Source organism: Cervus elaphus, chromosome 19 (genome assembly GCF_910594005.1).
Source record: "Cervus elaphus chromosome 19, mCerEla1.1, whole genome shotgun sequence".
Lineage (NCBI taxonomy): Eukaryota > Metazoa > Chordata > Mammalia > Artiodactyla > Cervidae > Cervus > Cervus elaphus.
This window is the reverse complement of record NC_057833.1, coordinates 82,748,220-82,819,473: the sequence shown is the minus strand read 5'-3', so window position 1 is coordinate 82,819,473 and position 71,254 is coordinate 82,748,220. Positions and strand designations below refer to the sequence as shown.

General features: G+C 51.0%; 1 protein-coding gene across 1 annotated transcript; it reads left to right on the top strand.

Annotated features, from left to right (window-relative positions):
• The first annotated feature begins 19,915 nt into the window (after positions 1-19,915).
• KY (kyphoscoliosis peptidase) lies at positions 19,916-69,970 on the top strand. Its single transcript, XM_043875026.1, has 11 exons — positions 19,916-20,666; positions 23,938-24,000; positions 27,689-27,751; positions 38,931-39,005; positions 40,955-41,017; positions 44,475-44,557; positions 48,022-48,130; positions 50,472-50,589; positions 59,792-59,980; positions 61,519-61,709; positions 65,575-69,970. Exons 1-11 carry the CDS (start codon positions 20,531-20,533, stop codon positions 66,468-66,470), a joined length of 1,986 nt encoding a protein of 661 aa, XP_043730961.1. The 5' UTR covers positions 19,916-20,530; the 3' UTR covers positions 66,471-69,970.
• Positions 69,971-71,254: the final 1,284 nt, after the last annotated feature.

Sequence of the window (71,254 nt, the reverse complement as noted above, 5' to 3'; positions counted from 1 at the left end):
TCCATGGGGTAGCAAAGAGTTGGTAAAGAATCCCCCTGCAGTGCAGGAGAACCAGTTCAATTCCTGGGTCAGGAAGATCCCTTGGAGAAGGGATAGTCTCCCTACTCCAGTATTCTTGGGCTTCCCTTATGGCTCAGCTGGTAAAGAATCCGCCTGCAATGCAGAAGACCTGGGTGTGATCCCTGGGTTAGGAAGACACCCTGGAGAAAGGAAAGGCTACCCATCCAGTATTCTGGCCTGGAGAATTCCATGGACTATACAGTCCGTGGGGTCGCAAAGAGTCAGGCAGGACTGAGCGAGTTTCACTTTCATAATAACTCTGTGTTTAACTTTTTAAGGAACTAATTGCTTTCCAGTTGCACCATTTTAAATTCTACTGGCAACAGTAGAATAACTTCTTCACATACTCACCAATACTTAGTATCTATCTTTGTTAATTGCCAACCCTAACGAGTCATATCTCATTGTAATGTTATTTCCATTTCCCTAATGACAAATAATGCTGAGCATCTTTTCAGATGCTTATGGATCATCATATATCTTTTTTGGAAAAGTGTATATTCAAATTCTTTTCCTATTATTTAATTGGGTTGTCCTTGTTATTACCAGGGTGAGTTATAAGAACTCTTTATATATTCAAGATATAAGTCCTTTATGAGACATACGATTTGAAAATATTTTCTCCTATTTCATGGGTTGTAAAAAGTTGCTTTCTGGATAGTGTCTTTGACAATGCAAGCATTCTTGGTTTTCAGGAAGTCCAATTCATCTCTATTTTTTTCTTCTATTGCTCAGGGTTTTGGTGTCATATCTAAGAAACTAAACCCAAAGTCGTAAAGATATATACCTGTTTTCTTCTAAGAGTTTTGTAGCTTTAGCTCTTACATTTAGATCTATGATACCTCTTAAGGTAACTTTCGTTTATGATGTGAGGCAGGTATCCAACTTCATTCTTTTGCATATAGACATCCACTTGTCCCAGGATGATTTGTTGAATATTATTCTTTCCCCATCAAATTGTCTCAACATCCATGTCAAAAATCAGTTGATTATAGATGTATAGATTTATTTCTGGATTCTTAGTAATGGAGTTTGTGCACCCCTTTTTAACACTGCATGGGTTTTGTGGTTCTTGAAGAGACAGAAACACCGCTTTCAAAATCTGTTTAAAAGTTCCATGCTACACATTGTTTAAGCTGTCACTGAAGGTTCCCAAGGGAGACCTGTGGCCAGCCTAGGTCATAACACTTACTGTGCATGACTCCATGCTCCCCACCTGTATCCACCACAGTCTCCCGCGGCTCACAGCACCCATTTCTTAGATGAAGAAACTGGCTCAGAGAGATGGGTGACCCCAACACCTGTGACATCCCACAAGTCATGTTCAAACCCTTTTCTGATGGTAAAGCATTCCTGCAGCCCCCGACACCCTCACGCAGGAAGCATTTGTTCCTTGCACACAGCAGACACTTGTACAACCTCTGTTTAAATGCTTCCACAAACACTGGACTCCTGGTTTTCCTTTTCGCATCTATTATTTTCATTATAAAGTATTTTGAACACACAGAACAGCACTGTTGATACCCATATCATAACAGTTACCCGTGTGCCCACCACTGGGAGTGAATAAAGGTTAACTTTTTTTTTTATATTTGCTTCAGATCTTTTATTTTAAAGAAAATAAACTATTATAGTAATGATATATATGACATCCTCCCCAATTCTCTCTCTCCACAGAGGAATCATTATTAACAAATAACAACATGTTCTACTCATTTTTTAAACTTTTACCACACAAGTATATATCTGTGGACAATACATATTGATTCGAAAGTTTTAAAACTATATCTAAGCTATATTACACTATAATATTCCAACCTTAGTTCATTCACTCAATTTTGTATTATAGATATCTACACATACAGTTCCATGAAGATCTAATTCATCCATGGTAATTGTCATATAGACTTCCAATGCAGGAGGATATCATGATTGTACAACCATCCTGACCACGGATACTTTCCAGTTTGTAAGTTTTACAAACACTACTAGAATAAACAATTTCCACATGATCTGAGCTGAGTCATGGTGCATATATATTTCAACATTATTAGATATTACCAAATTGCTCTCTAAATGTGTTATAACAGTTTATATTCCCACCAGTCAGCTATGAGCAGTGCATTTACCCAGAACAAACCATGGTGTTGCCGACCACACTGTTCTCTAATGTGAAAGAGGAAATTAACTGCTGTTCTCAACAACACCATCTCTTTTCCATGGATGGAACTATTTTAAGGAACCATTTTACAGTGATGAACCACTGCCTCACTTTTCCTGTTGGTCCTCACTGTTATCTTCAACTCACATTATGGCCATCTAAGATCCTCCAGAGCATTTCCCAAGTGCTCTTATCAAATCAGATATCCCCACATTAGAACTGATTTTTTACCCAAATTTAAATTTTAGATTCAGAGGGGCTGTGTGTGGATTTGGAAGGTGTATGATCACATTGGAGGCAAAACACTTGCATAACTGTTATCTAACATAGCTCAGAGAGCTTCAAAATTCATATTTTAATTGGGTTATCTGATTGGAGACAGTTGAAAACCCTTACTTGTGCTCAGAAGTTATTTGCCAGCCCCACAGATTCCATCTTTTTAACATTTGCTGGCCCTGTTACTAACTAAGATCTTTGATCCAATTAGGCATTTTAGTCCCTCAGAAACTATGGAATAAAGACTGAAGACTTTTATCATGACTGAAATAACCATCAGCCTCATCAATAAGTAACAAGAACTGAGTCACAGTTAGCCTGGGCAGCACTGGTGTCATGCAAAAATACTTAATGATCCATACCACATAGGAGCTGATCCGTCTATCAGATCGGAGCTGTCAACAGCCTGGCACAGCCAGACAGTGAAAACCAGCTAAAGATCAAACACGGCCACAGAGTTCCCGTCATTACGGCACTGCCAGACCCATGCGCTTTGTGAGCCACAAGCATCAGAGCTAGATGAGTGCGTGGAGGGGGAAGCCGGAACATTGCCCCAATGCAATGTCTAACCAGGACCCCAAGGAAAGTTCACAAAGGACTGGTGCTCTGATCCCATGGTGTATCCACCTCTTACGGAAGTCTGCTAACTTAAAAACTGAGGGTCTCTGAGGAGTAGGAAAAACAGCTTTGGTGGTGAAGGTGAGAGGGAAGGCGATGGAGGTGGTGGAGATAGTGGAGGGTGGTATAAATGGAGATGATGATGGAAGTGGAGGTGAAAATGGAGGTGCAGGCAGTGGACTCTTGATAGAAATGTGGCAATAAGTTGTGCCTTATTTAGAAGTAGATGATAAAGAATCTGCCTGCAATGCAGGAGACCCGGGTTCAATCCCTGGGTCGGGAAGATACCCCTGGACAAGTGAATGGCAACCCGCTCCAGTATTTTTTCCTGGAGAATTCCATGGACAGAAGAGCCTGGTAAGCCACAGTCCATGGAGACACAAAGAGTCAGACATGACTGAGCGACTAACATTCCACTTGACTGTTTAGAAGCAACCAGTCCAAGGGAAAAGTGGACAGCACATCCACTTGTGAGGAAATCTACATGATGTAAGTGACCATCTACCTGAAAAACTATTGATTCAAGTTCAGAGAAGAAACAGAAATGATTTTCTCACGAGCATTAACTGATACCACTCAGATCAGACAGCCATTCAGAAGACCTTGAAAGACCATGCTGCTAAAAGTATGGCTTCTTGGCTTGTCTTTGAAGGTCAAGGAAATGGTGAGCTCATAATGCCACCTCTTACTTCTGCTCCCAGCTTTGGGCCAGCCCAGCTTCCGGGGACCAAGTGTTGCCTGACACCTCCCCTCCTGGTTGGCTCGTACCTAGACTGCCTTTCTCAGTCCTCAACTTCCTCCTGACGCTGAGGTGGATTACTGGGCAGACAGGGAGGCCATGGTCATGGACTTCATGGCTTCCTCACTCCCATGACTGGCACATGAGAAGCAACAGGTCAGAGCACCCCAAGGGTTCACAAAGTGCAAACTTGGATGTACATGTTTTAACAAGCACCATTCTCCTCCTTTCAGGGCAGCCTCATGGTGCAGCCCCAGGACCCCTGGAGCTCACTTCCAGTCCCTGGCCCTTCCATCAGGATGGTCAGACAGAGGCCGTGGTCTGGCAGGAGTAGAGGGTGCAGTTGGTGGCTCTCTATAAGCCCCTGCCCAGTGGCTGGAGCATGAAGTTTGCCAACCTCTACATTTGAGCCAGGAAGTCCCTTTCCAGAAAGTGTCACAAGGCAGATGTATCTGTGAAGTAGATGATGGGTGTTCCACTGGGTTTATCATATGGTCAAGTTGGGAAATAATTTATGTATATATTAGTCTCTGCCCCCAGTGCCTGCTAACATTTCATCTCTGAGGCTGGTTTCCAACACAGACTCCTTAAACCCTTGTGACATTCTGGGTGACAGGAGGATAGGGGTGCCAGTGAGGTGGCTCTGGGTGGGCTCCAGGATGGAGGCTGGCCACCAGGAAGACCACGATTAGAAGCTTGGAACGGTCAGGCCCACCTTTCATCCTCCAGAGAGAGAAGGGCTGGGAAATGAGTTAATTATTTATCATGGTTATGTGATGAATCCTCCATAAACATCCCCAAAGCATGGGATTCAGAAAGCCAGGAGGGTGATGCAGACCAGCTCCACGGGGATACAAGCTCCTGTGCTGGGGACACTTCCAGACCTTGTCTTGTGATTCTCTTGATCTGGCTGTTTGTCTGTACATATTATCCTTCGTAATAAATTTGCAGTGGTAAGTAAACTGCTTTCCTGGATTCTGTGAGCCCCTCCAGCAAATTGTTAAACCTGTGGAGGGATCACGGGAACCTCCAAATTGCAGCCAAGTCAGACAGAAGTGTGGATAACCTGGGGACCTGGACTTTTGATTGGTGTCTGGAGTGGGAGGTATTCTTGTGGGAGAGGGGGAAGTTTCGTGGGACTGAGCCCTTAACCCATGTGATCCACGCTAGCTCCAGGCTGTTAGCGTCAGAACTGCTTGGTGTGAAAAAACCCACACATCTGGTGTTGGTTTGAGTGTTGTGAGTGTGGTGTAGTGTGAGAGGAATAAAACACAGTGAGCTGCTTCTAGACACACATCTACCTATTTCTCTTTTTTTTAATTTATTTATTTTAATTGGAGGCTAATTACTTTACAATATTGTAGTGGTTTTTGCCATACATTGACATGAATCAGCCATGGGTGTACATCTGTTCCCCATCCTGAACCCCCCTCCCACCTCCCTCCCCATCATCTACCTATTTCTAAATACAACGTGACCTTAACCATACCAGTGTATGTTTTGTTGTTTAACTTACTCCACAGCTGTTCAGAGGCAAGGCCAGGCCCTGAGGCCTTCATGCCATCTCCTAACACTGGCACCTTCCTGGGGGCAGGGGGCAAGGGGAGGACCGAGCTAGGCACAGTCTGTCACATCTCCATCATGAGGGCTGCAACACCCAGTTCCAAAGCTCAGTCAGGGTATCCCACGTTGCCCAGGAGGAGCCAGGTAACAGCCTGGAAGTTCAGGGAAGTTAATTAGTGCCTTCTGAGGTGAGCTTTCACCAGTGAGGAGTAAAAGGCAAGAAGGAGCAGATAGATGAGTTCTTTGCCCTTTCAACCACACACACACACATACTGTTTGAAGGGAAAATGTTCCATTAATCTTCTCTGGAAAGAACCCCTTTGCCTGAGGAAACACGTTCTCCTTCCTGAGGCTGCGAGCTGCTCGCTAACACGCCCTCCGGATCATCCTCGCGCTGCTCATTGCCTCGAGGCCCTTCCCCCTCACCAGCGCTGCCCGGGATTGCATCCCTTCTCCTCTCAGGAAGCGTCAGCAGCAGAATCTGCCTCCAGCTCTGTTTCCCAGGGTACCTAGAAAGACAGCTGCCTAAATCATCTCCCTCCCTTCCAGGGGTATAGGTAACAAGTTCAGGGGGAAAATTGGGTTGGAAGTTTACTGCCCAGGTAGATATGCAAGAGAAACGAACGCTGAATGTAGACGAGACATTCTAAGGGAAAAAGACAGTGATGATGAGAGGACTATTGTGGGGCTGGCATCAGCAGGCCTTGGACATTGGATGGATGGGAACAAGGTGGAAGGAACCAAGGTAGCTGAGTTTGGGATCTCAGCCTGAGAGGCAATAGAGCCATTAATGGAAACAGGAGAATAGTAGTGAATGAGTATGTGCTTTAGGGTAAGATAGACAAGGGTTCTCGTCCAGCTCTGCTGTTTACTAGCTGTGTGACCTTGGGCATGTTGCTTGTCATCTCTGGGCCTCATTTCTTTACCTCGAAGGTGAAGTCAGTGATGACCCCTACTCTATTTAAGAAGATGAAATAAAATAAGGTTCAGCATACAGCCTGGGCAGGAGCTTGATAAATTTAACAGTCCCTCTTATCTCCATTGCCTTGGCCTAGTCATGAAACTTCCTCAACAGCAGACTGGCCGGGGCTGATTCATGACCTCTAAGGTGCCTCCCAGTCTGTCGTCCAAGACTAGACAGGCTCCCAGCCCTTCCTGGGATCACTGGTTGATGAAACAAAAGATGTAGGAAGCTCCCAGCTCTGAGCAGACAGTTCCCTCAGAGTCCTCCCAGCCCTGGCCCCACCCACCCAGGCCACCCCCTCGGTGTGGGGAGACGAGGGAAGAGGGGAGAGGAAGGAGGAGGAAGAAGAGGAGAGGAGGGAGGAGGGAGGAAGGAGGAGGGGGAGAGGTGCCCACCCCTGGCTTCTCCTGACTGCTTGGTGTGACCCCACAACAGACTCTCCTGGGGAGCCTGCTGCAGAGATAGATTCCAGGTCCCCCATGACCAGTGGATCAGACTGGGGATGGGCCCAGCATCTGAACTTGAATGCACCCCCAGTGATCCTGCTGCCTACTGACATCTGAGAACCACTGTCAGGACCCTGGACCTGGGGAGCCCTGGCCAAGTGTGACTTCTTCTCCCTGAAGGTGCTCCTCCTACCAGAGCCTGACCAGAGGCATCTGTCTGTCCCTCAACTCCAGCCCTGCTGCCCCAGCATGCACCCTCTCCTGATCCGTCTCCAGGCATTTCTCCGGGCATTTCTCTGCCTCTCTCTCTGTCTCTCTTCCTGTCCATCTTCCCTTATCGCTCTGATTCTCTGTGTCTCTCTAGTTCCTCCGTGTCTCTCCCTCCTCTCTCCCTTGATTGCCTTCTTGGCTCCTCTGTTTCCATTGTTCCCTTTCTGTGTCTGTCCATCTCTCTGTCTGTCCTAGTTCTCTCCCCTCATCTCTCTCTCTCTCCTATTTCTCTAACTCTCTGAGTCTCTCTCTCTCTGAACACCTTTCCTCGTAAGTATCTCTCTGTCCTGAGGCTCTTTCTTCCTCTCTCTGTCCCTCCCTGGAGGCCTGCAGGCCGGTGCTGGAGCAGATGGCTGTCAGGCCTTGGCCTGAGGCCCGTGTCATCACGCAGGCTCCTCCCTCCGTGGCGGCTTTTCAGCAACCACCTGGGGAGTGCAAAGTGTCCTGCCACAACCAGGTCGCTGTCACCACTGAGATCCAAGGCCTGGCCCAGCCCAGGCTCAGCCTGCCTTGGTTACCCTGCACGAGGCCAAGTTCCCGCCTCTGCTTGCGCAACAGCCACTCTGGGGCCAGAGGCCCAGCCTCAAGGAGGGGGGCAGGGGCAGGGGCTTGCACCCAGGAGGCTTTTCCCAGCTCTTCCCAGGGGCAGCACGGGGAGATTGGGGTCCTCCATGGATGCCGGCCAGCTGACCTCTCACTGATGGGCATGGTCAAGGCCCCACCCCAGCTCCCCCCTGAGCAGGAGACAAGGAGAAGCCAGCCTGCGTGGGGCACCCTAAAGCCCCCTGCCCCATCTCTCCCAGACCTGCAGGGGGGCCAGAAGCAACCCTATGCTGCTGACCCCAGGGAGCCTCAGAGTCTGGTGAGAAGCCAGGGCTTCTCACACCCCTGTTGCCCATCCAGTGTCTCCTCTCCAGCCCCCTCTTCTTCTCTGGAGCAGACCCCAGGACAACTGAGGAAAACCTGTGCACTGGATGAGGTGGGGGGACGGCGTCATAGCCCCCTCACCCAGTGTGCCATGGTGGCAGGGGAGGTGGGGTACCACCGACTCCTGAACGGTCAGGCAGAAATCCGCACTCTCATGGTCCAGATGAGGAGACTCAGGCCCAGAGAAGGGGCAGGACCCCTCCAAGGTCCCACAGCACCAGCGGGGACCCAAACGGGCCTCGTTACACACGTGCACACACTCAGAACTGCCTAAAAGGGGTCCCTGCTCTCTGCAGGAAGCAGCTGCTCTTGGAAAACACGAACCAAAGGCCCGTCCCCACAGCAGAGCCCTCCACGAATGCAGTGCACCTACCTCCACCCTGCTATCCTGAGGCCCCATAGCGGGTGCCCCCCTGGCCCAGGTACAGAGATGCCCCTGACTATGAGGGAAGTGGTCACGGCCAGGTTCAGGGCCAGGCTGCACGGCTTGTGCACAGACACCCCTCGTGCCAGCATGTGATGGGCCCCAGACAACATCATGTCACCTTGTCTTCTACCTGGGGTGGCAGACATGAGCACTGCCCAATTACAGATGGGGAGACAGAGGCTCCCACTTGCCTGGCCATGCTGGGACTTGAGCTCCCAAGTGGTCTTTTTAGGATGAAAATGAAAGCACCTGGCAGGACCCCCCACCCCAGAGCCAGGGAGGTGAAGGGGAGGCAGGAGAGACTCTTCTGTACTAAAAGGGCCCAGCAGATGTCCAGGAACCAGAGACCAGTGCAGGCCCTGCCGTGGGCAGCTCCAGAGGGAAGCCCTTGGTTCTGTGGTTCCCCTGCATCCAAGTGCCCCCACTGCTGCAGCCCAGAAGCAGCTGAGCCTGCACCCTGCCCTTCCTGCCCCCAGCACCCTTCTTGTCCCTTTTGGCTGGACGTGGGGGGACAGGATGGCAGGATGCAGTAGGAGCAGGCCCGGCTCATGTTTCCCCCTCTTCCTGGCTGGGATTTCGTGGTGAGCAAGGACAGCTGAGCTGGCAGGTGCAGAGGGGAGAGCTAGTGGGGGAAGGGCTCTGAGTAGTCACTCTGCCTACACACGCCCCTTCCCAGCCCTGCGTGCTGGGGCTGAGCCACTGGGCCCGGGACTGATACCCGGGCACTTGCATCCTGCACATAGCCTGCTCTCCAGGGCAAGCAGGTAAAGGCCCAACAAGGAGTTTCTCAACAGACAGACAGACGGACTCCAGGGAGAAGACCTACTGGGTTGAGGAAGCAGCGGGGCTCAGCCGAATGAGACCTCTGTAATTCTAGAAGGTCTAATTAGCACTGCCATCCCCACCCAGCCTCTGCGATGTTCCCTACCCTCCAGCTCTGCAGCTGTTGGAAGGCATCTGCCTGGGAAACCTCAGGGCCCCCTCACCCTGACTTGTCACTAGAGCCCTCAGTTGCTAGGACCACCTACCAAATGAACTATTTGGGAACACTCCAGCCTGGGGACAGAGATTGGCCACCAGTGGTCCTTAGAGATTCATCACAACAGTAAGGAAACTATGGTGACATCAAACAGTGAGGACTGGCTGTGGATCCAGAAAGTGCCAGTAGTGATGCGTCAGCAGAAAACTGCACATTCTGAGTGACAGAGGGGCCTGGGGCTGGAGCTGGCTGAAACCGTGATATGTGGGAAGTAAAGGTGAACTCTCCTCGCTGGGCCTCTACTGGGTCTTCACCCCCAGGAGAAAGTCTTAGACCAGAAAAGTAAAGCAAAGCTGAACACTGAACCAGCTGAGGTGTACAGAGACCTGCAGGTCTGGCCAGAGCCTATATCCTGGCAGAGAGAGTCCAGAGCCAAGAATCTCCCAGGAGGACCCTAAATCTGGTGCAGCCCCCAAGGGAGACTCCAATTCCACGTCAAACAGAGTGGTACCCACTGGAATCAAACTCCAACAGCTGTGCATGCCCCCGTGACCTCCTTCTGAGCATCACAGGAGCCAATTGACTTTGTGGTTCTTGTCCACATGCACAACTTCAGTCAAGACAGTCCCAAAGCGAGTTGTCAAATTGTCCTAGATTGAGCTCTCACTCTCACGCTCTGCGTTAGCAAGCATATTTGAGCCAGTCCTGCTCTTCAGGTTTATTCATGTTGAACAGATGCCCTGTCTGAGTCCCAGTTCTCATCTCCAAAGCACACATAACTACTCCATAGGTTGTTGGGATAATTAAGACTGATGAAACACTTAGCACAGGGTCTCAAATGCAGTGGATGTTCAATACATATTCCCTCCTCTTTCTTTCTTCCTTCCTGTCTTTCTTCCTTCCTTTCTTTTTCTTTCTTTCTTCCCCCTAAAGCAGAATCTAACAACCTTAGTTAATCCTCCTTCAGCCCCTTCTCTTCTCCTTATTCTGCAGCTATATTCTTTTGGTTGCTTTTCTCAGGATCCTCTTAAATTCCACTGTTTCCTTCATAAGTGGTTCTGCACGCTAGGTCGTCGACTATCAGAGAGAGACTCATTCATCTCTGTGACCCCACCACACCAGACTCACGGCCTGGAATACAGTGCCTGGTTCCAGATGGAATGAAGGAATTGGCAATAGGATGGGGATGGAAGCGTAGGTGAATGAGGGGGTGGATGGAACATATTACATAGGATGGATGGAGGGATGGGGTTGGCAGATGGATTGAGAAGTGATGTTCATGTAGAGACAGAAAGATGGGTGAACAAATGGCTAAGTGAGACGGGTGAGCATGCGAGCAGATGGGTGGATAGATGGAGTGATGACTAGATATGAAAGAGTATGTGAAAAGAAAGATTGGTGGATGGGTAAGCAGATGGACAGTGGCATGTGCCACGGTTGCCTTTGAATTGAGGTGTTTGCAAAGCTCTCATCCCAAATCCATGTTTTCACCATCTTCTGCTCTCAAACCATACAGATGTGGGGAATGGGAGGAAGGCAGTGGCTGACAGCAGCAGGAGACAGGTAGGCCTTCATTCCAGTTATGCCATGCCCTCATTTTGTAAATCCTAGACTCCAAGCAACACAAGACCGGAGACACTTGCCTCTCCCTAGCTGTTGTCCCCAGTCTCAGCCTCAGAAGATGCTTTGGAAAAAGGACTGACTGTATCAGCAGAGCTCTGACTGTCCTCGTGCTGGACACCAGAGTCTGGAAACCTGCTGACCTCAATTCCCAGGCTGCCCCTCTCCAGAGCAGGCTTGCATATTGGCTCCCTGAGACCCAGGTGAGAGTCTCCTGGGTTACATTATCCTCACCAAGTCCAGAGTTCTCAAGACCAGGCGCTGTATCCTCCTCACTGTCTCATGCCAACGAGAGAATTTCTGACACAGAGTTGGCATAGAAAAAAAAGGGGGGGGGGCGGCTTGTGGTTAAATCAGATGGATCATGAGTCTTACACATGACTGACTGTCCTTTGGGGAAAAGTGGAATATATCGGAAAATAAACCTTGATCTAGGGCACTGAGTTTGAATCCCAGCTCTGCCACTTCCCAACAGTGTGGCCTTGCCTAAGTGCCTGTACTTCTCTGAACCTCATTTCCAAATCCTGGGAAATCAGGATAATAGTTGATACGATCATACTAGGAATTGGCTTCTAAGCTGGTCCTTTTGAAAACCCCTCACCATGACAGCCTCAACAGCCAAGACCCAAAGTTGAACATTCATCCTGCCTGCTCCCCGGAGGGCAGAGCAGGCCAGTGGGGAAGGGACCAGCAGGCTGCACGAGGTGAGCCTGTCCCACTTTCAGGCCTCTGTAACCAGGGGTGTGCATAATCAACCTGACCTCAATCTTTCTCCATGAATTATGGAAAGCGAGTGCTCTGAAAATGAGGCATGTGCAAAAGTTCCACCAGGCTCCCCGCCCTCCGCTTACTTCATCCTTTCCAACTTAATAAGGACCATGGCTTATTAGCTCTTCTCCTCTAGCTCGCCTTGTCCTGTGCCCACACATGTGAGCCTAAAAATACCCATGGCTCCTATTAGAGGCTCTGCCCCCAGGGACAGGCAAGGCAGGAGTCCACACTGACACTGAAAGCTGGCTCCCTTGTGCCCCCTGGGATCCAGGCCACTGGGCCTGTCCTGCTTGGGGCAAATGGCCAACAGCCTCCTCCAAACAGTCCCGGGGGGTCTCCAGTAGCAATCAAAAGGCTGTTGTGACTTTTCGTGTGGTTTTGTTCGGATACTCCACAGCCCTTTTCTGGGGGCCTCTCTGCCACCCATCAGACAGCCTCCCACCACCAGGTGTGAGTGAGGACTCTTCCCCAGGGGACATGTATCACTGAGAACAGAGTCTGGGCCCCAGTAGTGGTGGGCCCAAGTTCCAACCTGCTCCTGGGAAAGACACCTGTGCCTTTTCTGCTAAAACGCACAGGATGGGAAGTGTGGGAGGCTTGGTGTGAGCACTGGCCTGTCTAGAAGCCAGCAATGGTGCACTGGGGAAATCATACGAATGGATTTCTTTCCCCTCTGTTTCTTTGTCAGTAAAACAGCAAAAAGGAGTCAGCCCAGCCTTGGGTTAGAGCGAGGACGACATGAGTTCATGGAAGTAAAATGCAGAATTCTGCACGGAAGAAGGTGACGCAGGTGGACGAACTTTGAAGCCGGAAGTAGGTATGAGGTCGCCTTGCTTCCATCCGAGAGAGAAGCGGCTCGAGGAACACGCAGGGGGCATTTCAATAGCTCGGCAATAAACACTTGGTGAAGCTGAAGAGGTAATCTCTCCATGGGCTTTCATGTGCCACTGGATACCTCTCTTGGCATGGGCTGAGATATTTTGGAAGTGGTGGTGAGAGACAAATTGATTTTCATGATATCCATCCACGGGAAAAGGCCAAGAACGCCAGCGAGTATAAAGACTACAAAATTTAAACTACCTGGAACTTGGATGTGATTCTTCCCACAGGCGCACATCATTATATGCAAGAAGAGGGGGTTGGAATGAGCCACACACGGAAAAATAGGGACAGGCGATGAGGGTGCCGGACAGAAATACTGACCCAGGGCATGGCTGACAGGCCACTGGGGAGAGACATGCGGGAAGGCTTGAGGATGGAAACTGTGTTGAACAGAAATGTCACAGTTCTGGCTGCGAGTGGGGTGGGGTGGGGGCGGCTGCGTGGGACTGAGCAGAGCTGTGGGAACCAAACTCTCCCCAGATCCCAGCTCCAGATGGTTCGGTCAGCAGTGGGGGAGGGGCCTTTAGTGTCGCTTGTCCTTATTTAACTTCCTCCTCCATCCCCTGAAGGTCTGAGGAAAGCACAGAAGATCAAACTACCATCTCTGGACGGCTGGTACCCTCCAGGCTAAAGGGAGAAGTCTTGCCGGCTGGGAGCACTCATTCTGCCCCATCTGATACAAACATTTATTGAGCACCTTCTGTGTGCAAGACATATAGGAGGCACGGGAGGAGGGACTCAGGAATGAGGAAGATTATGACCCGGCCCTCAAAGGCCATGACTTCACCAGACTTTGCTGTGAAATAGGAAAGGCCTAGGTAGTTTGGAAGAGTATTCTTTTTTTCAAACTAATATTTAAATGTTTGTGCCATTGCAGTAGGAAAAAGGAACTAAGAATACAAACCACATAAAGTTTAATGATTTAACACTCACCCACACACATATATTTACATGAAAATATTGTTCTTTCCCAGTGGTAATTTAAAGATGAAATTTAGTTACCATGCATAGATTATATTTTGCAAAGGTTCACTTAATGACAGCATTCACCTCTTGTGACAGTCTACAGCAAGGTGAACACACACAACCAGTGACATTGTAAACAGGCATGATTGCTCTGGAAAGTGATTGGACAATATATCTATCTCAAGCCTTAAAATAGTCATAACCTTTGACTCAGTAATTCCACTACCTAGAATCTAGTCTAAAGAAATAATCAGAAACGTGGTCAAAGGTATAAGGTATAAGCACAAAGATATTTATCAACATGTTATTTATACAAGTCGAAAATGCAAAACAAACTAGAAGTTCAACAACAAGAAAATAGAAAAGTAGATTATGGCACATAGGTATAGTGGGTAATGAAGCAGCCTTTTAAATTGGATTTTTGAATACTTTTTAGTAAACTATTCATTACATGTGAGTAATATGTATTTTTTGGTATTGAGACCAAAAAAATCACAAGACCAAACTCTATGTGATGGGATCCCAGTTTTATTTTTTAAATAAGTATACACACACATTCTGGAGGAGGGCATGGCAATCCACTCTAACATTCTTGCCTGGAGAATCCCATGAACAGAGGAGCCTGGTGGGCTACAGTCCATGGGGTCACAAAGAGTCGGGCACCACTGAAGCAACTTAGCACACACACATTATACATGTATGTGTGTATATGGGTATACACATACATTTATTATATATGCTATAATAATTATATGTTGTAGTTGAAAGAAATGCTAAATAACAAAATGTTTAAAAGTGATTATCCCTAGATGATAGGATTAGGTGGTTTTATTTTCTTCTTTATATAGTGATGGCATTTCGTAAATTTTTAATAATGAGCAAGAGTTTAGAGAGTCCCTTGGACTGCAAGGAGATCCAACCAACCCATCCTAAAGGAAATAAGTCCTGAATACTCATTGGAAGGACTGATGCTGTAGCTAAAACTCCAACACTTTGGCCACCTGATGCAAAGAACTGATTCATTTGAAAAGACCTTGACGCTGGGAAAGATTGAAGGCAGGAGGAGAAGGGGATGACAGAGGATGAGATGGTTGGATGGCATCACTGACTCAATGGACATGATTTGGGTAAACTCTGGAAGCTGGTGATGGACAGGGAGGCCTGGTGTGCTGCAGTCCATGGGGTCACAAAGAGTCAGACACGACTGAGCGACTGAACTGAACTGAAGAGTTGAGAAGGATGGCTTGTTTCACTGACACCCCCACAGAGCTCTGCAGGGGAGGAGGCCTTGCTCACCTGCAGTAGTCACATGTGTGTGGGGAGTGAGCTGGAGTGGAGGCCCCTCGTGCCTCCACCAGCTTCCAGCCCCTGCTTGCGCTCCCACTCTCAGCCCAGGCCCGCGCCTTACCTGGGCTCTCAGCACCACACTCCCAGATACCGCCTTCCTCCCACAGCCCAAGTGTGGGATTCAGTGATCTTCTCATACTATCGTCCCCTTACCTAGCACCCTCTCGAGACACCCACTACCCATCAGGCCCGCCCCCTTCCTGCTCTCTTGTCCCTGCTGACATTGGTCCTCGTGGCTCAGCTGGGCAGCAGGAGCCTCACCTAGCTCCCTTTCTGATCCCTTCTGCTCTTGGGCTCCCCTCTGACCCCTCCTCCCGGTACCACAGCATCAACCAGACCATCCTGGTTTCACTTCCAGAAAGGTGTCATTTCTTTTACCTCCAGCCCTTCCCTCATCCTCTACCCATTCCCCCCAGGCTGCTTCTCAGCCTGGAAAGTCCTCGCCCTTCTTCTGGGGCTCTGCCTACTCATTCACCCCCAAGAACCTTGTTCTGATGTCAGCTTCACCTCATAGCATTCCTGGACCCTCCTCTCTAGGAGGACTGGTACCGCCTCCCTATATGCTTACTGTTTCACTTAATCATAATGGCCTTTCACATAGCAGGTCTCAAGAACAAGACACTGCCTATGCTGGGCAGCATCCCCATAGCAAACCCAACAGAAATGTAAAGTCTTCTTTACAGTTTAACTATCCTCACCACAGCACACCTCAGTGACTCTGCAAATGGCCTACCTCTGCCTCCCTCTCCACGCTTCACTGCTCCTGGAGGCTGCAGAATGCTCCCGACCACCAACTTCTATCTACTGCCAGTGCCACCAGGTCTCCCCTAAGATGCCACAGAGCCTAAGAAATCTATCCCCAAAGGCCCAACTCGGGGCTTGAGCTCAGAGAATTTTTTCAAGAGCCTCAACAGATGTCTTGGGCCCCTGGCTCAAGGTGTGTTCATCAAGACAGTTGAAAACATCTTCCCTGCAGGCTGATGACCCTGCCCTTCCCCTCACTAGGATGGTAGGCAGTCTTAACTCATAGACATGTGATGGTCACGGGGGTGGGGGTTGTTTCAGCACATGAGCTTTGGAGTCATACAGGATAGGGTGTCAAGGGTCAGGGCATCACTGCTATGTATGAGACATTGCAAGACCCTGTATAGGTCTCCTTTGGTCTCTAAGCCTCAGTTTTCTCATCCATAAAATGGATATGATACAGAGGCGCTTCCCACTGGATTCACACAGTGTTCAGAGTACAGGCTGTGGGAAGGAGGAGAGTCGTGTTGAACCACTCTCTGCTGCATAGATCTGATGTCAGTTCTGCAAAAAATGGGTTCTGTGGCTCACTGAGTTTCTCTGAAATGGCAGAATAACAAGAGAGAACAATGACACAGGAGGGAAGGCAACTTTCTGCTCCACAATAGGGTCAAAGATGCCTCCGGTTTCTTCTGTTCCTCCCCTTCCCAACTCTGGAAACACATCCACGAGACCCTCCTCAGACCAGGAACCAGACTGGCGTCTGAACAGAATACAGGGAGCTACTATAGGTTTAATTAAGCTATTGCTAAGCATTTTATTTCACTTAATCCCAGCAACACCCTCACCCATTTGACAGAGGAGGAAAACTGAAGATCAGAGAGGTTAAGTATGTTGCCCAAGGTCACCTTGCTAGGAGGTAGTATGGAAACATACATTTCCTGACATAACTGCTCCAGTGGGAATTGACAGCTTTTCTAAATTTGATGAGCATGGGACCAGAGCTGGGAAAATCTTCCAAGTTCTGTTAACCACTGGAATGGACACAAAGAGAAGCATCAGAGAGCTGGCATTCTCTAGGAGGTCCAGGAGCCAGGAAGGCTTCATGGTGGAGGTGAGGGCTGGTGTCAGGCCTTGAAGGATGGCGAGGCTGCACTTGCCAGGGAGGTCCAAAGAGGTCTTCCAGGAAGAAGTGAAGGCAAAAACAAACACTTAGAAGTGGAAACGAACCAAGCTAGGCTGGTCAAGGCTCCTGGAGAAGCCCACACCTGCTGTCGAAAGGTTTCTGGGAAAGATGTCTTATCCCCCATGTGATGGTTTGCCCATCTCCAGGAAAGCAAGAGAGTTAAGAGGTGGGGACCTGGTCTGCTGCTCTTCACTGAGTCATCCCACTCCCTGTGTGCCCCTCCCCCACTGAACCAATGGAGAAAAGCATGTTGTGTCTACAGATTGCCTAAGAGCCTTTCAAAGGTTGGCTTGTCTATTGGGTCTCTATGGAAAAGGGGGAAACTTGCCTCTTGGAATACCTAGAGAGATAAGAGTTAGGTGGTCCCTGAGGAACAGCTCTTTCTGAGGAAAAACAATAGTATGAGTTGGAGCACATTCTTTTCTGGCAAGAGCAAGCCTCCTCCCATCCACCATCCCCCACCATCAAGACAGCAAAATCAGCTAAGGGCTCTGAACCATTCAGCTGATGAATTTCCCCTTCAAGAAAGGGGTGAAAGCAGTGTGGGTGACAGCTGGAGGTGTCTGGGTATTAAACATGACAAGGATAAAGGCCACAATACAGTCATTTAACTGCTCTTTGACTTTTGGAATCTTGAAATTTCCAACTCATTGTGATTCAAATAATTAAAGTTCTTCCCTAGAATGGAGATATCCCTTGGCTTGTCAGATCCTAAGACAAGGGTGTAGATTAATTAGTTGGGTCAGAATTCAGAGGTCCTTGAATCCCATGTTGTTCAAGATGGTGGCAGGATGGAGGGGCTAGAATGTGGAGCAAGCCAGGAAGCAGACAAGCCAGATGTGCTTGGGGAGCAGTGGACATGGCCGTGCTGCAGCATATATGGGTTGGCAGGAAAAGAGGAAGGCATGGGTCTGCAGAAGGAGGTTGGACCAGGGTATGAATCACAGGCTGTGTCTGTTCTTTGTTCCTCTGGTTGTGGGAACAGCTGGAGGGGGATTTTGAGAAGAGAGATAGACCCTCTGACTGATAATTCATGGCCTCAGTCTTCACTCCTGCTTTCCCTTCCCCTTTCCAGATACATCCAAATGCCCTCATCCACACCATCTCCCCTGTGATGTCTTCCTCTCGGCCCAAAACTGATGAGGCTCTGGATGGAGGTATGGGTCACCAGAGACCAGGGATAGGGGAAGGGTGAGGTGAGGAAGATATCTCTTCTTTCTGCTCCTGCTCCTGGAAGGAAGTAGCTCTGCGGGCCTCAGAAAGCCAGATGCTGGACTCGGGGCTGTGGATGGGAGCCTCTGCAGAGTGGATCCAGGGTTTGGGCAGCATCAAGATCCAGGAGCAGCAGCATCTCCCAAAGCAGTCAAGGCAACCTGGCCTCTATTTTTACGGGTTTGTGCCAGGGTTTTCACTGCGTTTTTGTTTCCCAAGAAACATACATCAATGTCTGGAAATGTTCTGGGTGTCACAAGTGGGATGTGGGTGCTCCTGGCATCTAGAAGGTAAATCTCAGGGATGCTGCCAAACACCCTACAATGCACAGGACATCCCCCTACAGCAAAGAGTTCTCTTGCCCCAAATGTGCATCAAACCATGGGGGAGAAGCCCTACCCCAAGGAATCTATTCTCAGGTAACCTAGAGAGGCAGGGGGCCCCAGATCATCTTCCTGGAGCTCAGACTGGCCACGCCCCCTACTCACCTCGAGGTTATCACCCGCTTCTATAAAGGCAAGTCATGGTGGAAGGCAAGTCACGGTGAGTGAGTTCCTAAAGGTGACACTCCCAGCAGGCAAGTGAGTGTGGGAATGAGAGTGCAATGTCTGGTGAGGGGGCTTCAGCTCCCTGCCCTCCCCAGCCAGCCCCATTCAGGTGCTGTCCAGGAGCTTCTGCTGGGATCTGCACCCTCAAAGGACTTAGCCCCAAGGATGGGGTGACACTGAATAAACCATAGTTCTTACTTCCCTGGTCATCTTGCTGAGCCAGCCTCCCAGCCGTGTGTGTGTGTGTGTGTGTGTGTGTGTGTGTGTGTGTGTGTGAACATGCACACATACAGACAGGACAGGGAAGGATAGGGCTCCCTGCATAAGGAAACTGCCTTGGGAATCACCACCTTTACTGGTTCTATGCTGAGCCCTCTCGAGCCTCCAATCAGTACTGCTGGAAGCCAGTGACTGCTCCTTTCAGTGGCTGCCCAGTGGGCAAGGGGGCAGCAGTGATACAATGTGGTGATGGCATTGTGAGCCACAGTCAACAGGGAAAGCGTTTCTGAGTCTGAGGTTCAGCTGTGTGACCCCAGCTCCATTACTGACTTGCCACTTCACTTGTCCCTTTCCTCATCCTTAGAATGAGGGAAGAAGGACAGCTCCCACTTGAAGCCCACTTATGATGCATCAGGCACTTCACCCGCACGTCACTGTCACTGCAGCCTGGAGAGGGTCTGAATCATGCCCATGGCACAGATGACTAAATGCAGGGGAAGTGGTTTTTCCAAGGGAAGAGGGGCAGCAAGTGTAGAACCCAGGCCTGTGCCATAGGGTCTGCCTCCAAGAGGTGGGGGAGCTTCCAGGGGCCATGGTGCAAGGTGGGGTCACTAAACTCCACAGCAAAGAGGGTCCCAGAGCAAAGGCCTCCAGCTGCATGGTATTTCTTAATGATGGAAAGCCAAGTTAGGGTCTGGCCCCAGCTGGGTAGGCCCACGGTGCCAAAGGCTACCAAGCAGATGCGCTGTAAACACTCCTGAGTCCCAGAGCCAAAGGCCGGCACTGCTACTGGCTGGGCAGGCTCGGCCTTGCTAAAAATAGTCGAGCCTTCAGGTCCAGCTCCCTGACGGCGGCCCAAGCAGGCTGCTCCCTGCACCCAGCCTTCTCCTCCCCCCCTCCCCTCTGCCAACAGGGCTCGAGCCAGGCTTCTAGAAGGTACAGAGATGTTAAGACTTTCACTTCAGGCCAGAGAGGACGGTTAGGCTGATGTCCAGTGGGCAAGTTCCAAGTTCTTGTGGGGCCATAATGGGGCAGGGGTCCTGACCTCAACATCCTACACATCTCCCTCTAACGGAGGGAGCTGTCAACCTCCAAGCCCATTCGGGGAAGGAGTGGCGCCAAGGGCAAAACTCGGCCAATTTCGCCACATCTTGCAATGGAATCTGAAGCCCCCTTGCCGTTTCTCTTTTCCTGCACTGACTCTCCCCGTTGACAGCACTGTGCGGTTTATGTATTTGCCGCGGCTTTCTGAGGTCTTCTGCGGAATGTCTTGGGGAGGCCCCGGGGATCGCGGGATGGGGCAGTGGCTGGCCAGCCGGGCCGGGAGGCAAGGGGCGCGGGGAGGGAGGCTCCGGAGCGCGGACGGCCGGGGATTTCCTTTCGAAGGTGACTTAGAGCCGCTTCATATGGGTAGCGCCCTCCCGGGCGGGCCCTAATGGCGAGTTTGGCAGAGTCAGCGAAACGCAGCGCCGCGGCCGGGCGGCGGGGAGCGCCCTCTCCCGCGCCCTCGCGGTCTCCCGCGCCGGGCAGCGGCGCGCACGGGCCATTTGCAGCGCAGGCAGGCTCGCGAGCGGCCGCCGCGCACCGGCCGGAGCGGGGGGCACCATGGAGCTGAAGAAGGACAGCAACGCCGTGTCCATCGACATGCTGCTGATCGTGCACTCGGAGAAGCGGCGCGCGGCTCAGGGCGCGCACTCGGACCGGCCGGCGGACCCGGGCGCGCCGCCGCAGCGCAGAGGAGGTAACGCGCGCTCGGGCCAGCCCCGGCCCCCGGCCCCTCGACCTTCTCGCCCCAGGGCCTGCCCGCCGGGGGGCGCCCCAGGCGCCCCCGGAACGAGGTCAGCGAGGCCGAACTGCTCCCCAAAGCTGGCTGCGCCTCAGCGCTGCGGCTCTGGCGTCCTGTGGCAACGCGTAGCCCCGTGATTGCCCCGGGTTGACTCCCCGTGCATGCCTGCAGTGCTTCCGTCAGCCCGGGAGCCAGTTTCCTCTTGGTCACTCTCTCAAGGGTGCAGATTGGGTTGGAAGATGCCCTGGAGGAAAAGGACCAGAGCCTCAGGCCTGAATCCTGCGTGCCCGAGGCCTGCTCCCCACGGGCCACATTGCAGGGCACAGGGGACCCCAGGGAATTCGTGTCCTGAGTCAGACTTGGAGATGGGGCCCTCCCTTGGTGGCCGTGCACAAATCATGGCCTCACTTCTTGAGCCCTCTCCCAGATTCCAACAGTAGAAGGCGTGCAAGGTGTAACAGGCACACAAGCTGGGGTGGGGTCAGGCTGCTCTCCCCACTTTGGCTTACCTATTATTCTAATTGTCCTGCAGACTTTCTGGGGAAGCAGATACTGGTAAAATAAAGCGACTGTTCCCAGAGTGATTGTGGAAAAGCAGGACCCTGGTCCCTGCACTCTCCAGAGAACAGGACACAATTTGAGGATAGTAGAGAAGGATATTAATAGAGGTTAAATCGGCCCCTCAGACATCTGGGAACCCCCAGTCCCTGTCTCTGAGGCAGCCCTCAGGAGCTCTGAGGAGTCTGGTGTGCAGTACACTAGACGGACTGTGTCCTGGCTCTGGGGGTGAAGTCTCACCGCCCTCAAGGTAAAACTTCTGTCTCCTGTCTCCCTTCCAGCTCCAGGGCTCCTCGAAGTCTGTCCCCAGCTCTTCTGTCCCCACAGGCACTGTGCACATTGAATATGCACCTTCCACCCGCCCTGCGGTAGCAGCCGGGCCCTGGATGGCTCAGCCCCCCACCCCCACCCCAGGCCACGCATGCTGCAGCTGCCCCTTAGCTCCTGGTGATGTGCAGGGGAGGCAGGCAGGGGAGAGAAAAGAGATGGTGGAGAGCTGAGAATGTTGACAGGCACCTGGTCTCCGGAGGGATTTGAGGCCTAGCAGTTCTTTGGGTTCGTTGGTTCTGGTGTTCTCAGAGCTGCTGTCCCGGGAGACAGGGACATGGCCTGCCTAGGGTATTTGTATTGAGGAAATTGACAGAGACCGCTGGGCCTTCCTTGATAGAAATGTGGCTGCCCACTACTGCACAGACTGTGGTCCAGAGGGCCAGAGGCCCCCTACAAGGCACAGCTCCAGGTCAGCCCATGAGTCCCCACCTCCCTCTCCTGCTCTGATCACATTTCTCCAAAAGGTTCTGACACTAGAAAGAGGGTGGAGAACCCAGAGAAGGCCCTGAGATGCCAGGGATGTGAACTGCTCAGTGAAGCGTCCAACACCGGGCACAAACCCTACGTGACGCCAGACCAATGCACTTCACACTCGTGATCATGACTCAGAGAAAGAAGACCCCTGTTTCCTGAGCTCTCTCTGCTGATATGTTGCTCCAAATGTTTTCCTGACGGAAGTTTCTATCAGACATTATAGAAGCAGAGAGACCGTGTCATTTATTGACCATCAGACAGTTGTGAGCTGGAGCAGAGGAAGAGCACACGGTCTCCAATGCCCGCTGGACAGCAGTGATGTCCAGGAGACCCCTAGCTAAGCCAGCACATGGGCTCGCTTCTCGGCACAATCCAAGGAGGAGAAATGCTGAATAAGACCAGCTTGTTCCAAGGCCCCCTGCTGGTGCACAGAAATCTGAAACACACCCCTCCACCACTTCCAGGTGTATCATGTCCTCTGATCTCCTCCCGCTCCAGGGCCTGCCAGGCAGGGAATCCTCCCGGCTCTACAAAGGAAGGTCTGAGCTCCGTGTCAGGAGAGCGAAGCTTGTTTACTTTCATGGGCAGAGGACTGACTGAGGGTGTGAGCAGGCAGCTTTCTGCTGTGTCCTTGTGGCAGAAAAGATTAAGAGGGACAAGGAGGCAGGGAGTGTGTGCGCCGGGTATTGGACTGCAAGATGGCAGAGATGTCTTTCCCTTTTCTGCAGGGCCCTAGCATTTCCCCAGGCATTTCCTTAGAGCCGCGCTTCTCTGAAAGACTCCTGGAAGCCCTCAACTCCTGTTCCATATTTGCCATAGAGGAGGTAGCCTAAAGCTGCCTGCACCAGGTCTGAAGAAGCTTCAGTACCTCAGGATTTCTCCCCAAAGTCGACGGGACACATGCTTTCCACTCCCTGGATGTCAGTGAGGGTCCCGAGTGGTAGGTCCCCGATGCTGACCATGGAGGGCTCTGCAGAAGAGAAGGGTATCAAGAAAGGATTGGGGGGCACTCAGAGTGGTGGAAAGGGCTAGAGATTCAGATTGGAGGCTGAGCTTCCAGGAATGTGGCCATAGGCTGCAGAGCAGGACTGGCCTGGTGAGGAGGCCTCCGCTGCCACCAAGGAGCCCTCGATGCTCCTTCCACGCCAGCAACTTGATTTTATTGCAGCTGCTTGCACTGCCAGAACATATGCCAGTTCTGTGCCAGGAACTCGACCTTGCGGCCACCACTTCCAGCCGCCGCCAGAAAGAGAGAGAGAGAACCACTTCTATTCCCTTCCCTGTTGCCTCTCCAGGTCCCGAGATGGAGTGAGACACAGGTGCATCTCAGCGGATGCCTCAGCCACTCAGGGTCCCTGCTCTAGCTGCAAGGGAGGCTGGGAGAGCAGGCAACTGTCCCTCTCAGTCACCATAGAGATCTATCACCTTCCATCTTTGCCCACTCCCCACCCTACCTTAGGACTCTCAAAGTGAAAGAAGGTTCACCACACACAGAAATAGGCAGGCAAAATGAATGTCTTCTAGCAGATGAAGAATCTAGCAGATGTCTTCACAATAATGCTTCCATACTTATGCAGTGGAAACGTGGGCGTGACAAAGAGGCATCTCCATTGTGAAAATTCTCCCTGAATGATCCTGATAACCAACCACCACCCCTGAAAATTACTGCAGTAATATTTTTTTTTAATGTTTTAAATGTGGAGTGTTGCATTCATTCCTCTGAGCTCTTCTCATTTGTGGGCAGCCTCTCTCAGATCCCTAGAGAGCCACATTCCGCCTTTAGCTCAGATCCATTCACAACCGGTGCCCTTGGTCTGAGTCTCCTTCCACAGAGGGCCTCATGCTGGTCTTTGTCACTTCACAGGATTTCAAGGCATCGGGAACGGAATCCGGAGATGGCAGAAACTAGAAGGAAATGACCTACATGGTAAATTCTCTTATCTTCATTTTATTTCCTTTCCAGTCTCTTGAATTCAACACATTGAAAAATGTCTATGAATGTTGGGTTTCACTTGTTTGATGACTGGCCTAGACATCTAACCACTCAGACAGTGGCTGCTTGTGACTCAGCCAGGCCTCTGGGGCCACTTTGACCCTGGAAGATTTCCCTTGGCATCAGGTCCCCCAGTTTCCTGGAGGCTGTTGGGGGCGGCAATGCTATCCACTTGAGCACCCACTTGTTCACTGGCTGAGCTATAAAGAAAACCTTGGCATCATTTGGGATAGTGGATTTGGGTGTGTCCCCAGGGGAGGGGCTTCCCAGGTTATGCGGGGCATCCATCTTTTAAAAATCTTTCTAAACAGGGAAGACAGTGGCCTGCCTTGGGTGGTGTTACTCAAGGCCTGGGAAGATGCCAGTCCAGGGTTCTGTGGCTCCTGGCCTGGAACCCAGAATACAATAAGATCTGAGAGAAATCCCAGCTTCCAAAGCCACCTCTTTATGGTGCCAGGTGTCAGTCACCCTGCAAGCCCAGGATTTCTCTGGCAGTCCATGCATGGACCATTATACTGGGCCTTATTCTGGCCCTCCTGGATTCATAAGCCCAGCCTCCATGGACAAATACTCTGGAACTGCACTGTGTGCGTGTGAGAATTCTAGCAAGAATAAGACCTCCACTCCCAGAGCCCCAGTAAGGGACTTAGTCAGACCCTGGCTGTCTGAGCCCCACGATCAGATGACTGACTCATCAAATGCCAGCGGGAAGGACCCATCCCCCATGACCCTCCACAAATGGAAAAACAAGACCCCAAATGAACAAGACTGAGCACCTATGTTCTGCCATCCTTCTGACAGTAACAGAAGGAGAAGACGAACTTCTAAAAGTAAATTCATTCATTCATTCCCTCAGTAAAGGTGTACAGTGATTGCTTTGTTCTGGGAAGTGTTCCAGTTGTTGGAGATGAAACGGTGAATGGAATAGTCAGGAATGCCTGCCCTCCTGGGGCCATGTTAGAATGATTGCATCATAATGCCATTCACCCCAGCCAGGTCTCAGCACCCTGGAGGTGAAGAGCTTGCCTGTATCCCCTGCTCTGTGCATGGAGATAACTCGTCCTCAAGACACCCTCCCCCAACGAGGGACCACCTTTGGAGTCCTGGCTGATGGGCATGCATGCGTGGGATGTCTTCCTTAACCTTGCTGTGGGACCATCAGATGGGAGACACGTCAGCTCTAGCTCTACCTAAACGGACAGCTAAGTTAGCAAAACTGTGCTGTGGGCTCATGAGAATTACAAAAAGAATCAGACCTCCAAGAGATCTGACAGCCTCAGAAGCACATAGCAGCCCATGCAGGCAGGCATGCCCCGCCAGTGTGAGGATGCATGGAAGGCAAGTGGATCATGTAGGAGGAAAAAGACACCATGTCTCTATTTGTTACAGCTCCTACTTCACCTGAGTTGTTGGAAATTCATCTTATGGCTTCTTGGGCATGTTATTACATTAGGAGAGGATTGAAGTATACTGAATTCATCCCCTTTTTACCATCTTCAGCTTTCCTGGTTTGGGGGAAGATTAGTGGAAAAACATAACAAAACACAAAGAGACACGGTAACTATTGTAAGACTCTTCTTAAAGACATGAAGTGGGTACTAGGTGCTAGCTAAGAAACAGAATGCTTAAAGTAGTTCTTGCAAAATCACCCAAGAATTAAGTTTTAGGTAAGTGCAGGGCTGGAGAGAGACCACGGAGAGGCCTTGAGCTTGGGAAAGAGGATTCCACCACTCCACCAACATATGTAATTTAAAATTAACTTTAAGTAAAATTGTGTTTATTTTTTCAAGTGACACGCTTGCATGCACGCAGAAGTTAAAACTACAGCTTCTTTCTGTGTTTTCTGATGGCGAGGTTCTGGGTACATACTTGCCTTGTTGGTGCCCAGCTCACCCAACCCTGGTGACCAGCATGGTGCCCAGCCCTGGAAACTGGACGGCTTTCCCCTGAGAAGGAAGCAGCTGCTGGCTTGTGCTTGGTGGAGGGTGCACAAATGTGGATGAACATGCTGTTGGTCCCCCCTCTTGCTGCCCATGCACTCCTCTGGCTGGGGCGCTGGCAGGGTGGGGGGAGCCCAAGTGCTCCAAACTTTTCCGAGCAGCAGGTGTTTGGGCTGAGCCATCAGCTTGCCCAGCAACGGGCTTCCCCTGCTGTGATTGGCTGCTTTCCTTGGTCCTGGCCGAAGTCTGCCTAGCAGCACAGGGACTAATGCCCCACAGCCACAGGGAAACCAGTTGTGCAGCCGTGACTATAAATACCCTTACAGCATCTATGCCAGCCAATCATCCTCCTTGAGGATTCCCTTCCCAGATCCTGTTTCCTCCACCCGGCAGCCGAGCGGAGATTACGGCCAGCTGTGCCCACAGGAGGTGGCCTCTTTGTCCTCGCCTGGGTCTGGCCTGGAGCTCCAGCCTACTGCTTCACCCTGAGTTGGCACACACAGTGGTCCTGACCCTTGCCCAACTGACCAACCTCAGCCTTCATGGGGCTAACTGACCTGGTTGGGCCTGCTACAGAGAAGCCTAGAGTGGGTGGGCTGCCCCAGGCAAGACCCTCCCCCCAGGAGGATAGCAGTCCAGTCCAGCTCAATGAGCCACCCACCCAGCGTGACCGGCTTCTGCCTGGCCCAAGGCGTGGAAATGCTGAGTGGCAGCCCTGGTTAGGACACAAGCGATGACATATGAACAGAGCCAAATCAGGCCAGTGCTCCAGAGGCATGCTTGCACCTGTGCCAGTGGTCACTTCCAGGGACAGGCCCAACAGCCTTTTTGCAGCTCAGCGGGAGGCCAGGGCAGAAGATGGCAGGCCGGGGTGGTAGTGGCCCTTCCCTAGCCTCATCCCCACCCCTCTGAAGCAGAGGTTCAAGGGCAAGACCAGACCATCGCAGCGGCCATACATGTACAGCAGAGATGTAGGGTAGGTGGTGCTTCCCACAGGAGGGGCAGGGGGCACCCTGCCATGGTCTATGGCAGGAGCTGGGCATGTCTCCATAGCAACCTGACTCCACCAGGCTCTGAGCATGGCTCTGTGTCCCAGGGACATGAATATCGCCAATGCATGGCAGGTGCCCTGCAAATGTTGGTGAACCTGAACCACACTGCAAGCACCCCAACTCCGAGGGTAGAGTAGGATCAGGGTACCCTCCATTCCTCCAGAGAGAGGTAGGAGGCTGAGTTCAGAGTCAGGAGACTTGGGTCCAAGCCCGGGGTCTCACCTGGCCATGGGGTCTTTGGCAAAAAGTTAACGAGTCAAAGCCACGGGCCCATGATCGAAATAAGAGCCTTCCAGGCTGCTCCGTAGAAAGGTGTGGCGATCAGGGAGGCCTCACGCTGTGCTATGGAAACTGGCCTGGCTGCACCAAAGTCAGGAACAGTGGTCACCTAGCCCGTGGGAGGCGTGCCCCGCTTTTGGAAAAGAAACTAACCTCTGCTGGCCCCCATTGAGAGTGAGAGGCTGTGTGTACATGGGCTCCTAGGCACTTGCCTGTGTGTTCAGATATAAGATTCTACTGATTCACACGTCTTGATACCCAGCCTGGCAACTCTCTGCTCTGCTCGGGGAAAATTCCATCCTACTCTGGGCCCCGTGGTCACTGCAGGCCCTGCTTGTTTTCCTTCAACAGGGAACCTGGTGGAGAAGCAGCATGCCCAGCAGACCCAGGTCATCACTTCCTACGACAACCAAGGTAAGGTTCTGCCACTACCTGTCACCTCTCCCCCAACTCCTGTGTGCCCAGGTCTGCTGTCCTGGCCAGAGAGAGTGGGGTCAGAGCACAGACTGCGGAGAGCAGGGCCCCCTCTGCCCCGGAGATGCTGGAGCACCCTCCCCTCCCCCACATCCCATGGGAAACTGGGAGAGGCTGCCTGTGTCCTGGGATAGAGCAATAAAGTCCTTGGGCCACAGAATCTGCTGCTGTCATCATCATCACCCTGGTTGTCATCACTTTCGCTGAGTGCTAACCTCACGTCAGGCACCCTGCCAGACCACATGGTCATTCTCATGTGAGTTATGCCTCACAACAGTCGTATTTGATCAGTACTCTTATTGTCCTCATTTTACAGATGAGTAAACCAAGGCTTAGAAAGGTGGGGTTTTGTCCAAGATCATATGGCCAGCAAGAGTCAGAGCTGGAGTAGTCTGTGCCCCAGCACCGTCCCCGCCCGCCACCGCCCCAACCACCATCAAGACCTCAGCTGTCGCTCTGCTCACAGCACTGCGTCTACAGCCTCCCTGGGAACCGGCTCCCCGAGCCCGCCCGCCGTGGTCACACCCTCCCTCCTTCCGAGTCACAGCGGTTCCCCGGCCTCTGCCCCTGAGACGGAGCCTTCCCCGACAGGGCCCTCCACCCTGGGACAAGTTTATCTCAGCAGAGGGGATTGAGAGGGCCCTTCCTTAGGGATCCTCACTTTGCTGGATGGATCCTCCCAGAGGGGAGGGCAGGCGAGGGCGTCCGCTGCTGACTCTGCTGGCGACTAGATCTGAGAGCACCTCAGGGTGGAGACAGGGTGGCTCACAGCTACAACTGGAGGAGAGGCCAGGTTACAGCCCCACCCAACGTCCACTCCCCCATTCACTCACCTCCCCTCCCCGCGGCCGTGGCTTTCTGCTCTGGGTTGAAGACTCAGGGCCTGGAGCCTGAGAGCTCTCATAGACTTGGACCTAAGATGTCACCGCTGGTGCCCTCAGCGCTCATGTCCTAACTTGCAAGGTTATGTCCAGAAGGCAGTGAGGAGGAAGCCCTGGAGGACTCAGAGGTTCTCGGGGAATTGCTCTGTAACACCAGCCAACTCAACATCCCCAAGGAAAGATGCTGGCAGACAGTGAAGAAAGGCCTGTCAGCTCGAGTTCCCCACAGGAAGTGGCTAGTTCTTCTTGCAGTCTCGGTCAGTATCCATTTAGGGCAGGATTCCTGGGACGATGGCTCCAGGACAAACCCAAGGTCACTCAGTGGGCCCACCTCAACCTGTTACCCCTCTGAGCACTGCAGACAAGCCTGGGCCCCCCTCTTCTCTGAAATGGACTAGCAACAAGCAGCTCACCCCATATAAGAATGAGTGACGTAAGAGTGAGTGACACCTCACTGAAGTGAGTGTGGCTTCAGTTCAGTTCAGTCGCTCAGTCGTGCCCGACTCTTTGCCACCCGATGGACGGCAGCGCTGAGTGTGAATTAGCAAGTATTTATCTTACTTAGTTCTGGCCATACCACCTGGTGGGGTCACGATATTATCCCTGTTTACAGAGGAGGAAGCTGAGGCTGAGGGTGCTGTGGTCCCCAAGCAGGGTGCTCCTGCCAGACCTGTAGGATAAGACTAGTGAAATGGGGCCTTCCAGTCACCAGAACCTTGCCTGTACACCGTACCCTGGCTCTTGTGGGCCTCTCACATGCCTCCTCCTGGGATCTGAGGCTTCCAGAGGTGGCCTTGGACAAGGTCTACTGAAGGTCAGGATGGAATGGGCCCTCCAGGTCTTATGGAAGCCTGGACCACAGCGAGGGAGAAGCTGTGCTGCTCTGGGGCTGAGGCAGAGTGCCCACTCATGCTGATCCATTCATTTCACAAAAAGCGGCTCTGGATGATGGCACTGGGGATCCATCAGAGAACACAACAGACAATGTTCCGTCCCTGTGAAGCTGACACCTGGTGAAGGAAACTGATGAGCCTGACTAGAAAAATGCAAGGTGTCAGATAAGACTGGGGGAGAAAATAAAGCAGGAAGGGGCATGTAGGGAGAAGTCATACAGCTGAGTATTCATTTCTGGTGGCTGCTGTGACACATATTCTCAAACTCGGTGGTTTAACACAAATGCATTTATTCTCTTCAGCGGGCTTCTCAGGTGACTCAGTGGTCAAGAATCCACATGTAATGCAGGAGACCTGGGTTCAATTCCTGATTCTGGAAGATCCCCTGGAGAAGGAAATGGCAATCCATTCCAGTATTCTTGCCTGGGAAATCCCACGGACAGAGGAGCCTGGCAGGCTACAGTCCATGGGGTCACAAAGAGTCAGACATGATTTAGCAACTACAACAATATTCTCTTCAACAGTTCTGAGACTACAAATCCCATACCAGTCCCACTGGGCCAATCAATCTCTTGGTCAACATCAGGTTCCTTTTGGAGGTTCTGGGTGATAATCTTTTCCTTGACTCTGCTGGCTTCTAGAGGCTGCTGGCACTTGTGGACTTGTAGCTGCATCACTCCAGTCTCTGCTTCCATCATCACATTGCATTCTCTCTGTAAAGTAGTTCTATCCCGCTCTGTTTTATAATAATCCTGGTGATGGCATTGGGCCCACCCAGATGATCAGGATCACCTTTCTATCACGAGATCCTTAACTGAACCTCATCTGCAGAGTCCCCTTTGCCGTAGAAGGTAACATTCACAGGTTCCCGAATTAGGACATGGATATCTTTAAGGGCCATCATGCAGCTACCACAGGGAACAATTTAAAATAGAGTGGTTGAGAAAGGCATCCCTGAGGTGACATTTGAGTAAGGGAGGTGATGAAGGAGCACGTCACGCGGCCTCTGGGGAAGAGCTCCCAGCAGAGGGGGTGGTAACTTTATGCAACAGGTGACAGAATGATCATGGGAATCTTGGATCTTCACGCGGAAGAGGTCTTTGCAAGATTCATCTGTGACGGGCGTGTGCGTTGAATGAGAGGGGAATGATTATAGGAGCCCCAGTGACCTCAGGCCCCAAAAGTTATTCTTGACAAATCAGATTTCTGTTGAGGCCTCCTTATGGGTCACCTAACCTCATCCCCAGGCAGACTGCCTGTGTCTTCTTTGATCAGGCCTGCACTAGGCCTCCAACTGCCGTGTTTCCAGACCTGGGACATCCCTGTTGAGCTCCATTTTGCAGAAAGAATCATGAATGGCCCTGGGTTTTCAAGAGCCCCATGGAAGCCAGGGTCAGTCAGGCTGCAGAAGACAGCCTTGATCACACCCACTGGCTGATGCCCTGTGGTCTTGGCCCTGAGCTCTGACAGTCACCCCACACTCTCAGTCACCCCACAACTAGAGCTGCTGCTCAGGGCTTCCACCCTGTGTCCGACTGTACCTGGTGTGTCATCTGCAGAGCTGGACTGTCCCCGTCGTCAATCAGCTTGCTGTTCCCAGGGTGTCAGAGCTTACACTTCCTGCACTAATGCTGACTACCACACTCTGGGCAGAAATCTCTGAACACCCAGCCCAGGGCTGTTTAAGAGTTGGGTTCTTTTAGAAATACTTTAGCTGAGATTTTCTGACTCAGCTACTGCAGGAAAAATTCGAAGGCACAGAATCCAGGTTGTAAAGGTGACAGCCGGATATGGAGAGAGTTAAGGAGCATCTTAAGTCAATGATGACAAATATCTGACATGAATGCCGTACCACTGCCCCCCCCCAGCGCACACACAAATACACCCACACATGTATGCATATACACACTCACATTCATATACACATGCACACACCTGACAGTCTTTGCTAATTGATAAGCGCTCCAGGCAGCCACTTCCAATCAGTCAGAGTTAATGAACAACACAAAATCTGTTTGCCATCTCTGTATTAGGTGTTCAGAGCAAATTAGGTCTTCAGACAAAGCCTGATTCAAACCCGCAGAGACCTGGAGAGAAGCTGTCGGGTGGGAGGACTCTCCTGATGGGGTAGAAGGCAGGCCCAGGGCAGCAGGTTGTGGACATGCTTAGGCCTGCCTGCTGCGTCGCCACATCTCTGGGGGTGGGAACAGGGTCTGGCAACCACTTCTCAGGTGTAGCAGAAAATAACCACTAATACGCTTTTACTAAGACAGCCAAAGTTTCAGCTTCACAAAATGCTGTCTGGGTGATAGCTGGGAGAACTGGGAAGTGGTAACATGAGAAAGTCTGGAGCAGGTGATCCGAAATCCCAGGAAGGCCTCCTTGTACTTGTAACTAAGATTAGCGTCATGGTATCTGACTGTACTTAGGGCTTAGATCTCACTTTAAAGTTTGTCCAAATGATGTTCCACTTTTTATCATTGGCAAATTAATGTTCTTTAGATTAAGAGCTTTGTTCGGTAAGGAATGTTGTAGTTGGTAAACTCTCAGCATTTCACACCTTTAGAAGCACAGGGTGATACTGCAACCCTGATCACTGTGGGTGGTGTGCCCAGGTCCAGGACCGTTTGGAGCAGAGAAGCCTCCCAGAAGTGCCCTTGCACGCCTATGAATGAGAGCGAGAATCACACCCGCCAGGGAGGCCGGGAGCTTTGCTATTCTCTTCAAGGGAGTGACGATTAACAGCACCACTTGGGGCAGAGCCAGGAGGGGGCCTCAGGAAAATGTCAGATCCCGGGAGCGGGGGCCAGGGAGAGGCGAGGCAGTGCAGGAAGGAAGAGGTGAGAAGGGGTGACTGATGCCTAAAGGGGTGACTGGCTGGTGAGCTTCCAGCCAGGCGAGTGCCCAGTGGGAGACTACCTCAGCACCCGCGTCGGAAAGGGCTTAAAGAGTTTTGATTTTCAGCTCGCTCATTCTCTGACAGAGCGACATGGCTGGATAGGAGTGGTTGGAAGTACCTGGACATTAGGAGAAGTTTGGGAAAGAGGTTTGTTGTTGAGCCCTGGTAGTTCAGCTGGTAAAGAATCCACCCACAATGCAGGAGACCCCAGTTCATATTCCTGGGTCGGGAAGATCCCCTGGAGAAGGGATAGGCTTACCCTAGAAGGGATAGGGATACCCACTCCAGTATTCTTGGGCTTCCCTGGTAGCTCAGCTAGTAAAGAATCCTCCTGCAATGCGGGAGACCTGAGTTTGATGCCTGGGTTTGGAAGATTCCCCTGGAAAAGGGAATGGCTACTCACTCCAGGATTCTGGCCTGGAAAATTCCATGGACTATATAGTCCATGGGGTCACAAAGAGTCAAACACGACAGTGATTTTCACTTTCAAGCCAATAGTCAAGTCAGCTTTGCAGCTTCTCTGTAGTTCTAGAGACTGTTGCAGCTGAGCATTTTCCAAATTTTGTTTGATGAAATAATGCTGGGTCAAGAAGACTTCTGCAGAACTTCTCAGATCGTTGTGTGATACGACCTACGAAAGAGGAGGAAGTGGACATTTTTCTCAAATCCTTTTCCTTACAAAACATCTACTGGGCAAGTATAGCTTGGCACCCACTTTGAAAACCAACTCTGAGTGTTCAGGTGGAGAAAGTGGAAAGGCAGTGGTGAGTAGACCCGTGCCCCGGGCATTGTGGGAAGACACACAGGTGTCATTTGCTGTCCATGGCGATGGTAGCAGATCCTCTGACCAGAGCTGAATGACGCTTTGAACTCTGAAACACTTAACATCCTCATTGTCAAGTCACAGGCTGATTTTCTCTGCCAGTGAATGTGCTAGAAACTATAGTCAAAATGAATGTTAACCCCTTCAAAGTAATCCCTTGGAGGCCACTTTGTATCTTTTAAACTTGTTTAAAAATTACTGTCCTTAACATGCAGAGCAAGGTTATGAGCTAGGCAAGAAAGTAAGTATTGTTATTCTGTGAAAACACATTTAGCAGGCAAAGGATTAGTAAATGGAGCTCTTATGAAATCAATAAGGAAAAAAATACCACATCAGTAGGAAAATAAGTGATTTACAAAGTAAGTTTAAAATGGCAAATAGGTGAAAAATACTATACTGAAAATTTAACAAAATACACAAAAACAGTGAGATGTCACTATTAATTGATTTAAAAAACTTAAAGGATTAATGACAATCAAATGTCAAATTTTTACATTACAAACCACCCCAAAATTCAGTTCCTTAAAACATTTAACAGCTCACGAGTTTACAGGTTGTCTGGACGTTCTTGGCTAAGCCACACCTGGCTGACTGCAGGTCTTGGCTAGCCTCACCCCTGTGTGTGGTCAGTGGGAGGGTTGGCCTCACCTGAGATGCTCTGCTCTGCTCCCTGTGGTCTCTCGCCCTCCGCAGGCTAGGTTAGGAGCAGTGGCATGGCCGTTGTGGCTGGAATCCCAAGAATGGAAGTGGAAGCAGCGGAGTCTCTCGGCATAGGTTCCAAGCCTGCACAGCGTCATTTCATGCTAACTGGCCAGACCACATCACCAGGCCAGCCCAAATGTGGGAAGGAATAAAAGACCTCTTTTTGGAAGGAAATACAAAGTATTGTAACCAATTTTACCATTAAACACAGAAAGGGTGAGCAAAGTAGACACTCTCTCACACTGTTGAGAGAATCATAAAATCATTCATGAGATTTTGCCAATATCTAACAAAAGCCTTAAAAATCTCCATACCCTTCAATACATGTTTAAGAATTTATTGAAGAAACCGCTTTGAAGAGTGTGTAAAGCGGTGTGTCAGAATGTTTAGGTTTCCCTGGTGGCTCAGTGGTAAAGAATCTGCCTGCCAACACAGGAGATGCAGGTTCGATTCCTGGGTCAGGAAGATCCCCTGGAGGAAGAAATGGCAACCCACTCCAGTATTCTTGCCAAGATAATCCCGTGGACATAGGAGACTGGTGGGCTATAGTCCGTGGAGTCACAGAAGAATCAGACACAAGTTAGCAACTAAACAACATCAGAATGTTCATCACATCATTGTTTAAATAGCAGAACATTTGGGAAATCTTAAATATCCAACAAAAAGAAATTTCTTCTTATGATTATAAACCATCTGTAGAATAGAGTACTATGCAGCCATTTAAAATGACTTGTGATTATATTCAGTAACATGTAATGTAAAGACAAGTGAAGAAAGAAGGATACAAAAGCATGTTTATTATTATCCTGCTTTGCATTGTCATCTATTTAACATCGTTCTGTATCGCATAAGTTCTGTTTTAATTCTACTTTTACTTTTGCATTTGATTGGTATTTTTAGATTTTTATATTAATTTAAGTTAGCACACAGTATTGGATTTTCTGGTCTGCAGTTCTGTGTGTTTTAACACAGCTCAGACTCACGTCACCACCACCACAATCAGAATACAAAGCAGTTCTGTCACCCCCAAAATTCCCTTGTACAGACTCTTTGTATAGATTCACATCCTCCCATCACTCCTAAGAGTATTGTTGAGAAGTACTGCTTGATATGGCTGTACCAAAAGGTGTTTATCCACTCACCCACTGAAGGACATTTAGATGTTTCCAGTTTGGGGTAATTATGAATATAGCTTCTGTAAGCATTTGTGTACATGTTTGTGTGAATGTAAAGAGTTTCATTTCTCTGGGATAAAGGCACAAAAGTATACTTGTTGAGTCATATGTTAAGCACATGTTTTGTTTTCTAAGAAACTTCCAAACTATTTTCTAGAATAGCTGCATCATTTTACAATACCACCAGCATCTGTGAGGGATCTAGTTTCTCTGCAACCTCATCAGCATATAGTATTATCATTATTTTTTATTATTGCTCTTCTAATAGATGTGGTATCTCATTCTGCTTTCAGTTTGCATTTTCCTAATGGTTAATCATGTTGAACATCCTTAATTTCTTATTTGGTGAGATATCCATTATTTTACCCATTTTCTAATTGGATTGTCTTTGCACTTTTGTAAAAAATCAATTTGCCGTATTTGTGTGGGTCTATTTCTTAATTCTATTATGTTCCATTGAGCTATATATCTATCACTTTGTCAATATCACACTGTGTGATTACTGTCGCTTTATAGAACATCTTAAAATCCATTGGTGTCCTCCTATCTTTTTCTCAAAATTAACTTGATTTTTCTAGTTGCAATATCTTTCTATCTAAATTTTAGAATCATCTGGCCATATTTACAATCTACAAAATTCCTCCAAGGAGTTTAATTGAAATCGCATGAAATCTATAGATGAACTTAGGGAGATTTGCCAGCTTGACAATACTGAGTCTTCCAATTCATGAACATAACATATTTCCCTGTGTATTTAGTCAGTCAGTTCAGTCCCTCAGTAAGGTCCGACTGTTTGTGACCCCGTGGACTGCAGCACGCCTGGCTGCCCTATTCATCACCAACTCCCGGAGCTTGCTCAAAGTCATGTCCATCAGGTCGGTGATGCCATCCAACTATCTCATCCTCCGTCGTCCCCTTCTCCTCCTGCCTTCAATCTTTCCCAGCACCAAGGTCTTTTCCAGTGAGTTTAAGTCTGCTTTAATTTGTTTGATCATATTTTTTAGTTTTCAGCATAAAATTCCTGCATTTTTTTTTAAGATTTACACTTAACTATTTCATTTTTTGGAGCCTTGGGAAATAGTCATTTTAAAATTCTATTTCTAATCATTTATTGTCAACATAAATATAATTGATTTTGAGGTGCTGGCTGACCTTGTATCCTGTGACCATTCTTAAACTTACTTTTTTAGTTCTAGGAAATTCTTGTATAGATTACTTGGGATTTTTCCACGTAGACAGACATGTCATCTGTGAATAGCAGAGTTTCACTTCTTTCTTTGTAATCTATATGACTTTTCTTTCTTTCTCTTTTATTTCTACTATTTCACCGGGCAGAACTTCAGTACAGTGTTCATTAGGAACAGTGAGAGTGGCCATCCATGCCTTGTTCCAAATCCAGGGGGGGAAAGATTTCCATATTTCACCATTAAATATGCTGTTAGCTCTAGGTTTTTGGTAGGTGCCCTTTTCCAGATTAAGAAGCTTCCTTCTATTCCTAGTTTCTTGAGAGATTTGTTGAGTGGGTGTTAAATTTCATCAAATGCTTTTTCTGTATCAACTGATATGATTGTGTGGGTCTTATTTAGCCTGCTAATATGATGAATTACAATCACTGATTTTTCAAATATTAAGCGAACCCAGCATTCCCAAAGTGGTATATTATTCTTTTATTATACTGCTGGATTTAATTTTCTAATATTTTGTTGAGAATTTTTATGTTTATGTTTACAAGGGATATTGATCTATAGTATTCTTTTCTTATACTGTTTGTCTGGTTTTGGTATCAGATTGATGATGGCCTCATAAAATATATATGAAGTATTTGGTGCTCTTCTATTTTCTGAGGGATCTTGTGATAAATTGAATTTTAAAACTGACAGTTTTGTTAGAATTTGCCAGTGAAACCATCTGGACCTGGTTTTGGTTTGCTTTTTGTTTGTTTGTTTTTGGTAAATTTTGAACTACAAGCTTAGTTTTAAAAATACATATGGGAAATTTCAGGTTGTCACTCCTTCAATGAGTTTTGGTAGTTTATAGCTTTCAAGGAAATGGTCCATTTAAGTTGCAGAAATTATCTGTATAGAGTTATTTATACTATTCCTTATTATTCTTTTAGTATACATGGGATCTATAGTGATAACCCTCATTTCATTCCTGTATTGGTGTCTTGATTCCTGATTTGTGTCTTGTCTCTTTTTTTTGGCCACTCCAGTTAGAGGTTTATCAATTTTACTAATTTTTTTCAGTGAACCAGCTCTTGGTTGTGTTGATTATTCTGTCGTTGTTTCTTCAAATATTTTTCTGCATCACACTCTTTCTTCTCTATTTCTGGGATCTCAGTAACATGAGTGTTAGATCTTCAGGTACCATCCCACAGGTTCTGTTCACTGTTTCTCTCTGTTGTTCTTGTCAAGTAATTTTATTGATCTCTCTTCAAGTTCACGGACTCTTTTTTTGCTCATCTCTATTTTGCTATTGAGTATATGCAGATATTTTTTAAACAATTGTATTTGTCAGTTCTAAAATTTGTATTTGTTTCTTCTTTTTATCTTCTAAGTTTTGCTAGTACTTTGTATCTTTTCATTTATTTCAAGATTATTTACCTCATTTTTTAGAGCATGGTTATCATGGCTGTTTTAAAATCTCTGGCTAATAATTCCAGAATCTGTGTCACCATAGGGTTAGCATCTGTTTATTTTCTTTCCCTTTTTAAGCTGATATTTTCCAGGGTCTCTCTATACTAAGTAACGGGATTTTAGCCTTTGCCAGATCTGCCCTCCACATGCACCACACAGCAGCCAATCAAGGCATTGTTTTATACCGTAGTTTAGTTCTCAAAGACTGTGATATAATGCTTAGGATGAGTGCATGCACAATGTGAATGAGATCCATTCATGTAGAGGTGACCACAGGAGTTCATCCATAACTTTATGGAATTGCTGTCTTGATCCCCTCCTCTTTACAACCCACTTGCCAGTCCTCCAGCCCTAAATCTTGAGGCTTTAGCTTTCCTACTCTTCTAGGTGCATCTCTGTGTCTGCATCTGGAAACAACCAATGGAGAACAGAGAGGGAAAGAAATCAACGAGTATTTTCCCCTACACTCGAGAATCATAGCTTCACTGGTAACCACCTCCCCTACAAAGACTTAGGTGTCTGTTGGGCCACCAAACTCACTGCTGCACTGATCCCAGCAGAATTTCCCTGGGGGCTGAGTCAGGAGATGAAAGAAAAAAGGGAAAAAACAAGAGAGGGTTTCCTCCACTATGACTCTTAGAGTTCTCCTTTCTCACTCCACAAGCCAAAAGAAAGAGCTTCTCTTAGAGCACTTTTTCTCTGCATCCACTGTGCCTTTCTGTGTTTGGGGCTGCCTTTGAATCAGTCTAGGTAATGCCATAGGGGAAGGGAATGGTCAACTCTGCCAATTTGATGATGCTTTAAATTCTAATCTTCTTCCCCAGTTTACCTTCTATCATTTGTTTTGGAGTCCTCAAATAGTCGGTCCATTCATTCTTTCCAGTGCATTGAGTAGGAGAGACATGGTGGAAGTTGTTTACTCTGTCTTGCCCAGATCTGGAAACTGTCTGCTTATTTCTTGCTTTGGGGTTTTGTAAACAAAAATTATCTGCATATTCAAAAGAAAGTTCTACAGCCAATTGTGTGTTGTTGTTCAAACATCTGTCATGAGACATTGCACCCTTTTCTGGCAGCGTCTGGCTAAGAATATCACCTCCTATTCCTTTTCAGGAACACAGCTGACTGTGGAGGTCCACCCTCGGGATGCCATGCCCCAGCTGTTCAAGAAGTTCTCCTTAGCTAAACGTACGTACATACAGGGCTGCTCATGTTTGAAGGGCTGGCACAGAGGGTTGGGGCAGGTGGAAGGGCCAGAGCCCAGCTCGGGTACCTTCTGGGGGAAGGAGAGGAGTGACCTGGGCCTACACACATGGAACCAGCAGAGACATGGCAGCTTCACCCTGGGACATTCTCTTCTCCACACTCAATAACCCCTGTTCTTGGGTCACACAAGGCATTTAGCTAAACATGAATTTCATCACAAGAAGTTTGTTTTTCTTAAACACCGTGTATTGACTGCCTAAAAAGTGGCATGCGCCGTGCTAAGCACTGTACATTCAATAAGTTTTTACCTCTTTGACATACACCAGTATTAGCTCTACTTTTTAGATCAGCAAAGGCTCAGAAATGTGAGATAACTGCCTGTCTCCTGGTTAGGAAGCAGGTCAGAACCCAGGTCCAAATGAAGCCCATGCCCTTAACCACCAAGCCTGGCTGCCTTCTGTGCTGTGTGCACAGGCCCAGACCCAGGCCTGCGGTGTCTCCACCACTCCCTTCATGGTCCTTGCCCTGTATCTGTCCATCCTATGGCTACACAGGGGCCTGGGGAAACTCCAGCCAAGGAACAGAGGCTTCAGAACAGCCAAGGCTGAGGTGCACTGCACGTCTACTTTGGGGGGGGCGGGGGAGCTGCAGGGCAGGTCCCTTATGGCTGCCTGGTCCTACAGGCCGCAGCAGCCAGGAGCTCGGGAGGGCAGACCCTGGGAGTCAGCTAGCTGGATTCAGATCTCAGTTGTGGGACCTCAGGAAAGTAGCTTAACCTATCTTTTGTACTCAATTTCCTCATGTACAAAAAGAGGAAAATGATTCAAGGTCCCTCAAAGGATTGCTGTGAGGTTACCTGAGATAGTCAATAAAGCACAAGCCAGGCAATAGTAGGTACACAAAAAATCTGGCTACTATTTTGAATCCCTATCACTCTACCAAAGAATGTAGATGGGAACAAAATATGAACATAAGAAAGTCAAGGCTCACTGTTTCTCAGAATGGTCTATGTACATTTGCAACCTTCTATTTTTTTATTTACAGCCAACAATGACCCTCAAGGGCAAAGAATAACTTCCCTTGGCACCCCTATCCCCAGCTCCTCCTGGTTCCATCAGGGACCTACATCTTCCTGACCTGGTTTCAAATCAGCAAGAAATTCTCTCCTGTTGTTTATGGAGTCTAATGACAATTAGTGACCATTCTGCCTTACTGGGCTTCCCTGGTGGTTCAGATGGTAAAGAATCTGCCTGTAATGCAGGGGACCGGGGTTCAATCCCTGGGTCATGAAGATCCCCTGGAGGAGAGAATGTATCACTACCCACTCCAGTATTCTTGCCTGGAGAATTCCATGGACAGAGGACCTGGTGGGCTACAGTCTGTGGGGTCGCAAAGAGTCAGACATGACTAAGCGACTAACACACACACACTGCCTTAAGAGTCCTGCATTTATAGATTTGATTGCCCTGAACTTCCTGAGGAATATTTCCCCTCTTTCCCCTTTCATGTCTGCTCTTGGTCAGTTCTTCTCATGAGGTCATCTGGCAGTGAATTGACTGACACCCGCAGGATCTCCAGCTGTGGTCCAAGACGGCAGGAGCATCCAGTGTGGAGGCAGGAAGAGGGACTCCAGGCTGGCCTGCTGAGTAATCCCAAGCCTTGATCATCCTAGAAAATTCTTTCTCTGCTCACAGACTGAACTTCTCTTTCTTGTCATCCCCCATTGGCTCTCAGTCCTCCGTGCCTCACCAGAAAGCCCAGGGCAATCCTAGCAGTGGTTTGGTGGTGGGTGGGGATGAGAGCAAGAATCCTGTGAGAGGGAGAGTGAAGTTGAGGGGTCAGAAGGAAGGACCACCACACAGAGAGTCATCTGTGCTTGCCTTTCTATTTCTTCTCAAGTGTCTCTACTCCTGACCTTTGGGATATTGTAGGTTTACAAGTTGATAAAAATGGAAACACAAGACCCCGGCAGCCTGGAGGGAAAGACACCCACGGTAAGTTGCAAAGCTTTCTTGGGGTTGTTTTCTGAGATTAGGTTAGCCTCATGAGCCAATCTGCAGTCAGTTGGAAATGGCTCACTGGAGCAGTCCAGCTACTTATAGCTGGGTATCTGGGCCCATCTTGGGGCTCAGGGGACAAGAGTATCATGATTGATTAGCAAAGTCTGCTATGGACACAGGTGGAGAAGTGGAAAGCTCACACATCAGATGTGATCCCAAAGCTAAAGCATAAACCCCACCAATAACAAGGCAGCCCATTATGGGAAACATTAGAACAGAATTCAGAATTGAATTAAGTTTTAAAGCAAGTGTCTGTAAGGTAGGAGGCATGTGAATCAGCAGAGTGAGACAGGGGAAGAAATCCTGAAGGGGTGTGGACAGCCTGGGTTCGAATCCTAATTTTGTTCCTCACTCACCTTACCATAAAGAAGGCTGAGCGCCAAAGAACTGATGCTTTCAAGTTGTGGTGTTGGAGAAGACTCTTGAGAGTCCCTTGGACAACAAAGAGATCAAACCAGTCATTCCTAAAGGAAATCAACCCTGAATATTTATTGGAAGGACTGATGAAGCTGAAGCTGAAGTCCCAGTATTGGAAAAGACTGTGATGCAGGGAAAGATTGAGGGCAGGAGGAGAAGGGGGTGAACAAGGATGAGATAGTCGGATGGCATCCCCGACTCAATGGACATGAATTTGAGCAAGCTCTGGGAGACAGCGGAGGACAGAGGAGCGTTGTGTGCTTCAGTCCATGGGTCACAAAGAGTCGAACACACCTGAGCAACCGAACAACAGCAATAGCACCTTCCCTGGGCCTCAGTTTCCCCCTCAGTAGACCAGATGGCATCTAAGGCTTGGTGCAGTTTGTTACTTCTTCCTATTGTTTTACTTTAAAATTAGAATAATTTAGTTAATGCCACTGGCATTTTAAATGTATTTATGCAAAATCATATTCAAATCTTACATAATCTGCTCAAAAAGTAAATTTAATGAGGCATAAATCATTATGGGTATTTTTAATGTTCAGATATTGTAAAACGGAACCAAGAAAGGGTAAAACTAATAATAGGGTTTTCAGTCCCACTTTAGAAATGCCATCCTTCTTCGAAATGGGGGCAGGGGAGACCTCATTTGCAGAGTTGAAGCTTGTTAAACGTGGAAGTCCATTTCATATCCACTTAGGTCACCGTGACGGCCCTTGTCAGAGGGGCAGGAGCCAGAGTCCATGGGCAGAGAGAGCACTGAGCAGTGGGGAGCTCAGCAGGGCCTGCTGCTGCCTCCCCGCCCCTTCTGAGGGCCCGGCTGGGTGAGGGCCCCGTGGTGGGCCACCCCGGATAGGCTCTGAGGTCGTCTGAGTGATCAGAGGGGAGAAATCCCGGCTCTGGCATGAGACAGGTGAGCCGTGATGGCTCTGGGTTTCCAGGGAGCCCTGGGTTAGATTGTATAGGACAGGAGGCTGGAGGCGATCGGGGCTGGGGAGCCAGGGAAGGTCTTGGTCCTTGTAGAGGGGCAGAAAATGAAGAAAGAAGACGCTGGCTTGCTGAGCAAGGCCGCAGCCTCAAGTAGAGTTTGCACCGCCTGCCCATCCACCGCGCACCCTGCCCTCTCTTAGGACAATAATAGCCTCAGATCCTGGTGTGTCAGAAACTCCCCACCCCGCCCCATGTGAGGACTACTGCAGCGGGTCAGCAGGGACTGAGGGAGCAGACAGAGGTGGCCAAAGCCAGTCTGAGATTGAGCAGGAAGAAAAAGGCCTCGGTCCTAACAGGAAGGGGCCCGCATCAGTGGGGACACGCAGAAGGATCCATGTGGCCTGCTCCTGATGCTGAACTTGACTGGAGCCTGGGATCTCCTCTGTGGCTGGACAACGGCCAGCTCCCTAACCAGCTGGCAGAGCCTCACATGCAGTGCCAGCCCAGGGAGGGTTGCAGAACAGCTTAGGCCAGAGCTGGTGGTGACACCTTGTTCCCACCAAGGAAGCCACCGCATCCATCTCAGTGGGAACAGCAGCTCTGCCTCCAAAATGCTGTCTCCAGCTCTTTTACACTGACTTACAGCCCTGGTTGACTGCGCAGCCTCCGTGCTTGCTGCTCTGCGCCTCCTGTAGCTTGTGTCCTCACTTAAAAACATTTAATAAATTATTCTTCTGCTTAAACTAAAAATAGAGGGAGCTGTCCTCAAAGGATGTATGGGTACACACGCGAGCAGTCCCACACTGGCCACAGAGGTTTTATATCCCTGTTCTGTGCTTGCCTGCAAAGGACCCCCTCTTCGCACCCTTCCAGGGAGCAGAGCATCTCTAACCTTACCACGTGATCCACTGTCTCATTCACTCCCCCAGGTACCCCAAGATACATGCTTGAGGCCAGGCTACTGGATTCAGCAACTCCCAGTGAAGGGGCGGCCAGCCATTCCAGGCCGTGTGTAGTCCCACCAGGCACTTTCCCCATCCCTCTGCTCCTTCCAGGCTTCCTGTCATGTCCTGTGGCCCCAAGAGCACCCCTCACCCACCCCTCTCCATCCTGACATGGCAGAATGAGAGTTGACCCCCTGGATTGGGGGATCAGTGCCCCTTTGGCTCCATCCTCCTCTCACTCCCTCCCTGACCTCTCACTCAGGTTGCCTGACTTTGGTCAGCCTGGACCTTGAATGAGAAAGACCCAGCCAAAGCCCAGGCTCTTCTGTGGCCTGGGGGAGGGCTTTGCTGCCTGTCCATCCTTGGGTTGGTCTGACCACTGATCAGTTAGCTCTGCAGTAGCTACCTGAGTCTGTCCTGTGTCTGGGCTCCCTCTGAGAAAGGCTGGACACAGGTGAGGGATTCTGAGACCCAGCCTCCCTTGGGGGATCCCCACAGTACCTTAGGCACCTCTTGCCAGAACTCTTAACTTTCTCATGGTGCACGCAGTCAGTCTCTAGCTGATCACAGGCAAGGGAAGAAGCCTGTCTGGGTGCCATATGCACCTCACCCCATGGAGACCCAAGTGGCCAAGAACCACTATGCCCTCCTCCAACACCCAGAGTGCCCAGCAGCACATCTACCCGGGCACCATGGCCAGGGCATCAGGGGCCAGCAGCATTGCCTGGATGCTCCCCACAGAGCACTCTTTCTGGAAAAGCTAGCAGAGAATCTGCAGAAAATTACCTGGTAGGAGAAGGGATTCTATAGCAGTCTGCTTGGGGCTGCTGAGTTCATTGAGGTACAGTCTCTTTACTGCTGACTTCCCGGGTCTCCTTAGGGTCCCTGTGAATCTCCCAGAGAACTAGAGGAGTTGTGACAGTTCCCAAACCTGTTTGTCTGAGAAACCCTTCTAGGAGATCTAGCTCTTGAGAGCAGTGTTTCAGTCAAGGAGTCATGCTGAAGGTCAGGCAGTCATGGCTCCTCACAAAGACAGGGAGGCCTGCACCAGGCAGTCCTTGGCCAGTCTCAGCCACTGACCAGTCTCCCTGGGTTTCCAGCCTACCCCTGGGATCGCTCCAGCCTGAAGTCCATGCCCCTGGACCTGCGGCAGTTTGAGAAGCTGGACACCTATGCCTCACAGGTAGGAGAGCCGGCCCCTCTGCCTGTGTGCCCCCACCCCTCAAGACAGCTTGGGGTGTCCTGACCCTGGGTGGCAAAGCCTCTGCCCGACCCTCGTGAGTGTATCCTGAGTCCCTTGGGTGGGTGGTCCTGAGTGCCTTTCCACAGCGTGTGGATGGGGGACAGAAGACCCACTTCATTCCCCCCACCCCACCTACAGTCCTGATGCTCTTACCCCGGGCCATGCACCTTGTCCCATCCCCTTGGTGGACACCTCTGATTAGCCCTGTCTGTCCTCCCCTACCCATTTGGGCGTTGCTGTTGCCCAGCCCTGCCAGCCCCAGCCAATGCACAGAGGAAGTGAAAGGATGGGGGAGGACCACGAATGCCAGCACCCATGTGACTCCAGCCGTCCTCACCCCCAGAGCACGTGGGCAGCTGAGCTTCCACACCTCTGGGCCTGGGCACATGTGGGGTGGGAGTGTGGCAGCTACAAGAGCTGAAGCACTAAGGGGTCCTGGGAGTCATGCAGGAGCCTCACCACAGAGAGTCTGATTGGAGCAGCCAAGGAGCTGGACCCACTGCTAAGGTCACAGTGAGCCACCTAGGCTAGTAAGCCAGGAGCTCATTGTTGCCCTAGAAAAACCACCCTGGGGTGAGCACACAGTGGGTACTCAGGAAGCTTGCTTGTTGAACTGATGAGTGATGATAGGCGCTTGGGTCAAGAGAGTCCGATTCGAGCAAGGATGTCAGTAGGAGGACCTCCAGCTGTCCTGGTGGGATAAGGCATCCCTGAATGAGGCGGAGATGTTGAAAACAGAGAGGAGCTGGAGGCATGTGCATCGAAGTGAAGATGGGGAGAGGGGCTTGCCCGTCTCTGGGCCGGGTAGTGGGGGACTGGCAGGGCAGATGCTCGGCACCGGGAGCGAGGAAGCTGGAGCATGTGTCAGGGGATGATGAGCCTGTTGGGATGCAGCGAGCTCTGGTGCCTGAGGAAATGACCACTGGGCAGCTGCATAGCCAACCCTGGACCTGTATCCAGGCTGGAGAGAAATCCTTGGGCCAGAAACCCTGCCTTGGGAGCCGTCAGATTCAGCCAAGAGCTGTAGCTCTAGAGAGGGCATCATCTTGGGCAAGGCAGGCCGGGGATCCAAAGGGCCTGGATGCACCTGAGGCCAAGCAAGATCTGGAAGGATCAGTGTTCTGGAAACTGCAGGCATGGTCAACAGCGTGGGCTGTTCACTCTGGCCAGGCGAGGCTAGCACAGGCTCCTTTCCATTCTTCAACATTGAAGTCCTTCTTCCTTCTTGGTAGGGGGCAGCTCAGAGGAAGGCTGGAGGCCTCAACTCGACTCCAGCAGGCTGAGGGGCAAATGAGGAGGTGAAGGGGGAGGGAGTGGAGAGAAAACCCCACAGGAGCCTGGCAAGGAAGGAAGGCTAGATGTGGGCAGGCCTGTGAGAGAGACTGGGGGGTGTTTTGAAGAGACATGGCTGACAGGAGAGGATGGGACGCCCAGGATAGGAAGGAAGAAGTGAAAACACAGCCAAGCAAGGGCACCGCTTGAGGAAGGAAGAGCAGGCTCTGCTGAGGCAGAGACCTGGACTGGAGGCCTACAGAGAGGCTGGCTGAGAAGGAGGGAGGTCTTATTGGTAAGGAAGCCATGCCTGGGCCTTGCAGAGTCTGAGGCCAGGTCTTCTGTGAATTAGGGAAGGAAAGGGAGGACATCCAGAGTCTGAGCAGAGTGGGGTAAGTTGTCACAGCCTCCAGAATGGATAGATAGACCGCTGGACAGGCCCGGAGAACAGTGAGTGAATGGAGACCAAAGAACCAGAATCCACAGAACTGAAGCCAGGGGCTAAGTCAAGAGTTGGCCAGACTATAATGTGGGCCTACAATGTGTCGGGTGTGGTTCTAGACCCTGGAAGAGGGACAAAGACAAGGACCGTGGGGTTGGAGCAGCTGACCAAGGGGGGACACGGGAGGGGCCTGGAGGTCTCTCTGTGGTCAGAGGGTGGATCCTGGAGATCCCGTGTGAACAGTGGAAACATGCCAGGAGAGAACAGGTCAGGAGGCCCTCAGGTGGGGGCTGCCCGAGGTGTGGACAGCCACTACAGAAGTAAGCACCCAGGTGCCCCTGCTTCTAGAAAGAGTGATCAGGGCTGCCTTTCCAGCAATGCCAACCCTGAGGGCCCCTGCTGGAAAACCTAACTTGTTCTTTTTTCTAAATTACAGTAAAATATATGTGACATAAAATCTGCCATTTGAATCATTTTTAAGCATACAATCCAGTGGCATTAGTTACACTCCCAGTGTTGTACAACCATTGCTATGGTCTTCTTCCAAAATCAGCCTAAATAGGAACTTTGTACCCATTCACCAATAACTCCCCATTCTCTCTCCTCCCAGCCCCTGGCAACCTCTAATTTATTTACTGTCTCCATGAATTTATCTAGTATTTCATGTAAGTGGAATCATATACTGTGTCTTTTTGTGTCTGACTTGTTTTACTTAGCATCATGTTTTCAAGGTTCATCCAAGTTGCAACATGTAGGAGAACTTCATTCCTTTTCATGGATGAGTAATATTTCATTACATGGATATACCATATTTGGTTATCCATTCATCTCTGATGGCCACTTACATTGTTTCTACCTTTTGGCTATTGTGAATATTGCCCCTACGAGGACTGGTAAACAAGTATCTGAGGATCTGTCTTTGTTTTTGGGGTGTATATACCTAGGAGAGGAATTGCTGAGTCACATGGTAACTCCATGTTGAAATTTTTGAGGAACTACCAAACTTTCCCACAGCAGCTGCATTGCTTTACATTCCCACCAGCAATGTACAAGGGTTCTAATTTCTTCACATTTTTGCCTTTTGTGTGTGTGTGATTGCCTACTTTTTTTTTTAAACTACAGTCATCCTAGTGGGTGTGAGGTGGTATCTCACTGTAATTTTGATTTGCACTTCTCTAGTGACTAATGATAAACATCTTTTTATATTTCTATTGGCCATCTATGTTTTTGGAGAACTGTATATTCAAATCCTTGGCCCATTTTAAAATTGGGTTTGCTTTTGTTGTTGAATTACAGGCGTTCTTTGTATATTCTGGATATTAAACCTTTATCAGATACATTATTTGAAAATATTTTCTTCCATCTGTAAGTTATCTTTTCACTTTCTTAATATTGTCCTTTGATGCACAGAAGTTTTTATTCTTAAGAAGCTCAATTAATCCATTTTTTCTTTTGTATCCTATGCTTTTAGCATCATATCTAAGAATCCATTGCCAAACCCAAAGTCATGGTGATTTACCACTGTGTTTTCTTCTAGGAGTTTTTTGGTTTAAGTTCTTATATTTAGGTCACTGATCATTTTGGGGTTAATTTTTTACATGGTATGACGTAGGGGGTCCAACTTCATCCTTTTGCATATGGATATCCAGTTGTTCAGGCCCTGATATAGTACACCCCTCCCACTCCCCAGGTGACAGTCAAGAGCGGCCTCGAGGAGCTGGTGAGCGACCTGCTCCAGGAGGCCCACAGTGAGCTGGAGATTGTCCGTGCCATCTGGATCTGGATCTGCCACCATATAGGTAGGCCCGCCTGTGGGGCCACTGGCTATGGGACACCGTTCCCAGAGGAGCATCTCTGGGCCTAATTCCATCACCAGTGTGTGTGCAGTAAGATGGAAGGTGGAGGAGAAGGGCTCCCAAGGTTCAATAACCAGACTAAGGAAGGTTAACTCATATGCACCAGCTGTCCATGTTTACTCCCCCGAGTCTGTGTGCTCCGTGAAGGGCCAGGGGTGGGGATCCCACCTGGCCCTTTGCCCACAGCCAGAGCTGAGGCCCCTCACCCAGCCACAGCCTTCCCTCTGTCCTCCCTTCCTGGTCGACCTGCTCCACAGAGATGAGAACCCAGAGCAGAAGGTCATCTCCAAGAGAGAGGTGTCTGGGGATGAGTCAAAGTTGTTTGAAAAGTTACTGAAGCACCAGAGGTTTCTCAAAGCATCCATGCCAGGAAGGGTGGGCACCCCTCTGCCTGTTCCTTACTCCCACACCAGTGACCTTGCCACCACTCTCAGCCTGGTCTCCAAGTTCTGAGAGCCAGGGGCCGCGCAGCTGCCCCCAGCTCTGCACAGGGCCCCCTCAGCAGACTGACCAGCTCAGGCCAAGCCCCAGGAGGTTGCAAAGGGGAAGCTGGCTGCTGCCTCCTACAGTCCATGGAGAAGCCAAGTGGCAGGATGGACTTCTAGTGACTTCCCTGTGACATAGCAACCAGCGGAGATCTCCTGCCTGCTGTCACTGGGCTTTCCTTTTGTCCTCCCAGAGCAGCAGTTAGGGATGCAGCTTAGAGGAGGAACTTACCTGATACAGGTAGGCCATCTGGCCACAGGACCTGAAGAGCCACCTTCTGCCACGTCAACCTCAGCAGTTCAGCCTGGGCCTAATAAGGGAGCAGGATGGGAATCAGAACATCTATGACTTTATGTGCTGCCCCCACCCTCTCACACACACACACACACACACACACCCTCACACATATCCTCACACACCCCTCACACATATCCTTACACACACACACCCCCTCACACACACACACACACCCCCTCACACACACACACACACACACACCCTCACATACACACACACCCTCACACATATCCTCACACACACACACCCCCTCACACACACACACACGCCCTCACACACACACACACCCTCACACATATCCTCACACACATCCTCACACATATCCTCACACACACACACACACACACACACCCTCACACATATCCTCACACACACCCTCACACATATCCTCACATACACACACACCCTCACACACAAACACACACACCCTCACACACACACACACACACCCTCACACACACACACACACACCCTCACACACACACACACCCTCACACATATCCTCACACACACACACCCTCACACACACACACACCCCCTCACACACACACACCCTCACACATATCCTCACATACACACACACCCTCACACACACACACACACCCTCACACATATCCTCACACACACACACCCCCTCACACATATCCTCACACACACACACCCTCACACACACACACACCCTCACACATATCCTCACACACACACACATACCCTCACACAACCTCACACACACACAGCCTCACACACACACACTCTCACACACCCTCACACACACACACACCCTCACACACACACACACCCTCACACACACACACACACCCTCACACATATCCTCACACACACACATATACCCTCACACACACACACACAGCCTCACACACACACACTCTCACACACCCTCACACACACAGACACCCGCGGGCACACGTGGGCACACACACACTCCCTTTGTGCCCTCAAAGGCCACAGTGATTCCTGCCTCAAGGCCTCACATAGGCCTTAGGCAGTCTTGTTGAGCAAGTACAGTGGCCTGTCTCCTCTCTGGGACGAGTGTGATCAGTAACTCAGCATGCTCCCTGTGGTAGTGTGAGGCCCTGGCCCTGGGGCTGCAGCAGGAGCGGGGGCGCAGCCTCACTGGCTCTGCTTACAGAGCTGTGCGCTCATAGGGAAACGTGGGCAGAGCCCCCAACTGCCCAAGAGATGTGTTGGTCCCCCCCCTCCCAGCCCCTCCTCAGAGACCTAAAGAGCCAGGTGGCCCCTTCTGCCAAGGCCTTGCTCTTCCTCCCACCACCCAAGGGCACATTTCCCAGATACCGCCCAGCCTGGGGCCCTGTTCCCTTCAGTCCGCAGCAGCCTCTCCTGGGCCCAGGGGAGGCCAGCCCGCGTGATGCTGGAAGCAGAGCAGAGGGCGGGGGCAGTGGGGTGGACCCCTCTCTCCTCTGCACCAGCCTGTTCATCTCCAAGGACCTGGCTCCTCACAGCCGCCTCCTCTGCTCTCCAGAATACGACATCGAGGCTGCCCAGGAGAAGGACCGCCAGGCCTTCAAACCCACCGCCATCCTGCAGACCCAGAAGACCAACTGTGATGGCTACGCTGGGCTCTTTGAGAGAATGTGCAGGTACAAAGAGGTCCCAGGCTGATCACCCTGACCCAGCACCTCCCCCTGCCACCTGCCCTGTGCCTTCACCCACGCACTGGGCCTGAAATGGGAGTTTGCAAACTCTGCTCTGAATCCAAGTGAGTCTTGAAAAGGTCAATTTCTCCCTTTTTAACACCAGCATAATTGACTTTGTACCATCTGCCGGGCTTCGCGATACATTAACATAATGGCAGATGAATGCACAGAGATAATTTGGTTATAAAAGGCCCTTTTTCCACCTTCTCCCATCTCTGTGCAGCTGAAGGTTAGAAGAATGGCAGATCTGGGAATGCCAGGACCGTGGCTGCAGGCGCCAGGAGGACTATGAAAGGCTGTCCTCGGGGCTGGTACAGGGGCCTCTTGGGAGAACAAAAGTCCCCCCCACCTGAAAAAAATTTGTCCGTTGGAAAAGCTGAATCACTAGGCAGCAACTCATCTCTTGGAGCCTTTGGCCTCTGTTTCCATTGCTCTGGGAGCGAGCACCTGGCCAGGATGCCTGGAGCGGGGTGCGGGGAGGAGCGTGGGCAACGCAGAGGTGGTGAGAGCAGGCGAGTGGCTGCTAGGGAAGGCACTGCTGTTTGGAGACCTCACTGCTGGTTCTGTGTGACCTGGGGACAGGCTCCAGGCTGGGGGAACAGCTGACCCCACAGTTTCCTGTGCCCACTGTCGAAGTTCTGCCACGTTCCTCCAGGAACAATCAGCCAGCCCTGCGGACCACTGCAACGCCCCTCCCCAGGGCGGGTAGACAGACTGCACCCACTGCCTGTGCGGGCCTCTGGGAGCGAGTCCTCTTAAGCTCCCAAGCGTCAGCCGACCAGGACTGCAGGGGGCAAGTCATCAAACCAAGAGTAGATACGATAACTAAAGCGTCCACGGGCAGGTAGTGGTGTGACAGTGTTGTACTGGCCATAGGATGTCCTGCTCCCAGGGGGACACACCACCCACTCCGGGCCTGACCCCCAGCCCTCCAGGCTCCCACCCTTATCACCACCACCCAGCACAGACACGCTGCTCCATCCCTTCTGTTCCCTCTCTGCTCTTCCGGTCCCTACCTCCGAGCCCATCCCTGAGACCACAGCCCCAGAGGAGACCCGAGGGTCAGTGGGTAGAGGATGCCAAGCCCTCTGCAACCCACCCCCCAACACACATTCTCACACTACCCCAGACCCAGGCACCCCACATACAGTCAGGGCTTCCAGGAACCAGGGTCCTCACCAGCCCCCTGCCCTGGCTCCTGGGCCCTAGGTTCTGAGCAAGACCAAAAGCTCACACTGTCCCCATAACGTCCTCCGAACTGCAGCCTCTCTTCCCTTCCAGCCCTGTCCCCTCTGCCACTGCCCGCATTTCTGGCTAATCCTGCTCCATCCGCTTGCCTAGCCTCACGTTAATGCGCTTCAGGCCCCACCTCTCCTTCCCCAGATGCCGTCAACAAACCTATACACCAGCCCAGGTCCTGCTCAGGCCTTTATTTGATCACTTTTCTAAATTAAAAATAAAATTTAACTCTAGGTGATTTATAAAGTGCATAGAAGAAAACAGAAGAAAATAAAGTTACCTGGAGTCCTACCAGTTAGAGAACACTTAACACTTTGTCCTATTGCCTTCTGGACTTTGTTCTCTCATATAGGCTTTGCCTATGATCATTTCTTCTTATAGGTTTTACATGTCTTCATGTCTCCCCCACCTTCTTTCCCTTTGAACATCCGTCTCAGAATCCTACACACAGTAGGCCCTCAGGGACAGGAAATTGACAGGATATTCCTCGCAGATTTGCATGAGTGGACCTTCTCTTTTTAAATAAGGGAATAACCCTCCATCTGTGCTCAGCTCTATTTGAACCTAGCACCTTTCAGAGTGTAATTATTTTCCTCTTAATTTGCAAATTTGAAAACACTTGGGGTTTTAAGTCACAGAGTATATTTTTTTATCCAGTAGAAGTCTTCCTAGCATGGTATGGAAGGACTGCCAGATTCACAGCCAGAAGGACTCTTCCAGGCCTCAGTTAGTTTGCGAGTCCTTGATTTCCAGTCCTTAATGCCCCACTCATTAGTTTTGTTCCCTTTAGAAGGCACTAAGCTTCTGGGAGCCTCAGTTTTCTCATCTGTACACAGGGGACCCCATTGCCTACTGGCAGGACTAAAGAAGAACTTGGGGGATATTATTTTTAACCCTCCCTGTCCTCTCAGTATTGGAGTGTCTTTGCTCTGTAGAACTTTCCTACATACCACATAGACTCACGTAGGCTCAGAAAATTGACATTGGCCTTGAGTGGAACTGTCAACTCTTTGGCCTGGTCCAGAGGCTTAACAACAATGGCCACTTTCTGGCCTGAAGCTATCATTAAAAGACCAATGTTTTGCATCATTTAAAGTTATGTTCCCACCTGGCAGTTACCCTGTGAAATACTCTCCACATAGCCTGGGATATTTAACAATAGCTCACAGTTCTCTGAATTCCTTTAACTTTGGCTTTAAAGATCAGTAACCTCAGCCATGCGTCTTTCCTAAGTCCTCTTCTCTTTAAAATAACTGCTGAAGGTTTGGTAAATTCGTTAGCAGATCCCTTAATAACCAAGGACGTGTAATCCACACTTGCTGATTTATCCCTGCTTAGTTGTCAGAGTGGCCTCTTAGCAAGAGTTGTGTCCACATAGCTGGCATTACTTCTACCAGTCCAGTCTGCCTCCTTGCAATGGCCTCATTAAAGACTGATTTAATAAAGTAATTTGGTGGGGAATTCAGATATTTTTGCAACATCATTCATTTCCTCATCGTCTTTCTCAAGTAACCAGTGTGCCTTTGTTGTTAGCGCTGTTGCTTGTAACTGCTGGTCCGATTGCTTTGTGACGTTCTCTCGTCCAGCAATCATGTCTCTCCTTTTGCCTCAGTTCCACGACAGCCTTCACAAACTCCACTTCATTTCTTTGCGAGGGTCATGCTTAATTCCCCAGAATTCTGCCAACAAGTCAGCCTCCAGTGCAATTTCTTCCCCTGTTACCAGGGCGCTAACACCACCAGCTAGCAGATTTTCCAGGGACTTTTGAGAAAGCTAAGAGCTTATTACCAGTTTCAGGCTTTGATGTGGAGGAGACTGGCTGTCACCAATCAGATGTCAGTCTGTTTCCCATGCATCTTCCAGCTGTCACAGCGGTGTGCTACTGCTCCGCATCATGTCCCAGACGATCCCAGAATATCACTTGGTTCCAGAGGCCCTGAAGGCTGGATATACAGGATAACCTTAAATTATCTCCATCCTATATGGCCTCTGAAAGGAACCTCTAAACCCCACCACCCTTTTAGATACACCAAAGGACAGTGCTCAAGAAGATGAATTGCATCACTGTGGCAAAGCAGTCTTTAATTTTACTCTGTATACCACTGGAAATTTATGGATTGAAATAAATCTTGCTGTGCAAAGAGGCTGGTGCAATGCAGATCCTACTGAACTGGGCATCAGGACCCACAAGTCCTGGCACTGCCTTGCCCTCAAGCCCTCTGTATGTCCCTAGGCAAGTCAGCCTCCCTCTCTGAACTGCTGACTCCGCACTTGTCAGAGAGGAGACCCTGAAGTCAACCTCCAAAGGCTCTAACAGGCCTGTGGAGTGAGAATTATTACCATGATTACAGTTACTGACCTCACTGTAAGCGGGGGAGTGGCATAAGGAAAGGAGAAGAGGACCATATAGCAGAAATATAAACTGCCAAATTTATAACAAATCAACTACATAAACTGTGAAACATAAGTCATGGTTATGCATGTCATGCTGCAGTGTAGAAACCACAAACTGGGTTTCCCTGGTGGCTCAGTTGGTAAAGAATCCTCCTGCAATGCGGGAGACCCAGATTCAATCCCTGGGTTGGGACGATCCCCTGGAGAAGGGAAAGGCTACCCACTCCAGTATCCTGGCCTGGAGAATTCCATGGACTGTATAGTCCATGGGGTTGCAAAGAGTCGGACACAACTGAGTGACTTTTGCTTTCACTTTTGTTTTGGAATTATATATATACTTAGTTTTTATTTAAATATAGTTGATTTGCAATGTGGTGTTAGTTTCAGGTGTTCAGCAGAATGATTCAGTTATACATACATATATATATATATATATATATATATTCATTTTTACATTCTCTTCCATTATAGATTATTTTAAGATATTGAATATAATTCCCTGTGCTATACAGTAGGACCTTGTTGGTTATCTATTTTATATATAGTAGTGTGTATGTTTTAATCCCAAACTCCTACTTGATTTCCCCCTCCTTCCCCTTTGGGAACCATAAATTTGTTTTCTGTGACCTTCTTGAGGACCATTTTGGGAACTGCTGCTGCTAAGTCACTTCAGTCGTGTCTGACTCTGTGCGACCCCATAGACAGCAGCCCACCAGGCTCCCCCGTCCCTGGGATTCTCCAGGCAAGAACACCAGCGTGGGTTGCCATTTTGGGAACCGCAGGCCCTAAAAATTCTGATTCACGTGTTTGCCCAGTTAAACCGGCCATTGGGCTTGAAGGTAATGAAACCATGTTTCCTAATTTTACTGTTAGAAATCACAGTGTTTTCCTCAAGACAGGAAAACAGAGCATGCTTCACTACCTCTCCTACAGGTCTCATCCTTTCCACCCTCCCTCTTTCCCATGTGGCCCAGACATCCAGGGAGAAGTGGTCAGAGCTAAGGAAGCCCGCTGTGGTCAGGGGCTGATGTGTGCGGGGTCACCGTCCACCCCAGGCCGCTCAGCCATCCTGCTGCTGGGGCCCGGATTGTCGCTGTTTTTTGTTGTTTTTAATGTATTTATTTTAATTGGAGGCTAATTACTTTACAATATTATAGTGGTTTTTGCCATACATTAACATGAATCAGCCATGGGTGTACATGTGCTCCCCATCCTGAAACCCCGCCCCCACCTCCCCATCCCATCCCTCAGGGTCATCCCAGGGCACCAGCCCTGAGCACTCTGCTATTTGAAGTGACAGTCACAGTCTGGATCCATCATCTCCTCAGTATTACCCCTGGCGCTGAGGTTTTCCAAACTGTCAAAAGTAAAAACCAAGACTCTGCAGCCTGAGGTTATTAGACACATCTCCTTGGCTGATATTTTGGGCTCTAGGATGGCTGGTTGGGGTTCTTTAAGAGGTAGAAGCGTTTCTCATCCTCTGCCACTTCTTCAGTGCTCTCTCAGATCTTTCCACCAAATTCCTCCCCCTTTGGGTTTCCCGAAAGAGCTATGCTTGTATGCTTAGTCGCTCAGTTGTGTCCAGCTCTTTGCGACCCCATGGATGTAGCCCGCCAGGTTCCTCTGTCCATAGGGATTCTCCAGGCAAGAATACTGGAGTGGGTTGCCATGCCCTACTTCAGGGGATCTTGCCAACCCAGGGATCAAACCCAGGTCTCCCACATTGCAGGCCGGTTCTTTACCATCTGAGCTACCAGAGAAGCCCAAGAGCTATGTTTATCACTAGCATTTTTGTGATGGTTCACATATTCGTTCTCTTCCTACTATGAGAACATCTAGGGTGGCCAGTGAGCTTTATTTTTAGAGCATCATAATTTATTATGTTATAGTATTTATTATATTTCTACAGGGTATGATATGGGATATTATATCATACAGGGGATATTACCCCCTGTACAGTGTTTTGCACAGAGGGGGTACAGTCAACGATCTTTGAAGACCTGAGGTGGTAGTGGGTCACCTGACTAGCCACCAGCAGCTAGAATGACTAGTTCCACATTTTTGCATGAGAGTTATGGATTATTAACAATAATGCTTTACATTATGACTGCTTTGTCCAATTTATCTTGCACACTGCTGCCAGGTAATAAAATATGCTCATATCATAGTCAAGCATGGCAGAAGCTTACCGCTGAGGGGATTTTTTCATCTTTATTCTGCCCCAGGCATTCCCCACAGCCCTCCCAGCTTCTCCTCTGCCTGTCAGTGGAGAATCAACCCCTAGAGATCATTTAACGGCAACCTTTCGTTTTGCCCGTGATGAGCCTGGCAAGGTCACAATGGAGTGAACGGGTTCTCCTGGCTCAACCCAGCCCAGTCTCACCCCCTCCAGCCCCAAGCCCTCAGGGAGGACATCCAGCCACTCCCTTCTCCCTTCTCCCTTCTCCAGTCCTTCCCAGGGACAGGGTGGGGCGTTCACCCTTATTCCCCGACTTGGTGCTCAAATCTGACCTCCAGCTTGTCTCTGGGTGGGAGGATACCTCTGCCCAGCCATGGCTTCTCCCAGAAGGACACTTAGCTCAAGCCAGCCCTCTACCCACATCAGCACCAGCCCATCTTTATCATAGCACCTGGAGGCCACATGGGAACTAAGTGCCTCTCCTCCTTCCCTTGATGTCAGGTGGCTCTGAGCGGAGGACAAGCATGCTCCTGAGGACCATAGCTCCCTCCCCCTCCCTGCAAAGCGGCCCCTTCCCCATCCACGTGCCGGCCACTCACTTCTCCCTCCTCCAGTCCTAGAAATTCATAGGCACCAACGTTCTGGCCAAGAAAGGAAAATAACTCACTAGAAGTGTCATTTTCAAGTAGCACTTATGGATTTTTTTTTCCAATTCAAAAAGCAACACATAGTCATTATTGAAAATTTTAAAAATAGAGAGAAGCTTAAAGAAGAAAATTAAAATCACCCCAAATCCCATCACTAAGAGACCAGATGACTTTTGCACTGTCTCTCTCACTCTGCCCTCCCCCCTCTCTCTGGTTCTCCATGCACACACGCGTGCGCACACACACACACACACACACACACACACACTCAAGGATCATGCTGATGATGGGGTTTTGTAGAAGGTTGTCAATTAACAGTGAATATGTCAGGAGCATCTCTCACCTCACTAAGTATTTTTCACCACATTCCTTCTCCTTATCCACTCTCAGTATGTGGAGCCCTCCCTCCAATGGAAGGCCCCGCCCATCCCAGTACCTTCATCCCACCCCTCTGGCCTTGCATGCACCCCTCCCCTCTCAGGGATTCCCTGGTAGCTCTGCAGTGATGGAGGCTGGAGTTCAATCCCTGGGTCCGGAAGATCCCCTGGAGAAAGAAATGGCAACCCACTCCAGTATCCTTGCCTGGAAAGTCCCATGGACGGAGGAGCCTGGCAGGCTACAGTCCCTAGGATCGCAAAGAGTCAGACTCACTTTTACTGCATTTTCACTTTCTTTCACTTTCTCCCCTCTGTAAGGGGAGGGTCTAAAAGACCTCTAAGTATTAGAGGCCTTTTTTCTCTAAGACTGCAAACTCATTCAGATCACACATTCTGAGAACAAACCCCCTGGGCCTCGCATCCCATTGTAGCTACAGGAGGAGGGGGCTTTCCCCGTATGCCTACTTCTTCCCCCTGCCCCCGCTCTGGGCTTCTGGACCTACCCATGCTGGGCCTCCTGCCTCTGGGGGGCCCTTCTGCTCCCAAAGTCAATGTTGGCTTTCACCTGCAGAATCCTGACATGGGATCTACTTTCTCTTGCTCTCTGCTCGCACCCCCAAGTGCTTCCGAAATCCTTCCCACGGGCCCAGCTGGTCTGTTCTCATGGGATTTCTTTGACAGCCTGGGGAGCCTTGGACCTCCTTTTGTGAAGCGGCAGGCAGAAGGCACGGGGAGGTGGGGGGCATGGGGTGGCTGTAAAACTTCCCAGCTCCTAAGGAGCCTCTGCAGGGGGAGTTCAGGCCTTGTGGGGACGTGAACGTCGCCCTTGGCAGGGTGGAATCTGGTGATTTGCAAGCTCCACATCTTGCCCCACTCAGTCTCTCAACAAGCGATATGTAAATGCAGATAAGTCATATTTAATCCAATATTCTAATTGTTCATTAAACATTCATTTTTATATGGATAATGTCCGATTTCTGTCCCCATGCCTATGCTGTGGCCATTTCACCCTATTACCCTGAGGCTCCATGGCCTCTTGTTTAGAGCAACTGAGCCTGCAGATCTGCTCCTGGAGGGACCCCACCGGGCACTTCCCTGATAGAGGCCCAGCCCCGGTTCAGCCCCTGGTTCATGGGTTCTTGGGAGGGGAGGGCAGAGTCGTCAGACAGCTCATGCTGAGCCCCTTCTGAGGGGCTGGTGTGAACATCCTGGATATCATGGGTTTGGGTGTTGATTACACCAGCCTTCCACAGTGAAAGGAAAGGGTCTTAAAAAAGGAGTCCCTTGTTCTCACTCATACAAAGGCCCCAGAAAGGCTAACACAGGAGGTCCCCTGGGTCAGAAGAGCAGCCCACCCCTCAACTGCCATGAGGGAGGCAGGGCTGCTGAAGGGCAGGGCCAGCTGCCCATGGCAGGACTCTCAGGGTGCTTGCTGTAGCCATGGGGTGGTGCCCACAGCCCGGGTCTGAGCCTCAGGGTTTCAGCTACATGCGCCCAGTGCATGTATCATTTGCCTGTGTTGTCCCCAGAGGTGACCAGCACCCACCCACCACTGTCCAGGTCAGCTTGTTGCAAGCATTGGGGAAATGTGTTGTCAAAGGGGTCTTGATAAAAGCTTGCCTGACCGGTCATCATTTCCACTCCCTAGAATGACAGCCATCAGGAACTCTGAAGTCATGGCCAGGGCACTTAGTCAGAAAATAACCTTGATGCACCATGGTGGTCCTGGCAGTGGGCCCGCCCTCCCCAGGTCAAGGCAGGGACCCCAGCTAGCCTGCCCCAGGGGTCCTCCCACAGCTGTCCGTGGGCTGGACGTGGAGGGGAGGTGGGCTCAGCTTCCTCCTGCATCCTCATATCCAGAACCCCTCCCTGACACCTAGGTGTCACCTAGACCCAGCTCCCCAGCCATGTGTCTAGAGTCACTCTGGTTTTTCCAGCTCACTGTCATGCCCCTGGTTTCCACGTTCACCAGGCGGGACTCACTACTGCACCCGTGTCCTCCTGCAGCTGCCAGCAGAGCCCCCAGGTCGATTCCGGGGAGAAGCCGTCCCAAGGGCTGTGTAGAGGCTGGAGGAGGAGCCTGCATCCAGTCTGTCTGTGCCGGAGGTGGGGGGGACCAGCCAGCCCGTGTCGCCTCCCGCCCCCACCTCTGCAGATAAAAGCCCTCAGGCTGTGTGTGTGTGTGACTGTGTGAGAGGCATGGAGGGACTGACAGCAGACAGGCCAGGCAGGGCCACAGACAGACAGACTTGCAGGGGCGGAGGGAGCCCCGGCCGGAGCCGCCTCTCAGAGCCCGTGTCCCGCCCCAGGATCGCGGGAGTGCAGTGCATGACCGTGCCCGGCTACTCCAAGGGCTTTGGCTACCAGCCAGGGCAGAGCTTCTCCGGGGAGTTTGACCACGCCTGGAATGCCGTGTTCCTGGAGGAGAGATGGCACCTGGTGGACAGCACCTGGGGCAGCGGCCTGGTGGATTCCTCCACGTCCAAATTCACCTTCCTGTGAGTACCTCAGCTCTGCGGGGGCCTGGTCGATGGACTCAGGGGAGGCAGGAGCCTGAAGGAGGCAGCGGTGGAGAAGGCCAGTGGAAGGGGAAGGGGAGCTGGGGGCCTCTGTGTGCTGCAGGCCCTCACCCCCTTCCTCTGGCTTCAGGGGTGAGCTAGCTCCAGGCTGGTGACAAGAGCCCAGACCTTTCTGTCACCTCACCCTTCACTGACTCAGTCCCCTCTCTGGCTCCCCAGCACTCCTCCTCCACCCAAGGGCTAAAAGCACAGTGTCTGCCCACAGGCCAAGTGCCAAGAAACGCAGGGCTGAGAAGCTCCTTTAAGTGTCTGGAGGTTCCTGTCAGCCTTTTAAAGCCTAGTTGCTCAGTCGTGTCTGACTTTTTGCTGCCCCACAGACTGTAGCCTGCCAGGCTTCTCTGTCCATAGAATTCTCCAGTCAAGAATCCTGGAGTAGGTTGCCATTTCCTTCTCCAGGGGATCTTCCCAACCCAGGGATTGAACCAGGCAGGCAGACTCTTTACCTTCTGAGCCACCAGAGACTCGGGCCTTTGGCCATTGACTATGTTATTATTTGAGATGCCAGGAGTCTCTCCTACTGCTTCTCCCAGATACCAGGGCTTCTCCTCCTCCTCTCCGGTGTAAATGCAGCCGTATCCCACCTCTGAGGGGGGGGTCTGGCTTGTGGGAAGGGGTGTCAGGCTGCCCAGCATCCCTGTGGGCCCTGCAGGGCAGAGTGGCTGGGGGGCAGGTCTGGAGCACGTCTGTCCTCCAAAGGCTCTGGCCTTAGCCTATGCCGTGACATTCGTGCTAAAGCTTGATGTCCATCAGCAGCTCAAATGCTTTTTCATCCAGAAAAATGAGAGTGCCGCCCCCCCTGGTGCAGTTTAAATCCTGACAGCCCTGCGTGCGGGGCAGACACAGTGGGTACACACAGCCCATACTGGGAGGAGTCGTCAGTCACACCCTCCTTTGCTCCGTCAGCTCTGAGCACTGCCTGCCTTGGGCTGAGTGAAGGCTCTCCCATCTCGGAGGAGTCCCCCCTTCTTCTCCTGATCCCCATCACTGACCCCTAGAGAGCTGCGTCTAGCCGGTCCCGGGGACCACATCAGGGCCTTCCCCATGCACAGCTGCCCACATCAGGTCACGGAGTGCGTGGAGCTGGCTCCCCAGTCTCCCTGCCTGCCCTCCCTCCACGCCACTGGCACGTGTTCCCTGGGTCCTGGCTTTGCTCCCTTCAGATCCCTTTGTTTTTGAGAGCAGGGAGAACCCATTCTCTGCCTGGACATGCACTGCCAGGGTGGTGGCCTTCTCTTAAAAGGGGGTCTCAGATCCTGCTTTGTCTCATTTCTGGAAGCAGCTACTAAGGGGGCATCTGCCACGCCCACGTCAGGGTTGGAGACGGTGCCTCTTCCTGTTGGGTTGTGGGTAGGACCCCCCATGTCCTACCTTAACGAAGGCCCCAAAGACCCCCTGTGGGCCCCGCCTGCCCCTCTGCATGGCCCAGCATGGCTTCTGACCAGCCGTCCCCCCTCCAGCTACAACGAATTCTACTTCCTCACCCACCCTGCACTGTTCATCGAGGACCATTTCCCAGACAACAAGAACTGGCAACTGCTCAAACCCCCTCAATCCCTGAGGCAGTTTGAGAACAACATGTATCACAAGAGTGAGTTCTACAACAAGGGGATGCTGAGCGCCCAGCCGCAGACTTCCATCATCAAAACAGGTAACCGGGGCCGGTGGGTTCATGGGCTGCCCTGCCAGTGCCCAGCTCAGCGGAAGCGGTATGTGGGGGCTGTGCAGGGGCGGCTGAGGCCACCTCGGCCATCGGGCCATCAGGGCAAGACGCAGCCGCAGGTCACGTTTACAAGGACAGAAGCCCCTCCCGCCAGCATAAACCAAGACAGGGGTGTGCGGCTCCGGAGGGCTGAGCTTTCAGCCAGGCACGTTGGGGAGCCAGGGCTAGTGGACCCAAGCTGGGGGAGCCGCTCTCAGCTCACACAACAGGGAAGGGACTGCTTCAGCCTGGCTTCAGCCACCTTCCAGGTCAGCTGTGCGACAAGCTCCTCAACTCCTGGTGAGTGCATGGTAAGTCGTTTCAGCCATGTCCGACTCTTTGAGACCCCGTGGACGGTAGCCCTCCAGGCTTCTCTGTCCATGGGGCTCTCCAGGCAAGAATATTGGAGTGGTTATCGTGCCCTCCTCCAGGGGATCTTCCCGACCCAGGGATGGAACCTGTGTCTCCTCCATTGCAGGCGGGTTCTCTACTACTGCCATTTGGGAGGCCCCAAACTCCTGGCAGGAAGCATGTGTTGGCCAAGCTGGGCCGGGTTCTGCATGCCAGTGGCCCTAGGAGCTAGTAGGGGAGCAGCGGGGGTCTCCCAGGAGAGAGTGCTTTATAAGGAGGGTGGCTGCCAAGCAGCAGAGTGTTGGGAGCTGGGGGAGAGCAGGCATCACGAGAGGCAGGGACGGACATGTTTCAGGGAGGACCCAGCAGGCCTCCCACATCTGAGCTCAAGTGCCCCAGATGAGGGCTGGGCTCCAGGGACGCAGCCCGGCCTCTGAGAGCTCCCCCTGCCATCTGGATGCCTCTTTCTTGCCTGCAGGCAGAGCCAGCCTTTTCCAGGCAACTTCCCCGGGGCTGGGCATACGGGACCCCTAGCTGTCCCCAAGGCTGGCCTGGACTGGCATTCGCCCCCCATCTCTCCACAGGGGCCATGGGCAGCTGGATGTGAACTGGGAGGCATTTGGGAGCTGGGTCCCCAGGGGGGCAGCACCACAGTTAGGGCTCAGCACAGCGGGGTCAGTGCACCCCCACACTCCCACCGAGGGCTGCCTGCATGCCCCAGGAGAGAAGGCCAGAGCTCACCTGGGTCTGTTGGGAGGCCTGTGGGGGAGCCCCACCCCACACTCAGGTGACCCCACCCACATTAGTCCCAGCCGATCCTTCCCTTCAACCTCACAACAGTCTCCATAACCAGGCTGCCGAGCTCTGGGATAATTTTTAAAACTACGAATGCCTCCTGCTGCTAAAATAACAGCGTGAAGCTGCTGTCTCAGAGACTGTGCCCCGTGCGTGCCTGTCAGACAGGGGCTGCTCCAGCCAGCAGGGGCCACAGGGAGGAATATGCCAGGTCACACTGACGTCAAAACAGTGCCACCAAGGAATCTGCCTCTTTAAGAGACAAAGAAATGTAAACACTGAGTTTCTGAATATACAGTAAACCTAAAATTTGATTGCATATTCATGAAGCATATTTAAAGAATAGTTCTTTGCCGGAGCTAGTTTTCTTAAGAGTGGAGATGAAGGGAAAGCAGAGAGGGAAACAGGTAGGCTAAATGCAAGGAGCGGATAGTGAGAGGGTGAAGGAGGGGTGAGGGGAGGAGGCGGTCACAGGCTCTAACAGAGTCCCAGGGGTCTCCAATCCTTTATTTCCAGCCTTCCCAGCCATTCAGCTCACCTTCGCCAGGAACCCCCTGAGCTGGGCACCCCAGCCAGGCCCAGGACATGGCAGGAAAGGAGACAGGCGGGCCCTTCCCGGTGGCACCCACACCCAGCAAGAAGGATCCACATTACCCATCCCTGGTACATTATTATACTGCTAAGCTCCCTGGAGGACAGGGAGGGCCAGGGGAGCAGCCTCCAGGTCACTCAGCTGCCTGCCCTACCCCAGGGCATCAGAAAAGCCTTCTTTGTGGTCAGAACATTGCCTTGAGGTCTTAGCCAGATTTGGGGGACGGTGAGCATATGTGAGGGCCCTGGAACATGAAGGGGTGTCCCCCTGGAGGAGGTACAGGAATGCCATGTGGGCCTGAGGATGGGCCTGACTCGGGCAAGGCAGGAGGGGACAGGTCTCTCCACTGGCCTCCAGTCTGATGGTGACCCACAGGAGGGAGCCCCAGAGTGCCTGGGTAGATATTTTCAGGAGCCCTCGAGCTGCCATGTGGAGATGCCAGGAGCCCTCCATGCATCAAAGGTGAATTGCACGGGGACCTGCAGTTCCCAGCTGGGGTGTGACATGGAGCAGGACAGGGTCCATGAGGGCTGAGGCAGCTTCTTCCCCTGAAGAGGGATCCAACTGAGAGAAGGTGACAGTGATCTGCTGTTCTCGGTCACTTTCCTCCGAGGTCACCGTGTCTCATGGTGGCTGACAGCCGTGGAGAAGGAGCGTACACAAAGAAAATAGCACAAAAGCACAAAGAATACCACCCTTAGTGTAACAGAAAGGAGAGGAATCAGAGGCGGTGGGGAGGCCAGGCTGGGGAGGGTGGTGGATGCAAGACGAGCAGCAAGGTGGATGTATGATCAGCAGCCCAGACCCTCCAAGGAAGTCACTGAAGACCTGGAGGATGGGGGCTGAAGCCAGATTTCAGAGAGCTGAGTGAGTGGGAGGGAACTGCAGTAGGGAGGGGTGTGGGCAGAGAGGTAGGTGAGGCATTGGCAGCACCTGAGAAGGCAGGGAACGTCTTCTGGTTGGAGGAGCCATAAAGAAGGCGGTGGAGCGGGGGGAGGCCAGTGGAGCCCCCTTCCCCGTGTGGGGATTCTCACTCCCAAGATGGGAGGTAGCACTGAACGCAGTAACTGAGCAGCCTGGAGTTGGGCCTCGTGGCTGATTAGATGGGAAGTCTCAGGGACACTTATCCTACAGCATCCTAGAGCATGGCTTTCTGCCTCCAGAGCAGGAACTCTGGACCCCTATGGGGGAGAGGCTACTAGAGGGTGTGAATGAGACACTAGTCGGAGGTGGCTGGGAGGAGGGGCAGGTGATCAGCTTCTGAGGGAGGGAAGGCGGGGTTCTCAGAGAAGCCCTGCCCCTCCCTGTGGTCCTGCAAAGCAGCAGGGACCAGGGAGGGGCGTGCCCGTGGGCTGTAAAAACAGAGAACTGACCCCCCTGTCCCCCACAGCAATGACCAGGACAGAGGAAGACAGCGCTGGAGGGCAAGGGGCGAGGCGTGTGTGGGACGCACACGATCCTCTCGTGCACGCGATGACTCCATTCAGGAAGCACGGCCTGGAGAGGAGGGTGGAGGTGGGGGTGCGGGGAGGACCCGCAAGGAAGCAGTTCTGTCCCTGGAGCACAGTCTCCAGGAGGGAAGCACCCTATGAGGTTTTTAAGGTGATTGTTGACACGCCACCTGTGAAGGGAGCAGGGTGAAGCAGGACTTGAGACTTGGAGGCAAAGTCAGAGATGGCTCTCCAACCAGGATCTTGGCCCTCCGTGCCCCTCAGCCCTCTCCCCTGCCCTGGAATCAGGTTAAGCCCCCTGGCAGCATTCACCTGAGGTGAATCAAATGGGCAAAGCAAGCACATATGACGGGAGGCAGATTTTTCTTGAGACCCACCACCCCCAGCTTGCAGTTCTCGAAGAGAACGCTTCCAGAGGTGTGCTGCCAGCGGCTTATATGGTGTTCAGTGAGGTCATGCTGGTGGCTTAAAATTATTGGGGTGAAGGTATTCCCACCACGGAAATGGGCAGACGCTGTAAGTCAGGGCTCCCCCCCACCACCGCCCAGAGATCCTCTTGTCACACGATTACCAGCATGTCAGCCCAGGTCGGACTCCTCTCACCTGACCCTGGCTCTCCCCACAGTGAATGGAAAGGCCACGGTCACCATCGAGAGCTGTGCTCCGACACAGTTCATGTTCATGCTCAACGGCAAGCAGGAGCACGGGCTGCTGAGCCTCCGGAAGAACGGGATGAAGCTGGACGTGTACCCCCCGACCGCGGGCGACCACAAGCTGCAGATCTTTGCCAAGGGCAACTCGGAGATCTACAGCTCCGTGCTGGAGTACACGCTCAGGTGCCACTGTGCAGACGTGGACGTCCGGCTGCCGGCTGAGTTGCACCAGCCCGTGGGCCCCAGCTGGTTCTCGGAGCAGATGGGCATCACCAAGCCGTCCCACACCGAGCCCGTCATCTACACCAGCGACGGGCGCTGCTCTGTCAGCTTCGGTGTGGAGGAGGGCATCAGCGTCCTGGCTTCGCTGCACGGAGACGATGGCCCCGTCACCGAGGAGACCCAGCGACGCTACATCTTCCAGCTGCACCGGGAGAAGCGGACGGAGCTGAAAGTGCAGCTGCCCCACGCCGGCAAGTTTGCGCTCAAGATCTTCGTCAAGAAGAGGCAGGAACCGGGCAACTACCTTTTCGTCTTCAATTACCTCATTTGCTGTACCAACACCAAGGTGAACTGGCCCGTGTTCCCCGAGAGCTTTGGCAACTGGGGGGTGGACAATGAGCTGCTGGAGCCACTGTCAGGCGTGCTGCCCGCCAACCGCAACGTCCCGTTCAAACTGAAGCTGCACGGCATCGCCAAAGCCCTGGTGAAGGGGCAGGACACGTGGCCACTGACCCTGAGCCCCGAGGGCTACTGGGAGGGCAGCTGCAGCACCGCAGGCTGCCGGGAGGTGTACGTCATGGTGCTGGAGAATGCCAACCACAGTTTCTACTCCTACATCCTCAAGTACCAGGTCAACGCCCAGTGAGGGCCGCCTGCCACCCCCACCCCTGCCGGGCTGCTCCCAGAGCCCGGACACCACTGAGTCTGCATGGAATCCCTTCTGGACCTCTGCCTCGTGTTCCTGCTCTGCCGGAGGTTGCGATGTCAGTGGCCAAGGGGACAGAGGCAAAGGCCCTTTAGACGACAAAGGTGCTATGTAAATCCAAGGTATTGTAACTGTACTCACTGCCCAGACACCCCCCCTTCTCGTGCTGTCCTTGTTATTCTCGGGCTGGTGTGGGCATGCCGCCCGGGGCCAAACACCTTTCCCCTGATGGGGAGAGAGAAGCAGGCGTGATCCATGAGGCTGAGTCATCCTGAGTTCTCGAGCCCCTTCCCAGGAGCCGCACAGAGCTTCTCACCAACTCTCAGACCCCAGGGGAGGTCAGACTGTCATCTTCTTTCCAGACCTGACCATCTCCTGCATTCCCGATGCTGCTGCTTATTCTTCCAGGTCCTGAGAAGGAAGGTGCAGAGAGGAAGCTAACTGGCCCCCAACTAGCCCAGGGGCCAAGGGCCTCCACAATCCCTGTGTGTGCCTGAAATGTGGCAATAGAAATGTCTTGGGCCGACAGCAGCCAGTGCCTGCTCTTGTTGTTCTGGGTGGGGGCCAGAGAGGCAGGGATATATGGCAGTCCCGTCACCCTAGTCTCAGGATGTAAGACCCTCGACTCTGCTCTCAGAGGAATTAATTCCATCTACTTGGTCTATCAGCAGTTCACTCAGCCCCTGCAGGCCCTCTCAGAGCCTGTGCCTCAGGCCCCAACCTGAAACCCACACTGGGAACCCCAGGAGGCTTCTGGGCCCATGGGGACCCCTGGCAATAATCCTCAATAAAGACTTCAGGTGAAGTAGTAAGAACGCTGCAGTGCTGGGGGCCCCCACGATAGCAGGGTCCCACCAGCCCCAAGATCTCTACCACCAAGGCCACACCTGGGGGACCTCGACCTGCCCTGGGAGCAATTTCTATCCCATGTCCCTTCCTTCCTCTCAAGAGAGACCCCAGGGTCTGCCTTCTGTAGGGACCCATCCAGAGCTCCTTGCTTGCTCAGGCCTGAGAAGTCTAGCCTGCCCAGCCAGCCCTTAGCAGCACCTCAGGCCAGTGTTGCCATGGCAACAGAAGAAAGACTGGCTCCAGTGAGGGCGGCAGGCGGGAAGGATGGAGAGGCCCTGAGAGGCCCCGCAGAGCCGCTGCAGCACCATCCCAGCACACGGAGAGGTTGCAGGTGACCTCCCCTGCCATCCTGGTTTCTTCAGCCCTGCAGCCCTGCCTACCAGGGCCTGGGCCCGGAAGAGCCAGCACTGCCCAGTACTCCCCTCCCCGTGCTGCCGCTCCGGATGCCCTGGGCTAGCTACAGCCAAAGCTGCTGGGGATCCTCACGGCCGCCTTGCCTTCACCCTCACATTTGTGTATTCAACGAATGTTCGTGGAGCACTTAACCAGGTACTGTGTCAGCTGATCCTTCATGCTGGGGCTGCAGCCCTGCCCCAGCCGTCCCAGAGCAAGGGTGGCAGCCGCCGTCCTTGCCCACGCCTGTTTCCAAGTTCCAGGCTCCCAACACTCCATCATCTCCCTAAGTTCCCTCCCCACAAAGAGCCCCACCACCCCCAGCATGGACCCGGTCCAGAGGAATGTCTCAGGGGGCCCATCCTCCACCAGGCCAGGGGCCCTGGAACAGGAGGGCAGTACACCACGGTGGGCTGAGCTGCTCTGGCCTGTGTCCAGCGGCCTCTGGCAGGCTCTGCCACCCAGGCATTCAGCACTGTATCACTCACGCCTGGAAAATGCACAAAGGCTGCAGAGGCGGAACCGCTGTGCACCACGACAGGGAAACAAGAGGAGTTTTTACACCCTGGAAACAGCCTTTTCTCACCCCTTTGATTTTATGGGCTGAAAGAAATGTGCTGTGTTTCATCAAAATAATAAGTGCCTTCTATGACTCATGTCACTCACTGGACCCAGAGCTGGCTGTGAGTCCTGCTGGGAGCAACTTGCATCCTCTACAAAACAATATAATTAGTCTATACATTCTGGAGCACACAAAGGATGCCACCCAGCAAAATAGGAGCTGTCCCAAGCAGGAGACGGTGGCCCAGCCTCTCCAAGCGCCTGGGAGCGTCAGCAACCCCTCCCTGTTCATTTAACCAGGCGCCCCCGCGCCCCCGCCCCCGCCTCCCCGCCCCACTCCTTGTAAAGACAGCTGTAGGCACAGACAACACCTGCATTTCTTTCCACTAAAGTAAAAATACATGAAATGAAATCCAATCTTCATGAATTTTTACACGCATGTTGCTCAGGGTAGAATTCGGGGTTGCATTTTGAAGTCTTTTATTCAAATCCCCATCTTTGTTTCCCGATCGAGGCGTTCTACGGCCAGTGGAATGGCACGGGCGCCCCCTGCTGTCTGATATGCGGAGCTACAGGTGCTGCAAACTCCCGTGAGGCTGGGGTTTTTATGCAGCATTTGAAAAAAATGCGGCAGGGATGTTTATATTAAATTCACTGAGGGCCTTCTCGTGGCTTCTCAGAGTTTTCTCATGTATACGTGGAGCACGTCGTTTCCACACAAGTTGTGAGGCGAGGCAAGGGAACTGCCTGGCATGGTGCGAAGAACCATGGCGTGGTGCGAAGAACGTGATAACGGTTTGAAAATATTTTACCCGGAAATCGGGTAGAAGTGGATGGGACAGTTCGACCACATTCATTACTACGTCAGTGAAAAATTGGAACTGATCGAACTCAGAAAGCTTTTGCTGCAAGTCCTAGGATGGCAGCCCTCAAGCCACAGAAGGGCATAGAGGGTCGGGGAGGGTGGGGGAGTGAGACGCGGCAAATGGGCGACAACCACAACTGCAATTAACTTCTGTTCGACTTGTTTTGGAAGCGCCACCAGCGCAGCTGGACTCTGCCTTCAATCTGATTGTGATCATTGTGTGTTCCCCATATGTTACATTGTCCCACCAGGACAAACCCCTGACAGCCTGCTGAGATTAAGAGGAAATAGATTAACTGAAGCATGAAGGATTTAGGCTAGACATAAAGAAGTATTTCCTGTTGTTAAGCAGGTGGGACAAGTTGCCAAGAAAGTTTGTGAAATCCTCTTCTCAAAGGACTGGAAAAGTAGAAAAATTTTCTCAGTGGTCTGGGGTGTTCGCTGCCATGCTAACCAGTTCTTTCCAAACCAGTTTAATTCTTGAAATACACTGGATCACCCACAGCAAACGGGGGACCGAATAGTATTGGTAGCGTCCTTTGCTGTTGGCAAAGCTTTCAGAGGCGAGAGGTGGTGTGCATCTGCGTCCCCCGTCAGTTTATCTGAGGTCGATCATTTCTTTTCATTTGGATGCATAGTTGGAGCTTTGAAGAGGTGATTACTTTTCATAATGTGTGCATTGAGTTGTGTGGGCCACTGGCTGTTAGGTATGCTTTCCCCTCATTGTTGCTGGTGTTGTTTTTCAATAAAATTTATATTCATTTTTACCCAACAATGTAATTATCGATCCATTCTTATCACTGTTCTCACAAGCAGGAGAAAGAAAAAAAAAAAAAAACACTTTCATGTTCAAAGGGAATGTTAGGAAAAAAAAATCAATGTCCCAGCTATTTGAATGTGATGGTGAGATGCAAATAGAATGTCAGGCAAATAGCTATTTCACATTAAAGGAAACATAATTAGGTTAGCTCCAGCCCCTCTCCGGCTCACATGCCTTTGAAGAACATGAAGGCAGTGAATCTTGTTTAACTTGAAAATGTTTAAGTTGATCCTAATTTCTATTTTAAATGGGAGAAAAAAAAAAGTGTTCCAAAAATGCCCATCAGCCTACTTTTTGTTGTTGTTGGGAATATATATAAATATATATTCCTTGATATTCATACATTTGTAGAAACTTTCCAGCAGGTTACCTAAACAGATTATTCATAAATTAGACATTTAGGGAAATATAGCAAATGGAAATCTAGACACCTCTGAGAAGCTGCTGTAACCATGGAGACCATTCTTGTAGCTGTCGTGTGAAGGACAAAAAGAATTCGTGTTCCCAAATTTGGCCTTGTTGCGCTCCTCACTGCTAGACCCACAAACATGAGCCTGAGCATGCTTCTCCTTACCAAGGATTCCACGAGTGACCCATATCTTTAACAGCATGTTAAGGGGAAGTCCGAAGAAACAGTCTTCAAATAATAGAAGGAAGAACTCTCAAGCTGTTAGAACAGTCTGAAAGTGCCAGCTCTGAGGCTGCCGTGGATGACCTCTAAAGTCCCTTCCAGTCCGGAGAGTTTGTGATGCTGCGTCTCCGTGAACAGATGCCGGCAGGCGGTAGGTCTGAGATTGTCGGTGGCGGAGCATCTGAAGGGCCCTGCTGGGTTAAGAGCGTGCCCTGCAGCCCCCACCAGACTGCGCTGCTGGCTCTTTTCTTGCCCGAGGGCAAGGGGGTGGAGGGAACCCAGCAGAGGGACCAAAGGGGCAGCCGCAGCCTCTGACAGGATATTGCTTCTCTCTGATTTTGCGAACAAAACTAAAGAAAACCAAGAGTCAGGCAGCAATTGGGATGCCCCCTCTTGGATGCCCTGCCAGCCTCCCTGAATCAAAAGACACTGAAACCAGATCACTTCTCTCCCCCAGATTACCTCTGCCTCCTCCTGGACTGCCAACACAGCAAATGTACCCCCATGCCCAAAGTCAAACGCATGGTGGCCGCTACTGACTCTTGCATTCCTTTCGGTGAGAAGTCTGGTCCATTCTGCCATGTTCCATATTTGACCTGCTCCTC

What these genes read in the sequence shown, in the direction of transcription:
- KY (XM_043875026.1), top strand. Translation starts at nt 20,531, where the DNA reads ATGGAGCTGAAGAAGGACAGCAACGCCGTGTCCATCGACATGCTGCTG. An exon ending in AGAAGGAAATGACCTACATG is followed by an intron (nt 24,001 to 27,688) that starts GTAAATTCTCTT and finishes TTCCTTCAACAG; the next exon opens with GGAACCTGGTGGAGAAGCAG. An exon ending in GACTTCCATCATCAAAACAG is followed by an intron (nt 61,710 to 65,574) that starts GTAACCGGGGCC and finishes CTCTCCCCACAG; the next exon opens with TGAATGGAAAGGCCACGGTC.